This window comes from Elephas maximus, chromosome 1 (genome assembly GCF_024166365.1).
Source record: "Elephas maximus indicus isolate mEleMax1 chromosome 1, mEleMax1 primary haplotype, whole genome shotgun sequence".
NCBI lineage: Eukaryota > Metazoa > Chordata > Mammalia > Proboscidea > Elephantidae > Elephas > Elephas maximus.
This window is the reverse complement of record NC_064819.1, coordinates 118,382,645-118,443,592: the sequence shown is the minus strand read 5'-3', so window position 1 is coordinate 118,443,592 and position 60,948 is coordinate 118,382,645. Positions and strand designations below refer to the sequence as shown.

Below are 60,948 nucleotides of genomic sequence, written 5' to 3'. Positions count from 1 at the left end.
TTGATAAGTGTTTAGCTAATCAATATTTGTCTAGTCAATGTTTGGGCTATATAGCTCAAGTAACATGACACATGGAATGCCATGCGTTGGAATCAACTCGATTGGTAAAAGGTTTGTTTGTGTTTTAGCTCAAGTGGAGGAAGTTCCTGGACAAGGATTTGATGGAAAAAATTAGTAAAAAGCTATCACTTTTTACTGAGGAGTGGAAAATACAGCTTCCTGTTCATGCTAAACTGAGTAATCTGTGTGTTAGGTCAGAATTGTTGCTATGTGCTATTGAGTCAGTTACAACTCATAACAACCCTATATCGTAAATTAGAAAGATGAGATCGAACGAATACTGGTAGTCTTGTTCAAAAGTGTCTTTTCTGACTCCTGGGGTGCCCAGCCATCCTTGCTTTGCTTCTCTTCTTACTCTACACACTTTCCCTGGGTGAGCTCATCCTTTTGCTTCCAATTGGATCCCTCTCGGTCCTCTCTTCTGAGTCATCACTAGCTTAGCCAGCCGTTGAGTGGACATTTCCAGCCGATGGCTCCTAGAAACGAAAGTCGTCTCCAAACCTTGTTCTCCTCCCCGCTCCTTTTCTTCCTTCTCACCCTTTATAAACTAGAAATTGCCTATTCTTGCATTCATCAGCAAGTATTCACCAAATGCCTACTCTACTCGTTTTTCTAGGAACAAGGTATACAAAAGTATTTTTAAAAGACAAAATTTGCTTACCTCCTAGAATTTGCATTCCAGTAAATCTACTGATAGAAAAAGCGAAGAACATTTGCACCATATTACCCCAGGTGGGACTCGAACCCACAATCCCTGGCTTAGGAGGCCAGTGCCTTATCCATTAGGCCACTGGGGCTCACAGAAGCATGGTGCCCTTGAGTAGGTTATCTGACAGAGTAGACCAAGTAGTAGCTGGTGGACTGCCGAGGTTTGGTTACCAGTTGAGGTCTTAAGTACTGCACCACCAAGGTTCTATACACCATGCTAGATGGTAATGCTATAAAAAAAATTAAAAAAAAAAGCAAGGAGGGTGAAATAGGATGCGCGTGTTGGAGGGGAGGCATCATCATTCTAGACTTTTTCTCCCTTCCACCACTCCCTGGGACAGGATTAGTAAATTCTTTACCCTTCATCTCCTTAATATGGTTCCTTTTCTTGCCATCTTCTTCAAACTCATGATGCTACTTTAATTCACACGGACACCTAGTAGATCTCTCTTTCTTGACACTCTCAATTCATTCCAACCCCTTCTGCCAGAGAACTCTAAAATAAAACAAAACATGATCATGTTAGCTGCTGCAATTGTCCAGAATTTTCAAGAGAATGGGTGAAGACAATTATGCTGAGAAATAGCCAGAAATATTTAAGTCCTTTTGAAGGCGTGTATTTTTTAACTTTAAAATCCAAGTGAATTTTAAGTTTTAGTCCAAAATAGATGGTTTTAATGTATTTTTACAAATTGTACAAACTGTACAAGTATTGGAAAGAAAAAAATTAAAAAAATACAAAAACTTTCATTGCATGAGGGTCAAAAGAAAGGCAGACTGCCACGTGCAGCGCCTCATTTGGATGTGTCTGGAGTCTTGGAAGCTTGACTACCCTACGTTCTCCTACAAATGGACCTTGAGAGCTTGTTTGGAGGTTCTAGCAGGGGAGCGCAGCTACTCGTATACCCTTGACCGATGGACGGTCCTCTCCTCTATCGGGGAAGGTCGTCCTCTTCGACCGAGCGCGCAGCTTCGGGAGGGACGCACATGGAGCGGTGAGGGAGGAAGGGGACACCCGCCTAGCCAGCCAGATCAGCCGAATCAACCCTGGCGATCAATGGGGTGACAGATGTCGCAGCCAGATCGCCCTCACATCCGAAAAGGAGTGCTTCCCATTACGATATATAAAGCCAAAGACAGTTGTACCTTTACGCATAGGCCGAGTGTCTAGCACGGCACTGTTATAACAAGACTTTTAACTAAAAGCCAAACTCAAGCAGGACTACAAAGGTGCTTTTATCGCTCCAGAGATTAAAATTGGAGTTGAAACTGAGTTTATTTCGGCTGAATTCACATTATCCAGAATGCCTTGCAGATGGGTGGGGCATGCTAAACATTGCCGTCTCTATTGGTGAAATTTCCCGGAGCCTCGCCCACCTCGAGCGCCTTCTCGCCGCCTCGTTGCAGGCTGCTAGCCCAGCGCTTTGTGCGACTCCGGGCGCTCAGAGCTGAATCCAGGTCTGTCTCCCTCCGGCATCCCACGCCCGCCTTCTCCTTTCTCCCGTCCTTGTTTCTCCCTGCCTCTCCACTCTCCCCGCTCCGATTCTCTGACATCCCCATTCGTCTCCTACCCAGCCCCACCATTCAGTTCTTCTCTGTCCCTGCTGTGGCTGCGGGGTCCTCTTGTCCTTTGCGTCCCGCCCCTATCTGGTGGGCCGTTGGCAGGGATCGAAGTCATTCTTGGCCCAGGATGCTTATGTTTATTTCTTCCCTCTGCAGAATCTGAATCCACTGGTAAAAGGTGGGCTCAGATCCTCCCCGGGCCTGGCCGGGCGGCCGCCCTGGCTCTGCGTGGGCTGAGTGGGGGTGCGAATTACCCCCCGAGTCTAGGCTCCGAGGGCCGAGTTCGTGGCCTGGACGCATGTCCTGGGGCAGGGGTTCCTCTCCTACTGGGGGCCGGGGACGTGCCGGACCCTAGGGCAGCCATCGCAGGTGTGAAGTTGAACACGTATTTTGCAGACCATTGTCATACTTGGCCTGTTCTCCCTGCAGTTGCTGGAAATGAGATGTTGCGTGTGGAAGTATGAATACTTGCCGAGGTTACAGTGGGTGTATAATTCTCCTCCGTGGCCCTCTGCATCTTGTCGCTGTAGGCATAATTTTGAAAATCTAGGAACGTTTTTCAAGGTCAAAGTATACGATGTTCTGAATTTGTGAAACACTGTATTGGTATCACAGATGTCGTTGCAACAATTGGCCCCAGCTTCCCAAGATCCAGAATAAGAAATCATAAATACAAAAGCTATGAAGGGCAATGTTTTTTTTTTGAAATGCTTAATGGTGGTTTTTTTTTTTTTTGAGTGAAGGAAAACGCAGCAACGGCAAAAACCAGTTTCCTGTGCCAAATCCTTGACTATTCATTTAGCTCCTGAGCACTGGGTTCCATAAAACCCAAACCCGTTGCCGTGGAGTCTGGGTTAAGGGCACGAAATTACGACTGTTCGTGTGCGCGGAGCTGCTGCATCTGTTTTTCAGAAAGCCTACAAGGCCATCATGGAAGCGAGGCCCAAGCTCCACTACCCCAATGGAAGAGGCCGCATGGAATCTGTAAGATGGGCTTTAGCTGCCGCTGGAGTCGAGGTACCCTATATGCTGTTTCTTGACAAAATTGTCGTACGACTTTGAGATCTTTCAGGGGGACAATGAGTTTTGGAGCCCAGTTCACTCTTGGTCCCCTTTCCACCATATTGCATACATACTTCATTAAGTCAGAAGAGTCCTTCCTTTCAAGTGATGTTTTTCTTTATAAGCAGAATGTAGTTGATGGAATTCTGTTTTACTTTTGACTTTAGCTTAATCACTGGCATATGAGCCACAATTAATAAATATTTATTAATTAGAGAAAATGAATTAACTTGAAAATTTACAGTTAGTCCCATAACTTATTAATTGGACAGTCTCTTGGCGAATTGACTAGTTACATCAATGGCTTCAAACTGGTAGCTATCATGACTGCATGTGCGTCTGCTTTGGCCCACCCAGTGTTTTTATTTTTGTTTTGCTCTTTTAAAAGAAGTTAAGACCTCGTATTATGGAAATTTTCAAATGCAAACAAAACGAGAAAGAACTTTACCATGAATTCCAGCTACCCATCCATCACCCAGCTCAGCAGTTATCAACTTCATACTAATCCTGTTTAATCGCTTTCCTCCACTCCGCTTTTTTTTTTTTTGTGGGAGTATTCTAAAGCAAAACCCGAACATGTCTTCTCATTTATGAATGCTTCAGCATTTGTCTCTAACAGATTAGGATTTTAAAACATAACCGTAATGCCATTATCATACCCACAAAATCAGCAGTTCCTCATTGTCATTTAACACTCAGTCTTTTTGTCTCAAACAGGACTTCTTACAGTTTTTTGTTCTAGTTTGGGTCTAAACAAGGTCCATACATTACATTTGGTTGATATATTTTGTTTTTTCTTTTTAAAATCTGAAACAGTTGCCTCTGCATTTCTTAAATACACTTTGCATTTTACAATACTTTTTTAGATTTACGGAAAACTTGCCAAATAGTACAGAGTTGCCATTCAGTCTCCCGTAACGATAACATCTTGTATAACCTTGGCACATTTGTGAAAACTAAGAAATTAACCGTGGTGCATGACTATTAACTAAACTATAAACTTTATTCAGATTTCACTAGTTTTTCCACTAATGTCCTTTTACTGTTTCAGAAGCCAATCCAGGAAATCACATTGCATTTAGTCATAATATTTCTTTAACCCATTGCCATCATGTCAATTCCAACTCATAGCAAGTCTATAAAACTGAACCCGTGGCCGTTGAGTTGATTCCGATTCACAGTGACCCTATAGCACAGAGTAGAACTGCCCCCTAGGGTTTCCAAAGAGGGGCTGGTGGATTCAAACTGCAAGCTTTTGGTTAGCAGCCGTAGCTCTTAACCACTACGACATCTCAGTTTTTCCCTTTTCCATGACCTTGACAGTTTTGAAAAGTACTGGTCCAGTATTTTATTGAATCCTCCACTCTTTGGGTTTGTCCGTTTTTTTTCTCGTGATTAGCCTGGGGTTGTGGGTTTAGAGGAAGAATGCCACAGAGGCGAAGTACCCTTTTCATTGCATCCTATCAGGTAACATGACGTCAACACAATTTACCACTGGTGATGCTCAGCTTGGTCATTTGGTTAAGGTGATGTCTGCCGAGTTTCTCCACTGTAAAGTTACTGTTTTTCTAGTACGCACTCACCAGGGGAGGAATTAGGCTCCATGTCTTGGATGGGGAGTTTCTATATATGTTATGGAAACCCTGGTGGCGTAGTGGTTAAGAGCTGTGTCTGCTAACCAAAAGGTTGGTAGTTTGAATCCACCAGGCTCTCCTTGGAAACCCACTGGGGCAGTTCTACTCTGTTCTATAGGGTCACTATGAGTTGGAATCAGCTCAAATATATTATATGGATTTCTTCTGTAAGGAAGATTTGTCTCATTTCCCCCATTTATTTATTTAGTCAATGATTCATTTATATCAGTGTGGACTTATGTATATTTATTTTATGCTTTGGGTTATAATCCAATATTTTATTTTGTTGCTCTGATTGTTCCAGCTGTGGCCATTAGGCGGTCTTTCAGTTGGCTCTGTGTTCCTTTGACATTTCCCCATCCTCCCTTCTCTCTCTCTCTCTCCCTCTGTCTCTCAGCACTTCTCTACTTTCTAGTACTATGAGATGCTCCGGGATCATCTTGTAGTTCCCTTGCCCTAGCCCTAGGATCAGGTATTTCTCTAAAAGGCCCTGAGCTCTTTTATTAGAAAAGCAGATTAGTCATCAAGATCTAGGTGGTGGGTGTCTTTTTTTTTTTCTGATGTTGTTGTTGTGTGCCATGGAGTCAGTTCTAACTCATAGACTGCTCCACAGGGTTTCCCAGGCTGTGAGCTTTACAGAAGCAGATTGCCAGGTCATGTCTCCTACAGAGCTGCTGGTGGGTTTGAACTGCCAACCTTTCGGTTGGCCGCTGAGCGCTTAACCATTGTGCTACCAGGGCTCCTTTATGTTTGTGTCTAGTGCCATTTATTTGTGGGAGAAACTGCCCTGTAGGATTTTCCCCCATTCTGGATGTGGCTTATTAACTCTCCAGATGTCGTTTTCACATGTTCCCCTGTTCTCTGTATTTCCTGTAAACAACTAGTTGGACCCAGAGCTGTGATCAGATCCAAGGTCTTTTTTTTTAAATTTCTATCCTTAAAAAATTTTTTTCCTGCCAGATTACTTCAAAGGTGATGCTGTGAATATATTTCTGTTTACCATGTCAAGGGGCACATAATGTCTGGTTGTCTTGTGTTCAGTGATGCTGAGCTTCATCAGGGTGTTTACCTGATGTCATGTTAAAGTTTCCCTCATTGCCCTTTCAACTGGTGGTTTTAGCAGCTGTTATTGTTCATTATCATTATTAGAGATAACAAAATGGTGATTTCTATTCTATCATATCTATTTTTTTCTATTTCTATTGTATCTCCTGAATTTATTAACTGTGATTCTCTTATAAGGAGTAATTTTCACTTGTTAACTAGTTAATTACCATGAAATACAGTGCATATATGAAAAGCAAGATAGATGCTTGATTCTCTTTACCAATTTTCAGAATAATGAGTTATTACCCTAGACAAATGAAGATTGTGGATTTTTTTTTTCATTTTGGTTAGTTTTTTGTTTTTTGAAGTATCCTTATAACTCACCATATAGTATTTTATAATTTTTGTGATTACTTGACATCATTTTTACATGCAAATCCTGATTTTTCTGTCTTATCTTGAGAAATTGGAAGATCTGATAATACTGAGCTTTCATTTCCACAGGGCAGCAATTGCTGGATCTGAGTAAGGACTGCCCCTAGAGATGGGCCTTTCTAGTTTAACACAGTCCCCACTATTCCCTGTTGCCTCAGGGTGTATTTTCTAATAGTGTTAAGAAGAGAATGAAAACAATTCTTGGTTCTATGATGTGAGCCTGGTTAACTTCACCTATTTATGTTACCCGTCTAACCTATGTAGGCTTCTGAGTTTGTAATTCTTGGTTTATTTAATAGGGTTGATAATGGATGTCTTCTATAATATAATCCTATGTCTAAAGTCCTCCCTCTTTCCTGTCTTCATACCACCTTGCCCTTCCCAGTCTCCTGTGAGTCAAGATTCTTGGTTACAGTGATAGAAACTCAAACCTAAATAAATTCAACCAAAAAAAAAAAAATGAGTCATATGGCCCACCACCCCAGGGCATCACAGTGGCTAGGCAGATGGGATAGTCATTAGCCTAGCATGAGTCTTGAGCCCACCCCTCTGACCAGGGTGGAGGGGGCTAGATTGGTCTCCCTTGCTAGGACCAACCATGTGGTTTACAGAAGAAATTCCCGAAAAGTGGTGTCGGGGATCCCTCCCCATTTCTTTGCCAAGACATTTTAGATAAATATATGCCAGCATAGATCAGTCACCACAGGAGGGGAGGGCTTGTGGCAACTGAATAAGTTCATGGTTCCCAGTGTCACAGGTTGAGCCTGGTGTGTGTTTGAGTAACTGGGTAACTAAAACCTGATGAAAAGCAGCTGCCCTAATTCAGGGAGTCAGCGTTCTTAGTCTCAGTCCCTTGGCTTGAGTCATCACTGACATTGCTCTGTGCTGGTTATTGCTTTTTGCTACATGGGCCTTCATCTGCCTAAAGACCCCACAGAACACCGGGCAAATCCCCCTTGTTGAAGGGGAGCTGCTCTCCAGGCCTGTCTTCTAAGGCACCTCTAGATGGGTTTGAACCGCCAAACTTTTGGCTAGTAGTCCAGTGCTTAATTGATTGCACTGCCCAGGGACTCCTAATGGAGATTAACATGTGTCTATGTGAAAAGTTGAAGGCCACAAACTCTTTGTGCAGAATTTCTCAAAAATTGGCTTCAAAGAAATGAAAGAGTATTAAAAAGGGGAGTGTTGTGGTGTGGAAGTGGGCAGTTAGCCCTCTGAAGAATCCTAGGTCAGGAACTGTACTCTGTGTTGGGGAACAATGACAATTGATTTTGTGAATAGAAACCAAGATGATACATCTAGTCTTGTGGCCTTGAGTACAGTTGCCAAGCTCCTCCCTCCAAGCTCTGATGGGATTCCTTTTCCCCTCATTCTCCCACGTTGATCCAGATTTCTTTACTGACTAAGAGTTTCATAAAGCTCGACTCTAGAGTTATCGCTAGTGAAGGGCACATTTTGCATTTGTGTCCCCAAAAGCCTGGTCTCAAAAATCAGGATCAGAATCATTTGGAAGGACTCGTTTAAAAAATTATTATCTTTGAGCTCCTCCCAGCTACCCAATGCGAGTTTCTGGAAGGCGGGCCTGGGGTTTAATATGCCCCCCTAACCCACTTTCCCATGTGTTTTTGCTTTTTAATAATATTTTATTGTGTTTTCAGTGAAGGTTTACACAGCAGTTTAGGTTCCCATTCAACAATTTCTACACAAGTTGTTCGTGACATTGGTTACATTCTTCACAACGTGTGAACATTCTCATGATTTCTGTCCTGGTTATTCTGTTCCCTTTAGTGTCCCTGCCCCCTTACATTCTCATCTTTGTTTTAAAGTAATTGTTGACCATTTGGTCTCATATAGGTGGTTTTTAAAAGAGCACAGTACTTATGGATGATATTCATTACTTTTTCAGCCAATTTGTTATTGAGATACAAGGTGACCTCAGGGGTTAAATTCAGTTCAAAATTTGAAGTGTATCTCAAGACAATAGGCTTGGGGTGTACTCCAGTCTCAACCAGTCCAGTCTGGTTTTTTTTTTTTCCCCCTCATATCTTTTTTATGATTAAGATCATAAAAGTTTGAGATGCAGTAGCCTAGAGGGAGTACTCTCTGTGCCACATCTGGGCATTGGGACGGATGCCCTGAGACTATTGCCCTGCGGCTACTGCTTGGTGGGCAGGGAGCCAGTGGAGGAAGAAGGCATCAGATGGAGATTCTCTGAAGCATTGAGGCCCCTCTCCTCACACCATGAAGACCCTGGTGACAAGCCTAGCCTCAGCATGAATTGTTTACAGGTGATGCTGTGTCCTTCTCCCGAAGGGTGATGCTACGTTTGGTCACTTGATTAAGAGATGGTGAGATTCCCCAGATCTCCCTCCCCATTGTAACTTTTCTTTTGTCATCATTAAGTGATTTTTGGGATGATACTTTGAGACTGTGTCCTCTGAAGCCCAATGATTTTAGCATCCATTTTATGATTCTTATAGAATCAATTACTACATTGGGGGTTGCAAATTGATGGTTTTCTAATTTTAACACTAGTTAGCAATAATCCTCCATTAATTAATGATAATTCTTCCATAAAGAAGAGCTTTTTCTTCCTCCTCCCATTTTTTTATCATCAACATCTATGAAATTGTGGATTTTCTTGTTTTATATTATAATCCATACCTGACATTATTCTTTTTGATGCTCAAATTATCCCAGATTTGGTTTGCAAAGTCCCTTCAAGTAGGATACTATAAACCAAAAAAACCAAACCGATTGCCATTGAGTTAATTTCAACTCATAGCGACTCTATAGAACTGCCCAGTAGGGTTTCAAAGGCTCTAATCTTTATGGAAGCAGGCTGCCACATATTTCTTCCATGGAGCAGCTGATGGATTTGAACCACTAACCTTTTGGTTAGCAGCCAAATGCTTAACCACTGTGCTACCAGGGCTCCTTGGGATACTGTACAGTAGCCTTTGACACATTCCATTAATCTTTGAGCGCTTCCTTGTTTTGTGGAATAACAAGGAACTTCCCTGCCCCAGACCTGGATCAGCCTTTTCTCTTAGGAGCCCCGGTTCCTTTTAGTGGGCAATGATGTTTAGAAGCCAAGATTTGGGTGCTACCTGTGCTCTTTCTCTGTACTTCTTGGGACAATTTAGCTGGGTATTATCAGTCCTGAACCTGTAATGATATTTTCCTTCTTTTTGGGGGGCGGGGTTACTTTGTTTCTTTAGTTTGATGAAGAATTTTTAGAAACAAGAGAACAGTTGCACAAGTTGCAGAAAGGTGAGTATGAAAATGAAACAACCGTCTTAAATAATGATTTAAAAACAAAACAAAACTGGTATTTATGTGGAAGGGTAAAAGTGACACTAAACATTCAGAACAGTAGCCTAAAACCAGAAAACCAACAGGGATTAATGGCTAAAGTTGCCAAGAAATTGCCTCTTAGTTCAATCCAAAACCAAACCAAACCTGTTGCCATCGAGTCTAATCCTAGACAGAGTAGAACTGCCCCACAGGGTTCAAAGGCTGTAATCCTTACAGAAGCAGACTGCCACATCTTTCTCCCATGGAGCAGCTGGTGGGTTCAAACCACCAACTTTTGGTTACCAGCTCAGCAATTAACCACTGAGCCACCAGGGCTCCTTTTCTTATTCAATGAAAACCAAACCAAAACCATTGCCCTTGAGTCGATTCCAACTCATAGCGAGGGTAGAACAGTCCCATAGGGTTTCCAAGGAGCAGCTGGTAGATTCAAACAGCTAACCTTTTGGTGAGCAGCCAAACTCTTAACTACTGTGCCACCAGGGCCCTTGTTCAATAAGTAGTTCTAAAAATGCTAGATAAAGGAAAAGCAGCTTTGTCTCTTACCGAGGTAAAGAGACTTTATGTTCCTCCTGACCCCCCTCTGACCTCCTCCTCCTCCCCCTTTTTTTCCTCTTCCTCATCCCTTTTCTCCTCATTTCCCACACCTTCTTCCATGCTCTCTAAGGCACCATTACCTGCTTGACATATGCAGGTAACCGCCTCATGCATTTACACTGGGCTACATTTCTGAAATAACTACCAAAAAGACGTGAAATCAGTGAAAACCCCTCCTTTTAACTCCTGGTTAGCTGCACTCCCCCTACTCCGATCCTTTGTACAGGAACCACCAGGAGGCCCCATAAAGAATGCCTAGCAACCCTATAGTGAGGAAATGGTGGTTCAGTGATAGAATTCTCACTTTCCATGTGAAGAAACCATTTGATTTCCGACCAACACACCTCATGTGCAGCCACCAAACTTCTGTCAGTTGTTATGATGCTTAACAGGTTTTAGCAGAACTTTCAGAATAAGATGGACTAGGAAGAAAGGCCTGGCTATCTCCTTCCAAAAATCAGCCTTACAGTGAAAACTGTAAGGATAACATAATGGTATGCTCCCCAACTGATCATAGGGATGGTGCAGGACCTGGCGGCATTTTGTTCTGTTGTGCGTAGGGTCGCCGACTCGACAGCAGCTAACAACAATAACAACAGCAATACTATGAGCAGCCTCCTCTCACCAGCCATCTGAAGGGTCCCCAGGCTCAACTCAACTTTAGAGGGAGCAGCTCTGCCAGGCTATACTGCCACAGTCTGTCCATGACACTGGCCTGCAGCCACCAGGTGTCCCCCATCTGTGAGCTTCTTGAGGCCATCTGTATCTTATATCTGTATCTCTCTCTACCCAACTGGCAAGTGTTTGATGCAGATTCGTTGAAGAAATTAATGGGTCACTTTTTGACCAGTGACAGCAAACTCGTGTAGTAAGTGGTCTGTGAGTGGAGCAGAGCAAAACCAACAAGTATCAGCTGGTGACGTAGGTTTCATTATCAGATGCTCTAAAGCAGCCCTGTCCGATAGAACATTCTCCAGTGATGGAAATGGTCAGTTCTGGCCTCTAACATGTGATAGGTGCTAGCCAGCTGGGGCTACTGAGCACTTGAAATATGTCTAGTCTGACTGCGGAACTGATTTTTAAATTTTATTTAGTTTTAAGTAATTAAAATTTATATTTAAATGGCTATACCTAGCTAGTGGCTATCGTATCGTCCAATGCCGCATGAAAGAAATATCTCAACTGTGGCCCCCGGCCCCCACCTCGTCACCACTGTGGGTGGTTATTTTTCCTGAGGGTGAAAATGAAAAGGGAAGGTTGAGAACAATGCTAGCTTCTAGGCTTCTTTTATGACTAAATCTGCTCTTGGTTCTCCTGAATGAAATTGAGGTTGGATGCCATCAGCAAGTTTGATACTATTTCCTAAGGATATGGCCACACTGTCCGCCTTTGTACAATAGAGTATTTGTGTGTGTGTTGGGGTGGGGGGAGTGCAGGGAAGAGATCACTCTGAGTCTGTGCTTCTGTTCTCAGGTAAACACCTGCTGTTCCAACAAGTGCCGATGGTTGAAATTGACGGGATGAAGTTGGTGCAGACCCGAAGCATTCTCCACTACATTGCGGAAAAGTACCACCTCTTTGGCAGCGACCTCAAAGAGAAAACCCTGTACTGTGGCCACTCTCGAGTGTTCTCACTTGTCGGCTTACTGAGGCCTTAGCTGATTAGTAGTTCTTTGCAGCCCACCTCATCTAGAGAATGCCTTGTATTGTTAGTGGGGACAGGGAACAAAAATCCAGAAAGGTCAGACAGACCAGTTGAAAATTCAGCACAGAGAGTCACTGAGTTAAAGCTTGGAAAAAAATTAAACTCAGGGATTCAGTCCTGTATCTGAGGTGCTATTGTTTCAGGTTTCAGCACCTTAAAATGCTTTGATTTTAGAATATTGCTTTTACCTTCCTTGCAAATTTATTATTGTTGAGTCATGGGAAGCTGTTGTGGCTTTCAAGGCCTGTGACACTGAGCATTGGGTTATCACTTGAACTTAAAGCCTGGTCCTTCCAACACCTAGATGCATGACCCTGTTGCGTTTCCTTTACAGTGGGGACACAAATAGTGCATGCCTCGTAGCTTTGTGGTATTCAATGAGATAATGAACGCAGAGTGTTTGGCACTATGCCTAATGCACACCAATTGTTCAGTAAATGATATTCACTAGTTTTGTAGTGTGAAGTTCAGCCCCGTGCTGAGAGACTGCGTGTGGGTGCTAGAGTGAGCAGATGAAACAGCAGCCAGGGGGACAAGACTGTCATGACTGTCCTACTTTCTGATTTGTGACAGATTTGTCTGAAGAATTTCTCCAGACTACATCTGGAATTGACTTAGCATCTTTGCTCTTAAGAGGCAGGTGTCGATAAATGTTTTTTAGCACTTAAGTTGCCAGAGTCTTAAGACAAAGCACTTTGTTTTATTTTGTTTTTCTTTAATTTCAACTTTTTTTCTTGTACTTTAGATGAAGGTTTACGGAACAAACTAGTTTCTCATTAAACAGGAGACGTATTGTTTTGGGACATTGGTTAAAAACCCCATGACACGTCAATACTCTCCCTTCTCAACGTTGGGTTCCCCATTACCAGCTTTCCTGGTCTCTCCTGCCTTCTAGTCCTTGCCTGGGCTGGTGTGCCCATTTAGTCTTATTTTGTTTTATAGGCGTGTCCAGTCTTTGGCTGAAGGGTGAACCTCAGAGGTGACTTCATTATTGAACTAAAAGCGTGTCTGGTGCCATACTCTCAGGGTTTCTCCAGTCTGTGTCAGGCCAGCAAGTCTGGTCTTTCTTTTTGAGTTAGAATTTTGTTCTACATTTTTCTCCAGCTCTGTCTGGGACCCACTATTGTGTTTCCTGTTAGAGCAGTCAGTGGTGGTAGCCAGGCAACATCTAGTTGTACTGAACTCAGTGTGGCAGAGGCCATGGTAGATGTGGTCCATTAATCCTTTGTAATGATCTTTCCGTTGTATCTTTAGTTTTCTTTCTTGCTCCAGAAGGGGTAAGAGCAGTGGAGTATCCTAGATGGCTACTCACAGACTTTTAAGACTCCAGATGCAGCTCACCAAAGTAGAATGTAGAATATTTTCTTTATAAACTATGTTATGCCAATTGAGCTGTCCCAAGACCGTGGTTCCCACATCCCTCAGCCCAGCAACTCGGTTCCTTAGGGAGTTTGGATGTGTCTATGGAGCTTCCATGACCTTGCCTTGTGCAAGTTATGCTGGCTTCCCCAGTATTGTGTACTGTCTTACCCTTCACCAAAGTTACCACTTGTCTATTTATTGTTTTTCCATCCCTATCCCTCCCTTCCCTTGCAACTACCAAAGATTGTTTCTTTTTGTGTGTAAACCTTTTCATGAATTTTTACAGTAGTGGTCTCATACAATATTTGTCCTTTCGTGATTGACTTATTTCACTCAGCATAATGCCCTCCAGATTCATCCATGTTAGGAGATGCTTCACAGATTCATCGTTGTTCTTTATCGTCATTCTCCATTGTGTGTATGTACCACAGTTTCTAGGTTGTTTCCATCTTTTTGCTGTTGTGAACAATGCTGTAGTGAACGTGGGTGTGCATATGTCTGTTCATGTGATGACTCTAATTTCTCTAGGATATATTCCGAGGAGTGGGGTTGCTGGACATATGGTATTTCTATTTCTAGCTTTCTAAGGAAGTGCCATATTGTTTTCCAAAATGGTTGTATCATTTTGCATTCCTACCAGCAGTGCATAAGAGTTTCAGTCTCCCTGCAGCCTCTCCAACATTTGCTGTTTCCTGTTTTTTTGATTTGTGCCAGTAATGCTGGGGTGAAATGATATCTCGTTGTGGTTTTGATTTGCATTTCTCTAATGGCTAGTGATTGCAAGCATTTCCTCATGTGTCTGTTGGCCGCTTGAATGTCTTCTGTGGCGAAGTGTCTGTTCATTTCCTTTGCCCATTTTTTAATTGGATTATTTGTCTTTTTGTTGTAGAGATGTTGAATTTTCTTGTAGATTTTAGAGACTAGACCTTTGTCTGATTTGTAGTAGCCAAAAATTTTTTCCCAGTCTGTAGCTTCTGTTTTTACTCTTTTGGTAAAGTCTTTTGATGAGCATAAGTGTTTAATTTTTAGAAGGTCCCAGTTATCTAGCTTATGTTCTAAAGTTTGTGTGTTGTTGGTTGTGGTTTGTATCCTGTTAATGCCGTGTATTAGGGTCTCTAGCATTGATCCTATTTTTTTCTTCTACGAATTTCATAGTTTTTGGCTTTATATTTAGGTCTTTGATCCATTTTGAATTCGTTTTTGTATATGTTATGAAGTATGGGTCTAGTTTCATTTTTTTTTTTTTTTGCAGATGGACATCCAGTTTTGCCAGCACCATTTGTTAAAAAGACTGTCTTTTCCCTATTTGATGGACTTTTGGCCCTAGACAAAGCACTTTGAATGCTTAGCTATGGAAGCCAATGAGTTCATAGTGAAGGGAAATTGAGAAAATTGCTTTCTTTTTGTTTGTTTTAAGCATTGACATGTATGTGGAGGGGACGCTGGATCTTCTGGAAATGATTATCACACACCCTTTCTTAAAACCAGAAGATCAGCAAAAGGAAGTGGTTAGCATGACCCAGAAGGCTGTGATCAGATACTTCCCTGTGTTTGAAAAGGTAGGTAGCAGAGAAGCCTGTGAACATGGTATCACCCAACCACAAGGGATCTGCTACAAACACCCTTTTCTGCTCAGGTGCTGTAAAGCTAAGCACAGAGGACTAACCTTCCTGGACTTGTAAGAGCCAGTGGTAGCCGTCAGCACACAGCCAGATGTCTTGGAGCCCCTTAGCTTCACCAGGACCACATTATTCAGAAGTCTGGGAAGAGTACAGATACCACATTTGTGCACGATCATTCTTGGCATTTACCAAGTGCCCACCTTGTGTGAGGGACAGAAAAACCCAGAAATGACCTCATTAATTCATTCAACAAACATTTGTTGAACACCTATTATGTATCGGACATCCTAATGATAATTGGATATGAAGAATCATTGCAGTATTGTTTCTTTTCCCTTTGTGGTTCTTGTGTCTGTTTTATTTTCCTCTTATTACTACAGCTGCTTTTCTGGGATTCAAACTCCTCTTTCTTGAACTGGAAAGAATGTTTTAAAAAAATGTTTCAATTTGAAAAGAAGAGAATATATGGAAAGACCTATTTGACAGACTTCCTCTGACAGTCTTCATAGAATTGGATTTAAAAAGAAGGCACAGTAGTTTCCAGGTTTTTTTTTTTATACTTTAGCTTAATAGTACCTGGCCCAGGAGAGGCAGCCTGTGAATGTAAGATGGGATAATACAGAAGTGTAGTGTGAAAAGGGCACAAATTACTGGATGCCTTGGCAGAGAATCACTGCTAGCTCTTTTGTTCCTATGGGCCAGACTTCATGTCAGGGCTCCTCACAACACACCTTCAAGGTAAAAATGGTTACCTCATGTCTTAGTTTTTTTGTTTTTTTTTTTCATGTCTTAGTCATCTAGTGGTGCTATCACAGAAATACCACAAGTGGATGGCTTCAACAAAGAGAATCTTATTGTCTCACAGTCTAGTAGGTTAAAGTCCAAATTCAGGGTGTCAGCTCCAGTGGACAGACTTCTCTCTGTTGGCTCTGGAGAAGATTCCCTGTCATCAATCTTCCCCTGGTCAAGGAGCTTCTCAGGCGCAGGGACCCCAGTGCAAAGGATGTACTCTGCTCCCGGTTCTGCTTTCTTGGTTGTATGAAGTCCCCAATTCTCTGTTTGCTTCCCTTTCCTTTTATCTCTTGAGAGATAAAAGGTGGTGCAGGCCCCACCCCAGGGAAACTCCCTTTACACTGGATCAGAGAGTTGACCTGAGTAAGGGTGGTGTTACAATCCCACCCTAATCCTTTTGAGATAAAATTACAATCACAAAATGGAGGACAACCACAGAATTCGGGGAATCATGGCCTAACCAAGTTGATGCATATATTTTGGGGGGGACAGAATTCAGTCCATGATACCTCATTTTTATAGATAATGAAACAGAATCACAGAGAGATTGAGTCACAAGTCCAAAGTAATGTGGCTTCAAAGTGGAAAGTCTGGCCTCTGACTACAAATCCTGGACTCATTCTTCTATACCTCTCTGGCTCTAATGCCTGTATTGGACTTAGAAGAATACTGAGTGTTCCTGTGAGACACACATACATACACACACGTATGCATGCATGTATGTGCACACATACATGTATACACACTCACACTTGCTCATAGGCACACCTGCCTCCTTCCTTGCTGCAGCCTATGAATGAAAAAGAGTTAGGGATAATCCCCCAAAGATAGTAAAACACTCACGGGAACCAAGAGTTTACTTCAAAGGAGATGTCCCCTTTGCTACCACTCTTCCTTTCCTCAACGTGATCATATCAATTCCTATAAATCCCCACACCTGTATGTGACTCTCAAAAGAGACTGAAGATGAATTCTCATGCCTATAATTTTCTCTGGGAAGATTTTAGAGGAAGCCTGCTTCTTTTAGTCAGGACTGGTTTATAACTATGAGTTCAGATATTCATAGAAGCATAGAACTAGGAAGTTAAGATTGGGACAGCCCAAGGTTGTCCTTGGAGACCACCTATCCCTTTTACTTCCATCACTTTCCCCTGATCCTTCTGAATTCATCAGGGCTAATATCCTTTCAAAGCACTCAACGCTAAATCTAGAATTGATCAGTCTCCTTTCCCCTTTCCAGTGTTTCACTCTTGGTACAAAGCAGATATAGAATGATGCTTTCATTCCTACCCCTTGTGTGTGCACTTGCATGCGCTCACATGCTTTCTCTCACTTCCTCATCCCTCCCTCTCTCCCTTTGATATAGGAACTTCCTTTTTTTAAATTTCATTAATTTTGTTGTTGTTGAGAATATACACAGCAAAACATACATCAATTCAACAGTTTCTACATGTACAATTGACATTGTACATTGACATGGATTACATTTTTTCAAGTTGTACAACCATTCTCACCCTTCTTTTGTGAGCTGTTCCTCCCCCATTAACATAGGCTCACTGCCTCCTAAAGTTCCTATCTAATCTTTTGAGTTGCTGTTGTCAATTTGATCGCATAGAGATAGTTCTTAAAAGAACATAGTGCTCAAGGCAGACCTTTTTTACTACTTAAGCTAAACTATTGCTTGGTTTTAAGAAGACTTCAGAGGATATTTTTGGTTTAAGTTTTAAAAATTATCTCAAGGCAATAGTTTCAGGGGTTCATCCAGCCTCCATGGCTCTAGAAAGTCTGGAGTCCATGAGAATTTGAAATTCTGTTCTGTAATTAGGAACTTCCTCTTAGCTGATGCTATTTATTAAAGGATGAAAAAACAAGACCCTAGTTCCACCCCCTTCTCAAATACAGCCACTCCTCACTTATCTATGTGGTTAGGTTCCAGAGCCCAGGTTATTGTGTGAAGATTGGTTTTCTGTGAAAATGGAGGATGACCACATCAGATCACAAAATGGAGGATGACTACATCATTACATAACTGCCGAATTATATCATTACATAACTGAGAATTATGTACTGATCTGATTACTGAGAATCATGGACCAGACAAGTTGACTCATAACCTTAACCATCACAGCCAGCATTACTCAAACTTCACACCTCAGTGTTCATTACTGCCAGTAGTATGTCGTTAATGTACAAAATAGTTGGATAATAGATTTTTTACTATTGTCATAAATACAAAATGTCAGATAATGAGACAGTTGATAAGTGAGGTGTAGGTATACTGCACTGATTCAGTAACTTCATCAGTTTCTCTATGTAGAGTATCCTAACTGATGCAAAACATTTATATCCTGAAGATTTTAAGGGATCATGGACAAAAGTTTCTTGTTGGGAACCAGCTGAGCCTTGCGGATGTGATTCTACTTCAAACCATTTTGGCTCTGGAAGAGAAAGTTCCTAATATCCTCGCTGCATTTCCTCACCTCCAGGTGAATAGAACCATGTATTAGAAGATTGGCCCAGAACTCTTGGGCTTTGGTTGACTTGGTGTGTGTGTGTGCGTGTGTGTGTTATTTTGTTAGATTCTAGTTAGTAAAATGAAATGAAATTACAGACTTGAAATTGTTTTGTTTTATTAGTTCCCAGGTCCTTAGAGTTGAAAGATTGTTTACTTGTTAAAGAAGTTTTCATCTTAGTTATGTCCCACAAATACACTTTTGGAACAAACACCATATACAGAAAATTTGCCAACTGGGACTTTTGCGTAAAGATAATCTTAGGGTTGAGGATTCCTCATCTATCTGTCCTATCTGTGCTGAGGGAAGGGCAGGAGAGGTCACATTTAAGACAGTCTAATATCGAGGCATGACTCCCTTTCTCAGAAATAATGAGGCCTCAAATCAGAAACTCCCAGGCTTGAGTTCTGAGAGCTAATAATAAGGTCAACCCAAAGGGTTCCCACTGCTTTCCTTCCTGGACATTCCAAGGAAAGATCCCTGTGTGCCTCAGTTTGCTGCTTGGAGCATTCTGGCAGGATTGATTGTAGAAATTTAAAACAGAAAAGGGCTTAAAAAAAAACCTTTTCATCCAATGCCTTCAATATACGTATAAGGAAATAAAGACCCAATGTAAAGAAGTCAGTAGCCAAGATGGCTCAACTAGAAGGCCCTTGAGTTTTAACTAGACATTTAACCGTATACCTCAAAGTCCAGTGAACTTTCCTATATACTGGGTTCACCTATTTTTATAGCAAGGACTTTATTTCTCTTTATGGCTGAGTAATATTCCATTGTATGTATGTTGTTGTTAGGTATCATCAAGTTGGTTCTGACTTATTGTGACCCCATGTACAACAGAACAAAACACTGACCAGTCCTGTGCCATCCTCACAATTGTTGTTATGCTTGAGCCCATTGTTACAGCCACTGTGTCAATCCATCTTGTTGAGGGTCTTCTTTTTCACTGACCCACTACTTTACCAAGCATGATGTCCTTCTCAAGGGACTGGGCCCTTCTGAGAACATGTCCAAAGTAGATGAGATATAGTGTCGCCATCCTCGCTTCTAGTGAGCATTCTGGCTCTACTTCTCCCAACACAGATTTGTTGGTTCTTCTGGCAGTCCATGGTATATACAATATTCTTTGCCAATACCATAATTCAAAGGCATTGATTCTTCTTCAGTCTTCTTATTCATTGCTCGGCTTTCACATGCATATGAGGCCACTGAAAACACCATGGCTTGGGTCAGGCATACCTTAGTCCTTAAAGTGACATCTTTACTTTTTAACACTTTAAAGAGATCTTTTGCAGCAGATTTGCCCAGTGCACTGCATCTTTGGATTTCTTGACTGCTGTTTCCACGGGTATTGATTGTGGATCCAAGTAAAATGAAATCCTTGACAACTTCAGTCTTCTCTGTTTATCATGATGTTGCCTATTGGTCCAGTTGTGAGGATTTTTGTTTTCTTTATGTTGAGGTTTAATCTGTACTGAAGGCTGTGCTCTTTGATCTTCCTCAGTAAGTGCTTCAAGTCCTCTTCACTTTCAGCAAGCAAGGTTGTGTCATCTGCATAACTCACATTATTAATAAGTCTTTCTCCAATTCTGATGCCACATTCTTTTTCACAGAGCCCACCTTCTTGGATTATTTGTTCAGCATATAGATTGGCTAATTATGGTGAAAGGATACAACCCTGACACACACCTTTCCAGACTTTAAATCATTCAGTATGCCCTTGTTCGGTTCTAATCACTGCCTCTTGGTCTATGTACAGGTTCTGCATGAGCACAGTTCAGTGTTCTGGAATTCTTCACAATGTTATCCATAATTTGTTATGATCCACACAGTCAAATGCCTTTGCATAGTCAATAAAACACAGGTAAACATCTTTCTGGTATTCTCTGCTTTCAGCCTGATTCCATCTGATATCAGCAATGATATCGCTGGTTCCATGTCCTCTTCTGAATCAGGTTTGAATTTATAGCAGTTCCCTGTCGATGTGCTGCTACAACTGCTTTTGAACGATCTTTAGCAAAATTTTACTTGTGTGTGAAATTAATGATATTGTTCAATAATTTCTGCATTCAATTAGATCACCTTTCTTTGGAATGAGTACAAATATGGATCTCTTCCAGTTGGTTGGCCAGGTAGCTGTCTTCCAAATTTCTTGGCATAGACAAGTGAGCAATTCCGGCATTGCCTTCGTTTGTTAAAACATTTCAATCGATATTCCATCAATTCCTGGAGCCTTGTTTTTTCACCAGTGCTTTCAGTGCAGCTTGGACCTCTTTCTTCAGTACTGTTAGTTCTTGATCACACGCTACCTCACGAAATGGTAAAATATTCACCAATTCATTTTGGTACAGGGACTCTGTGTATTCCTTCCATCTTCTTTTGATGCTTCCTGTGTCGTTTAGTATTTTCCCTGTAGAATCCTTCACTATTGCAACTCAAGGCTCGGTTTTTTTCTTCAGCTCTCTCAGCCTGAGAAATGCCACGCGTGTTCGTCCCTTTTGGTTTTCTATGTCCAGGTCTTCGCACATTTCGTTATAATACTTTACGTTTTCTTCTCAAACTGCCATTTGAAATTTTCTGTTCTGCTGTTTTACTTCATTTCTTCCTTTCACTTTAGCTATTTTATGTTCAAAAGCAACTTTCAGAGTCTCTTCCGATATCCATTTTGGTCTTTTCTTTGTTTCCTGTCTTTCTGACGGCCTCTTGCTTTCTTCATGTATGATGTCCTTAATGTCATTCCACAGCTCATCTGGTCTTCAATCATTAGTGTTCAGTGGATCAAATCTATCCTTAAGATGGTCTCTAAATTCAGGTGAGATATACTCAAGGTTGTACTTTGGCTCTCATGGACTTGTTTTAATTTTCTTCAGCTTCAGCTTGAACTTATACGTGAGCAATTGATGGTCTGTTCTGCAGTTGGCCCTTGGCCTTGTTCTGACTGATGATATTGAGCTTTTCCATTGTCTCTTTCCACAGATGTAGTCGATCTGATTCCTGTGTATTCCATCTGGCAAGGTCCATGTGTATAGTCAGTGTTTATATTGGTGAAAAATTGTATGTGCAGTGAAGAAGTCGTTGGTCCTGCAAAATCCTATCATGCAATCTCCAGTGTTATTTCTATCACCAAAGCCATATTTTCCAAATACCAACCCTTCTTCTTTGTTTCCAACTTTTGCATTCCAATCACCAGTAATTATCAGTGCATCTTGATTTTATGTTTGATCAATTTTAGACCATAGAAGTTGGTAAAAATCTTCAATTTCTTTATGTTTGGCCTCAGTAGTTGGTGCATAAATTTGAAAAAAGTCTAATTAACTAGTCCTCCTTGTAGGCGTATGGATATTATCCTATCACAGACTGTGTCATACTTCCAAATAGATCTTGAAGAGTTCTTTATGACAATGAATGAAATGACATTCCTCTTCAATTTGTCATTCCCAGCATAGTAAACCCAGTAGGCCATTATATTGTAGATATATACCACATTTTTTAAATCCATTCATCTGTTGATGAACATTTAGGTTGTTTCTACCTTTTGGCAATTGTACTGCAATGAACATCGTTGTACATGTGTCTGTTTGTCTCACAGGTTTCAAGTCTCTTGAAATAAGTAATGAAAAAGAGTGGAATTGCTGGATCATGTGGTAGTTCTATGTTTAACTTTTCGAGGAACTGCCAAACTATTTTCCACAGCAGCTGCACCATTTTGCATTCACAGTAGCAATTGATAAGAGTTTCAGTTTCTCCACCATCTGTTGTTCTCCACCTTCAACAACTATTTATTGAACAAATTTTGATGGATCATTTTGCGTAAACTTCTTTTCAAAGGAATGAATACGTTTGTTGTTAACCATGAATTTTTTGTGTTTTCCTTTTTCAGGAATTCACAGTGAAAATAAGTAACGTTCCTACAATTAAGAAATTCCTTGAACCTGGCAGCAAGAAGAAGCCTCCTCCCGATGACGTCTATGTGAGAACCGTCTATACTATCTTTGCACCGTAAAACAACATGCATGTCTACGAGCAAGCGCTTACCCCTAGAATCTGCCGTGTCCACAGTATCTTAACTGATTCCCGCCTGCAGTGATCCCAGCTCTGTTATGGTGCTATAGATAGGGTCTTTCATGTCAAAGAGATCTCTTCTAGAAATATTAACATTTTTTTTTTTTTTTTTTTTGGTCTAGCGAATATTGTTAATGGAGTCTTTTTCTGGAAACCTTTTTTGGGCAGGCTGGTATTTAAGTTAGACCTGGTCTGATCACTGCACTTTGTAAGGATTGGCAGAACCTCATGTTCTCCCTTAGGCTCCTTTTCTCCCCTCCTGATCCCATTCTAAAATTTCTCTGGTCTCTTCTTAATTTTTAGTGTTTGGTAACAATCGAGTGTCTAGTGAATGACTCTCCTCTCAACTATAATAAATCAAGTGGTAGTAGGAATGCAGTTGATATTCACTGAAATAAAGAATTTACACATCATTGTCCTATTGCTAGAATGTTTTAATTAAAATTTTTTTTAATACATAATACTGTACAGTAAAACCTGCAAGGAAGGGTGGAACCCTGTCAGAGAAGGAAAACTCAAATATTTTCCACTAAAAGGAGAGAGAAAAAAGTGGTAAGACTGCACCCTGTCAAAGGTGGAAAACTGGCGAGACCCGGAAAAATAGGGCAGTCCCGTCAATTTCCGGTTCTCACAGGTTTAACTGTATACTCATAAAAAAAAATGTATCATACGGTCCAAAAATCAAAAAAGCATAAGAAGGTATAACTCTTAGAAGTCGTCTTTGCAGCCTGTCCCCCAGCCACCTAGTTCTGCTCCCCACAAGCCGACACAGGTATTATTGGTATATCCTTCCAGTTATATTTGACACATGTATAAGTAAATACATACATATATTATTTTTATCCTCTATTCCCCAATGGATATTTGTAGGCTTCTAATTTTTTGATTCCCCAATGGATATTTGTAGACTTCTAATTTTTTTGCATTTGAGAACTAAAAGAATGGACTATTAATATTGTTTTCAAGCATGTGTAGACTTACGTCCCGAATACTCACTGAGCACCTATTATATACCAGGTAGGGTATCAAGAGTTGACCCGTAATACCTGTCATAATTAGTGCAAGCACCTCAGTGTTTTCATTAGAGGGAAATCAAGCTCCAACTTCAGGCTAGTGGTTTGTCTTCTCACTTGCACAATGTGAGCACTCTGTCCTCTCTCCCTATTCAAAATGCTTGAAGGAGCAAAGTCTTGGTGGCAGTGAAACACCTGGGTCACCCTAGGAACAATGATGTCCCAGGCTGCTGCTTCTGAGGGAGAGGCCCAGGATCTAACCAGGATCCTGAGTGAGCAGAACAGCCCACAAAAAGAAAATGGGGGAGAAGAAGCATTTTGCACTCATTTGGAGATCCGTTCATGTGGACGAACCAGACACCTACTTGATAGCGTGTTAAGGGATGGCTGCAAATTTGGTATGTTTTATATGACTATTCTGGTGTATTGTTACAATCCAGTGCCGTTGCCTGCTAATGTTAACCAATGGCTGCTCTATAAGCCTTCAGCATTTTGCAAGCATTGCTCTTCAGGTTTTAATTCCTTCAGACACAAGGGGGCCCTCAACACTGGCTTTTTGAGAAAACCATGATCAGAGAGGAAAGTTGGCTTCCTTGGGGTTTAGAGATAATAAACACAAAATGCCAGGCTGTCTCCCTTGGTCTTCCTGCTCACATTTAAAAAAAAAAACAACTGAAAACAAAAAACCGTTCCCATCGAGTTGATTCAGACTCAAAGCAACCCTACAGGACAGAGTAGAACTGCCCCATAGAGTTTCCAAGGAGCACCTGGTGGATTCAAACTGCCAATCTTTTCGTTAGCAGCCATAGTTCTTAACCACTATACCACCAAGGTTCCCTGCTCACAGTTATGTGACCTTAAATTGTACAACTCACTTTCCATGTTGGAAACAAGTCCCTGTCCTTCTGCATCTGGCCTCAGCATCACCCAGTTTTGTCAATCTCTTTTTGTTTCGGACATCCGCCCTTTAGGCTCAAAACTTACCATCTCATTCCCATTTTCGTGAGTCACCAGAATCTGGTCATAGAGTAGGAGATCTGGGACTGGGTTGTTTATTCTCAGAACTATCATTGTCCTAGAGTGTTCAGGGTTGAACTCAAACACAGCACTGCTTCCTACCTGGGACAAGAGTCCCTGGGTGGTACAAACAGTTAACACCTTCAGCTGCTAACGAAAAGGTTAGAGGTTCAAGCCCACCCAAAGTCACCTTGGAAGAAAGGCCTCGCGATCTACTTCCAAAAAATCAGCCATTGAAAACCCTATGGAACACAGTTTTACTCTGACACACATGAGGTTGCCATGGGTTGGAGGTGCCTTGATGGCGACTGGCTTTTTCCTACCTGGGACAGGGAATGAGATCAGGGTAAAGATGTGAGGCCTCCTGACTAAAAGCCACAGCCTTGTATAAATGGGGCAGCTGCAGGGGCTCCAATGTCTGGGACAAAAGCTGGAAGGTATGGAGCACTGGTGGCTGCGACAGGAGGAGGAGGTGCGGCACTTAATGGGGAGCACCCAGCATAAAGCCACAGTCAGACAGGCGTGTGCCAGGCTGAGTCCTCAGTCTCCGAGTGATTCTAAAGAGGACGGGACCTGAATGGGGCATCTCTCTTAGGTTGTGGCAATAGCCTCAGTGTTCTTATTCAGCTGCAGATTTTTGAAGGGAAAGAACCTTCCGGCTTTAGGTTCTGTAATTCAGGGGAAAGGCTAGAGGTCTTCTGTTGCTGGCCACATGACAGATTGGATACCATAAACCACCCTCCCACTGAAAAAAAAACAGTGCTGGACAAAATATGAAAAAAAAAATGTAGATCTATTAATGAGCTATTAAGAAAAGTCAAATCCTAGGGACTGCACAGGTACTACATCTCCCACCAAGCCTTTGCTCTTGCAGTTATTTTAAATATTAGAACAGAGCACTTACATTGTAGAAGTGGGAAGATAAGTCACTAGCTTGAAGTTTGAGTTCGATTTTCTGCTAATAAAAACACTGAGGCACCTCAGTCTAGGATACCACTATGAAGATAGATAGCTGCCATCGAGTTGATGCTGACTTATGGTGACCTTATGTACAACAGGATGAAACGTTGCCAACTCCTGTGTCATCTTCACAATCACCAGCATGTTCGAGTCCATTGTTGTGGCTGTTGGGCCAATACACCTCTCTAAGGGTCTCCCTCACCCTCACTGACCCTCTACTTCACCACACATGATGTTCTCCTCTAGCAATTAATCCTTCCTGATGAAGTGTTTAAAGCAAGTGAGCCAGCCAACGTTCTGTTGTGATCCTAAGGTTTTCACTGGCTTATGTCCGAAGTCTCAAGTAGCTCACCAGTCCATCTTAGTCTGGAAGCTCCGCTGAAACCTGTCCACCATGGGTGATCCTGCTGCTGTTTGAAATACTGGTGGCAGAGCTTCCACCATTACAGCAACACACAAGCCACCGCGGTACAACAAACTGGACTAGTGGTGCTGGACCAGGAGGTGCTCAATTATTGTTTCAAAGCAGTAGTAATAGACCATACTTTTAGTTCTGAAATGCAAAATACTGGAAGCCTCAAAGTAACCATCTGCACTCTAGTCCTTTGTCCTCTAGGACTTGAGGTTTCCAAAGAGGCCAAAAACTAAGTGAAAGCAAGAACTCCGAGAGGTAACCACTGGAGCTGGCTTTTTGCCTTGAAGGCATTTGCAAAATTCTGATGACCTTGAGTTTCTGTTTTCTCCATGAATGCACATGAGGAAAAAACCTGGGAGAATCTAAAAGGGCTACCCCTTCAGGTTAAAGGCAAAGAGATTAGGTTAGGGGAAGAGAAAAGGTTAGTGATGAAAATAAACCCATCTTACTTTCCCCCTCTAGGGAGGACAAAGGAAATCTAACTTAAATATAGGAAACCCTGGTGGCCTAGTGGCTAAGTGCTACAGCTGCTAACCAAAAGGTCAGCAGTTTGAATCCACCAGGTCCTCCTTGGAAACTCTGTGGGGTAGTTCTACTCTGTCCTATAGGGTCGCTTTGAGTTGGAATTGACTCGACGGCAATGGGTTTGGTTTGTTTTTTTTTCTTTCTTTTTGGTTTAAGATAAATATAAATGGACCAAATGCTGCAGTTAAATTACAAGAAATTATCAGCCTAGAAAAAATGCAAAACCAAGGTCAGTGGTGGAAATGGCTTGGAGATTAGTTGTTGAAGCAGGGTGGAAAGTGCATTGAGATTTATTCTCTCCCCTCTTCTTCTGCTGTGTAGGTTTGATAATTTCCATAATAAGAAAATTAAAACAGCAAAGCAGCTATATTCTGCTTTAAAAATACACATCTAAACCATAGGGCATAGAAAGATAAAAATAAAGGGATATGTTCAAAGGTACCAGGCAAATACTAACCAGAAGGAAGCTGGTGAAGATATTTTAATATCAGTCATGTCAGACTTTAAATAAAAACGCATTTCTAAGATGTAAAAAGGATCACTTTGCCAAGAAGATATAACACTTCTAAACTTGTATGGACGAAGTAACAGTGCCTCAAATTAGACAAAACACTACGGACAGGGATACAAGGGAAAATAGACAAATCCACCATTATTGTTGGAAATTTTAGCATTTGTCTGTATTTGTTATGATGCAGCCCCCTCTGATGTTCTTATTTCTTTATGTATGTATATGCCCTGCTTTCACCGACTATGCCATAAAGACCATTGGCTCAGGAATTGGGGTACAGCCAGGCCACAGAGGGTCTTCAGTAAATATTTGCTGAATGAGAGAGTAGAATCTTACTTTCTTCTTACTTGGGTAACCTGATGCACTGTTGAACATGCAACAGTGCATGTAAAGTGAAACCTAGAGGGTGTGTACAATGAATGCTCCTTGGCTAATCCCTCGAATGGGCAGAGGTTTCCATAGTAAAGGGTAGGGTTATAAATGCTCACTCAATCACTACCAGCACCCAGGTGACAAAGAAGAGTCTAGAAGAGATAAGGTTAGTGATGAAGTTCTTATACACAAGTCTTGGTCTTGGTTGGGTAGCTATACGATTTTGTTGTCAAACTGAAGCTTATAGTCAGCAATTGTTTTTACTTCATGGTTAATTTGATATTCATTATTTCTAAGCTTGTTGTTTTTAGGTGCCATCGAGTCAGTTCCAGCTGTTATGGATCAAATCGTGTCCCCCAGAATTGTGTGTCAACTTGGCTAGACCATGATTCTCAGTATGGTGTAACTGTCCACCATTTTGTCATCCGATGTGATTTTCCTATCTGTTGTAAGTCCTACCTCTATGATGTTAGTGAGGCAAGATTAGAGGCAGTTATGTTAGTGAGGCAGGACTCAATCTACAAGATTGGGTTGTGTCTTGAGTCAACCTCTTTTGAGATATAAAAAAGAGAAGGAAGCAGAGAGACCAAGAAAGCAGTGCCGGGAGCAGAGCATGTCCTTTGGACCCAGGGTTCCTGTGCTGAGAAGCTCCTAAACCTGGGGAAGACTGATGACCAGGACCTTCCTCAGAGCCGACAGAGAGAGAGAGCCTTCGCCTGGAGCTGGCATCCTGAATTTGGACTTCTAGCCTCCTAGACTGTGAGAGAATAAATTTCTCTTTGTTAAAGCCATCCACTTGTAGTATTTCTGTTATAGCAGCATTGGATAACTAAGACACGACTCATAGCAACCTTGTATATAACAGCACGAAATGTTGCCTGGTCCTGCAACATATATTTGGTGTAGGTATAAGCTTACTTACATCAAATAAAAGGACCGGATTTTTTTTTTTTTTTCTGTATAGTAGATAGGTAAATGAAAAGGAGATAATGAAAGTACATCTAGGCAAGGCCTTTTAAAGCCTTTCATTTCCTATGCATGCTATACACAGTATCAGATATGTTAAATGTACCTACATCCACGCCAGACAGTAAGTATAATTTCAAAAATAAGTCTGGAAGAGGAAAATGGTGCTTCAGTTGATTCATTGACATATACGCTTAGAATTTTTTTTTCCTTTTTTTGTTTATTGTACTTTAGATGAAGGTTTTCAGAATAAACTAGCTTCTCATTAAATAATTAGTATGCATATTGTTTTGTGACATTGGTTACCAACCCCATAACATGTAGCTTACTAGAACTTTAAACATTTGTTAAATTTTTAAGCTATTACATGTTTTCCTCCTTGGGCACATGTCAAATATTTTTGTACACATGAGACAGGATATTAGGCACTAGCTGCACTGTGCCAGGCACCTATCAAATAAACTAAATCCTTCTGTATCTAGGTATCTACTCTGCATATGATTAGATCTAATCCAAGTGATCTGACATTGTCATCTTCCTTTGGGGTCCTGCATCCTTGGGGAACTGTGCTGAGAAGCGAGTGTATATGTGGATTTGCGTGTATGTGTGTGGGTGGGTGGGTGCGTGTGGGGGGGGGACCTCTCCAAGTCAAGCATTGGCATTTACAAAATTTTCTAGGGGTTATCCCCATCTTTAAACAGCAACAGACCATGCTGTGACTCATTTATTTTCCAAGGAGCATCAATGACCTGGGCAGATAAAATTTTCTTTCATGCCTCAGGTATATTTTTTATTTAATTACATTTTTAAGCCTTGCGAGTATAAATCAATCTTTTATGAGTTTTGGGAAAACAGATCAATCCATTTCAATGGATTTGACCCTGATTGAAAGAAAATAAAATTGAAATATAGGGGTCTCTGGAGAAGACGCTTAGCATATGAGCTTGGGGTAGACCTACTTCCTTAATCGTTTTGCTATAAAAGTAAGCCCTCCCCCCACCCCTAGTAATATTGTTTGTGTAGTAAAAATGCCATATAAATACTTGAGATCTTTCTTGGAGGGGCTGGTTCTGTGTAGGAGACTTTCCCTTTGGCTGGTAATATGTCAAGTCCAACTAACTAAATATTTTGCTAATATGTATGTTAGAAAAGAACAGAAGAAAGATAATTCATAATTACAGTGGATTATAACTTTAAAGCTACATTGGAACTACTTTTTAAGCTATACTAAAAGCTTTGGTTGGGCTGCTAGTATTGCTTTCTTTCGACTTTAAAATATATTTTTCTCTGATGGATTATAAATTTAAAGCTAAAATAGTGCTAGATCTTTAAACTAGCAAATTTAAATTCTGTGAGGAACACAGATTTTGTATCCTGGCCCAAAACTTCTGCTAAAGCTGGCAATCTCTTCAGTTAGCCCTTGATCATTTTTATTATCCAGAAAATTCAATAAAAGTCTGCTTTTGCCTAACTGTTCAAATAATTGAATATCGTTTTGCCTAAATTATTCAAAATGACTGTCAACATTGTAAGTAGAATTTCACCCCAGAAACGCTTGTGACCTTCCTAGCGCGTGCGTTCAGCAGACAGGAACACAAGGCAATAATTGAAGGCATGAAAAGAAAGACCAGAAATATTGTTAGAACTGGAAGAAGCTGAGGAGATGATAAAATTCCAAACCAACTCCTCCTTTTAGAGTTGAGGAAACTGACATCTTTTAAAGACCTTTCCCCAGGGCTGGATCCTATGCATCTAGTACTTTGTTAGACTTGGAAAGTGAAGGGTGGCCTCCCATCCTAGGAATGATGCTCCAATTCTTCTCTCAAATGAGAGTCAATAAAAATGGTCTAACATACAGAAAATTATAATTCTCCAAACCTCCTTCATTCCTGCCCTTTCTCTACGCTTGTTATTGTTAGTTGCCATCAAGTCAATTCCAACTCATGGAGAACCCAGGTGCACACAGCAGAACTCCAGCAAGTTTTCAAGTCTGTAACCTTTTGGAAGCAGATCGCCAGGCTTATTTTAGGGGACACCTTGGGGCATGTTCGAACCAACCACCAATATTCAGGCTAGTAGTCGAGCACTTAACCATTTGCCCCACCAGGAACTCCTTCTCCAGTCTTAGCCACATACAACTCTAGCACTTCTCCACTCACCCAACTTTTTGAACATCATGTCCTACAATTACGCCCGCCCAACAGTCATTGGGAAGAACAACCTGGGGCCACACGCTGAGCCTCAGGTGCAGGTTAGCTGGGTTTTCACTCTAGATATGGCTTCTCAAACTTTATTTTAATATGTATGTGGATGACCCTGGGATCTTGTTAGAAATGCAGACTGATTCAGTAGGTTTGGGACACGGACTGTGATTCTGCATTTCTAACAAGCCCCCAGGTGATGCTAATGCTGTGGGCCCCGAACTACACTACTGAGAATGCCTTCCACTTCTATCAGAAGCAAGTTTGACTTATTTTCTCTCATATGAGTATTGCTGCAATCTGGATATACGTGTGTGTGTGTGTATGGCATTTTCTGAGTCCTCCCAATGTTTAGTAGTTTGCATACAATATCTCATTTTAACCTCATATCTAACCAAATAAATACGAACTATTTGCCTCATTGTACAAATAAGGAAACTGAAGTCCAAAGAAGTTAAGAAATTGCTCAAGCTGAGATTTGAACCCAGGGCTTTGTTTTTTTTTCAGTACCTAACTCAGATATGTGTTCTTCCACATTTTCCAAAAGGACCTGGGTGTATTTTTTACTGAAGGACCATATTCCAGCTGTCCAATTGTTGTCATGTCATCATCATTGCTCTCTGCTCACTCCACCTTAGATGTGCACATCTGGGGCTCTGGGTGGGGGAGTCATTCGCACTGCTCATCTCAGATGAAGCTCACCTCAGGTGAACTTCGTGACACCTAAGACATAGGTCTCAAGTTCCAATGCTGTAGGACCCATGCAAGGAGCCTACCTGGTGAATCAGTTTTGTGTAATTCAGGACAGACCTGTTGGCCAATATCCAAACCAAACCTGTTGCCATCAAGTTGATTCCAACTCACAGCCACCCCATAAGACAGAGTAGAACTCCCCAATAGGGTTTCCAAGGCTGTAATCTTTACGGAAGCAGACTGCCATATCTTTCTCCCACAGAGCAGCTGGTGAGTTTGAACCCCTAACTTATGGTTAGCAGCCAAGCATTTAAATCACTGAGCTACTAGGCTCCTCTTTTGGCCAATATCAGTGGCAGAAAATCCAGAGTTGAAGAGAGGAGTGTGAGTTAATACTCAGCTTGAGCCATTGGGCTCTGGGTCTTGCATTTTGGGCGAAATCCAGAAAGCACTTCTCCTTTGTTCCCTGCTTCTTTATTTCCCAGGGACAGAATGCATGTTTCTGCTGCACCTGTTCTTTTCAAGTTCTGACAATGTACTTTTTAACAATGAGGATTAGGTCTGATTTTTGAAGCTTATACAAACTTGGTTTTCTCTATTGCCAAGCTGTGGTTTATCCTAATCTTAGTTGATACTCATTAGAGGTCAAGGAAAAATGAGTAGAGAACCAGATCTAGGCCCTTGATCTATAAAGCCCTGAGGCAGGGAAGGGATGGGGGTCAGACAAACAAATTTATATTTTTACGTACTCATTCTTTAAGGTTGTGTTCATTTCCTGTAATACCATATTGATTTTATGAAACCCTTAGTTCATTCTGACTCATAGTGGTCTGATATAAGTAAGGGCTCCTCGCCTCCTTGATGAGGAGAAAATCTTTAGAAGATTTTCTTTTGCAGGGTCATTCATAAAGCCATTATATTCATTCCTGGTTAGTGGTTAAGAGCTCTGGCAAATCCACCAGCCACTCTTTGGAAACCGTATAGAGACCCTATGAGTCAGAATCGACTCCAAGGCAATGGGTTTTTTTTTTTTTTTTTTTTGGTTTCTCAAAACGCCAGAAGCAGCCTCTCAATCTACAAAATAGCTTTATGTGTATCATTTACTCTTTTTTTTTTTTTACTGTGAGATAGAGCATATGTACAGAAAGTGAAAAACATTTATGTACAGTTTAAGACTAATTATTAATTCTATTCAAGAAACAGAATATTGTCAGCATCCCAGAAACCCTCAGTGTTACTCCCCAATCATAACCCCCATTCTCCTCTCTAGAGGTATCTTCCATCCTACTTCTGTGATAGTTATTTTTGGCTGTTCTTCATAGTTTTATCTCCTATGTATGCATAGTTTAGTCTTTTTTAGAATTGTCATAAATGGAGATATACCATATGGCATGTGTTAGATTGTTCTTTAAATATATTTTTTGTATTTTGTCCCTCAAAAAGCCCTGAACCAGGAGTCATGACAGCCAAACCCAAGCTCTACTACTTTTGTGGCAGGGGCAGGATGGAGTCTATCCGGTGGCTGCTGGCTGCAGCTGGAGTGGAGGTTGGTTCCTGGTTGGGAAAAGGCAGGAGGGCAATTGGGGAGAGATGGAAGTGGACTCCTTCCCCGTTCAAAATCCAAGACAGGTGACTCCAAGCTGTATCCACTCTTTCCCTTTCCAATCGTCCTTCTTTTGTAGGAAGTGAGCGAGGCATCAAAATCCAGTGTGTAAGTGGGAGTGGCGGAGTGGGAGGGGGGAGATGTTCCGGAAACTTCAGAGAGTAGAAATGATCTTGTTGGGTTGCAAGGCAAAGGAGAAGGAGAAGACTCACATTTGACTCATTCTCTCTGTTGGGATTGGCTGGTTTTCTGGGGTCTTTGTAGCTCTGCCTCAGCACCTCAGTCACACTCTACTTCTGGCTGCCATCCTGAACCTTAGGCGCAGTCAGGTCCCCCCTAGAGCCCTCCCCTGAATGACCTGCCCCACAGATATCCTTCCTCCCTTGACTGAATTCCCTCCCCACTGACTTTTCCCTAGATGTTCACAGGTGCCTTGGAATTGTTGTTTCATGCAGGTGTAGACTTCTTTTTCCCTATTTGAATTTCATCTCCTCTAGAGCAGCAACTCATTACCTTCTTTATTTTACCATTTGTTTAAGGAAAGTGATTGAATTCTTTAAATTGAGGTGAGGGGAAGGTACTGCTTGTCAGTCCCTCTCTATGTTCCTCTGAAGTTCTCTTCTTTTGGGTAGACTTCTCTCCTAACACTGATCACCTTATTCCTTCCCACCCATTAAGATTTGGGAGGCAAAAAAAAAATTACTCCTTCCCACAAAAATTTTAGAACCTCCATCAATAGAGTGTGGTAAACTCACCTGCATGATGATCTTTGTTCTTTTTTAATTTTTATTTTACTTTAGATGAAGTTTTAAAGAACAAACTAGTTTCTCATTAAACAGTTAGTACACATATTGTTTCGTGACATTGGTTAACAACCCCACGACATGTCAACACTCTCCCTTCTCAATCTTGGGTTCCGTATTACCAGCTTTCCAGTTCCTTCCTGCCTTCTAGTCCTTGCTCCCAGACTGGTATGCCCCTTTAGTTTTGTTTTATGTGCATGTTCAATTTTTGGCTGAAGGGTGAACCTCAGGAGTGACTTCATTACTGAGCTGAAAGGGTTTCCAGGGGCCATACTCTCAGGGTTCCTCCAGTCTCTGTCAGGCCAAGTAATGACCTTTGGATCCCTTTCATTGAATATGTGATCATCATGGATCTCTTTCAATGAGTATGTGGTCATCAGAGGGAAATTATATTTGTCTTGATACAGAAGGAGAATAACACAGAAGAGGAAGAAGAAAAAAAAAGCAAGGAAAAGGAAAAGGAGAAATCTTTGGGGAAGTTGGAGGAAAAGACAAGGGTTTGGGGAGAGAGAAGAGCCAAGGTGAAGAAATGAGAAGATATGAATAGGGAGGCTGGGAGAATCCTTTAAGTAGGCAAAAAACAAAAAGGGGTGTCAGCCCCATGCTAGTCTAAGCTAATCTACACACAAGTTCTGTCAGAATTTTCAACTGTGTGGTAGTTGATAATTGGTGGTTCCTTCGTAGATTTTCCTTCTGGGAGCCTTTGGGCATTCTACAATGTAAGCATTTCTTTTTCTGATTACCTTAAATTATAACAGTTATAGCAATACCTTTCTATTCTTTATCTAGTTTGAAGAAGAATTTCTTGAAAAAAGAGAACAATATGAAAAGCTGGAGAAGGGTGAGCCTAAATTTATTTGATGTTATTACAAAAATAAAAATTTGTTTCCAGAAATATTCATTTTGATGTAGAACACAGAGCTCTAGAATGACAAATATTAGAAAAGGCAGTCTCATTGTACGACTGCTAACATTATTATTTTTTAAAAATTATTGTACTTTAAATGAAGGTTTACAGAGCAAACAAGTTTCTCATTAAACAATTAATACACGTATTGTTTTATGACATTGGTTGCCAACCCCACTACATGTCAATGCTCTCCCCTTCTCGACCTTGGTGATGGCTGACATTATTGATTGCTCACTCCATTTCTAGTGCAGAGCTAAGCTTGTCATATGCACTGTCTCTTTGGTCTTCACAAAAGTTTATCAAGTTGGTTGTACTATCACCACTATTAGATAGGATTGCTGTGGGTTGACTAATGTGAATTTGTTCAATACTCACACTCCTATGGAAGAATCCTTTAAGAATTTTTAAATACTGATCCAGTGGGTGGGAGGGGAGAGGGAAAAGAGAGAGTGAATCTGACCTAAGATACTCTCTAGTTCTCATGGTTCATATTCATTTTTTCTTGGTGGTTTTAACGGATTAACAAAAACCATTTTATCATGTTACAATAATAGAATCAAGAAAACTATGGAAAAAATGTTTTTGATTAAATTTTGATCAAAGAAGGGGTCCTTAATCCTTATAATCCTCCAGAAAAACTTCTCACACTGAGAGAAAAGACTAGTACTTTTTAAACTCCTAACAGCGATAACATTGCTTTCCTTATCTAAGGATACCAGAGTAGGCCCCATTGTCGCTGATAGACAAACATGAAATTAACACAAACTATTTTTAAGAAGGACATTCAATTGGCTAGTTAGCAGACCTGACACTTACCAACTATATGACTTTGGGCAAGGCCCTTAAGTTCTCCGTATTTCTGTCTCCTTAACATAAAATAAAATAATCTCTGTGGTCATAGATTGTAATGTTCCAGCAGATCTTACTGAGTGGGGGAGTCCTCTTCCCACTGTTGTCCAGGAACTTTATTATCTGGAATCCCCCAAAAGCTCTTCTTCTTTATCTCTGTGCCATTCTACCCCAAATGAGGACAACTACTGGTGCATAGTAGGGGTTAGGCACATATTTACTGAATAAACTCTTCCCTGATCATTCTAACCTGAAGTCCTCCCTAACAGCCTCTGAAGTCCTCCAGCCTTCCCTGAGTCTATGATGCTTCTATGTTGCTTAGGATACCTTCCTGAACATTACAGTAATTTGTGAAAAGAGGCAGAGAAGAACAGCAGAGAGAGCACTGGACTGGGGGTCAGAAGGCCCACGTCTGTTGGCTTAGCTGTCCCCTGTGTTAGTGGGGCCAGTGTTTGCTTTCACTGGCCTCCATAGGGCTTCTATCTATAATATGAGGGAATTGAACAAAATAATCTCAAAGATCCTTACCTGCACTATTGAGCTGAGATTTTTAAATCCCTCTGAGAACTGTCAGCTTCTAGAAGCAGGGACCATTTCTAATTGATGTTTGTTTCAATCACAAGCACTAGCCCAGTGCCTAGATTTTAGATTCTCATTCAACACTGAGTGAATATAGAAATATCTTTAATAAATGAAGGTTTTGCAGCCGATCCATAATAATAGTACTGATATTTCCAAAGCATGGTCACAGTCATAGTCTTATTTCTACTCAAAGAAACTCAGTAAGATGAGCAGGACAGATATTGTTAAAGATCAGAAAATAGATTCAGAGACTTGCCTAAAGTCAGAACTAGACAGGGACACTGGCTTCTCTGGAAAGCAGTCACTGGTTCCTGGGGTGGTGTTCTCCCCATTAGCTGAGACTATTTCTATTCTTATTAAATCAAGTGGCAACAGTACTAGAACCAAATCAAATAAAACCCAGTGTCGTTGAGTCGATCCCAACTCGTAGCGACCCTATAGGACAGAGTAGAACTGCCCCATAGAGTTTCCAAGGAGCGCCTGGTGGATTTGAACTGCAACTCTTTGGTTAGCAGCCATAGCATTTAACCACTATGCCACCAGTGTTCCCAACAGTACTGGAAGTTGGGAAAATTAACTGTGGCCTTTGCCAATGCACTAGTGAAGTCTGGTTTCTATTCTGAGTAAAGTTAGTTATTCCTTATTCTCAGCAATGTAGAGCTGTTACTGGAAGCTTAAAGATTATTCATTTATTCAAGCCCCCATGAAAATAGCACCATTTATAGCACATATGTAAATCTATTTGTACAGGCATTCACTTGCAAAAAAAAAAAAGAACTTAATTTTACTGAGCATTGATTACTGACAGCATTCATTTCTTCCAAAACCCTGCTCAATAGAAAATTAGTATTTTAGAGAAAAGAAAGCTGAAGTTCAGAGAAGTAAAATTTGCTCGAAGTCACATGGCTGGAAAGGGTGAAAGCTGGCATTTGAACCCAGGTCTGCCAGATTTCAGAGCTTGGTTCTTGCTGCCACGTCCACCCTGTTGCTGTGTAGACCTAGAGAGATACCCGACGTGCTTTTTAAGAACACAGACTCCCAGACTCTACCCCTGAATCAGAATAACTGGGAAGCAGGGTGGGTATTTTTAACAACCCCCCTGCCCAGTGATTCTTATATACCCTAAACTTTGAGAACCAGACACGCTTATAACACTTATACTATAATCGTGTTTAGCCAACACACAAATATGCATGAAACCATCAAATTGATCTCAATTTTACATGAAGCAAATGGTAAACATTTCCTCAACAACTGGGGTCTTTAACTCAGCACTTTGGGTGAAAACTAAAAACTGCTTTCGTGAAATTAGAAGTGGACTTCCTTCCTGCAGGCTCATGGCAACCAAGGAAGGAGAACATATTAACCTCTCTTTGCTTAAACCACAGATGGATGCCTGCTTTTTGGCCAAGTACCTTTGGTTGAAATGGATGGAATGATGCTAACACAGACTAGAGCCATCCTCAGCTACCTGGCTGCCAAGTACAACTTGTATGGGAAGGACCTGAAGGAGAGAGTCAGGTACCATTGTGTCATGCCTGCACTTGATACTTAGCCAAGTTTCTGCAGATCTGGTTCAGAGGCAGCCTTTCAGCCTGAGCTGAGGCGAGAAAAGGGGTGATGCTCTACTAGACCTGGAATACCCTGGGATGAACTCTGAATAAATACTCCAGGCCTTACCACTTTGTATGCTAGTCGTAGCAGTCTGCATTCAGCATTCTCATATTCGCTCCCGACTCCTAACACGATTTGCCCTCAGAAAATGACTTGGTAAACTATTCTACATGAAGGTGGAAATTACTGACTCAGAACACATATATTGAGCATAGTTTCAGTGATTTATTACCACAAATAATGTGTTTTGAGGTAAATAACAAATCACATCAAACACAGTGGCTTAAGTCAGTCAGCATGTATTATTGCTCACCATTCTATGCGTCAGCGGCATGTGTCTGCTAATCTGGTCCAGGCCCCACTTATCTCAACAGGACCCATTCTATGTCCAGTCAACCAGCAGTCAGCTAGGTGACTCTGATTTTGGTTGTTGGCTGGCTGTCAGTAGGGGTGATGGAGGCAAATGGGCCATGTGTCTTTCATCCTCCCAGCCTGGGCTTGTTCTCATGGCAGAGATGCAGGGTTCTAAAAGAGAGAGAGTAGAAGAACATAAGGCCTCTTAAATTCTAGGCTCAGAACTGGTCCCTCATCAATTCCACCACATTTTATTGGTCAAAGCAATGCATGAGGTCAGCTCAGGAAATAGACTCCATCTGTTGATGGAAGGAGCTGCCAAGCGTCATTGCAAATACTGGAGGGGCGAAGGTTTGTGGCCATTTTTTGCAACCTATGTACAGCAAGCATCTGCTGTGTGCTGTAAACTGTGCTAGGCCTGGCTGAAATGATTGGGTTATTCCTCCCAGGAATAATTTAGTTTAACAGGAGATAAGCAGACTGAAGACAAAACAAGGACTTGCAACTACAAAATTTCATCTGGATTTGGGGAGTCAAGTAGCCTTTTCAGTGGTCCTTGAAAACTCATTACCATAGACATGGACGTGGTGTTTAGTCGACATACGCATATTCTGGTGGGAGAAAGCCCTGTGCTCAATTATTGAGAGAGAGAGAGAGAGAATAGTTTAGGAATGAGCAAAGTTCATAACGAGTAGCAGCCTACGCCCAATGTTCTTATACCTTCATCTTTAAAACAGACTTAGTTGTTCCAACCTGCAATCCCAGACGGTGTATGAATAGTTTTCTTTTATAGCAATGTAGAAAAGTATTAATATGCAAAAGCATTCTGTTTTTAATTGTTTTGATGCATGTTTTTAATTGTTTTTTCTTTTTTTAAATGTCCATTTTTTTTTTCTAAGATGCATGTTCTAAGCTATAAATTGTATCATTAATAGTCTTTTCTCTGGGTTAGCATAAATTGTAATAGACTAAAATAAGTGGGTTAAGTGACAATGTAACATAGAAGAAAAATGATTTCTAATTCAGATAGGGCAATGAAAATAAATTACGCTTTTTTTTATATAGTACATACACTTATATAGTAAATATACTTAGAAAGACAAAGACTACGCAAGATCATTAAATTAAATTTGTTGGGTAATAAGCACATAGTGAGGGATACTAAGACATACAACTAGCATAAAATGACTCCAACAGGCCAATAAGAAGTAGTAATATATCTATTATTATTGTTATTATTTTTTTAATAATACTTTTTCAGTGTTTTCCAGCAAAAGGAAAATTTTAAAGGAAATGAAATCTAGCTGTTTGGCTGACCTGGCTAGGAAGGCAAACTCCTTTCTCAGTTGACAAGTCAACAGAAGATCTGCGAAATGACATATCTTCCCTAAATGAGTGAAAAGTTTTGGCACTAATTGCTTTGCATATTGGTAAACTTCATTCAGTTCAATTTTTAAAACAATAATAACAATTGTTTGTGGCAGAATTCAGCTGAAAGGCATCCATTAATTCTTTCATATATCCCTTTATTCAATAAACCTTTCTAGAACACCTACTAGGCCCCAGCCACTAGTCAAAAAAATTACTCCTGAGAGTGGAAGCTTAAGGGAGAGAATCAAAAATCATTTGCCCCAACATCTATTTATACCATAGAAGTGTTGGCTTAGGAAACCCTTTACTCAGAGTTTCCTCTCTGAATGAGAATCGAATGGTGTTTCCTCAGGATTGATATGTATGTTGACGGCACCCTGGACCTGATGCTAATGATCATGCTGGCTCCATTCAAACCCCCTAAGGAAAAGGAGGAGAATTTTGCCTTAATCATGAAGAAAGCAAAAACCCGTTACTTACCAGCCTTTGAAAAGGTAGGCTGCTGGAGTCCAGGGCTTTTACATCTCCTGTAGTTGATATGAATTTTTAAACAGTGAATATTTGAAAAGACAGAGGCTATGTTAGAGCTGGGAGCCCTGGTGGCACAATGGTTAAGTGCTCAGCTGCTAACTGAGAGGCTGGTGGTTGGAACCCACCAGCTACTCAGGGGGGAAAGATGTGGCAGTCTGCTTCCAAAAAGATTTACAGCCTTGGAGACCCTATGGGGCAGTTCTACTCTGACCTATAAGGTCACTGTGAGTCAGAATTGACTTGACGGCAGTGTTTTTTTTTTGATGTTAGTGTTTACTGCTTTTGAACCAAATTTTTAATAAGGATTCCAGAACAAAAAGCAAGTAAAATTATAGTGCCTTCAACAAAACGGAATCAGAATAAACTAATTGGAATGAAAGAATATAGCTGTAAAAAAACGGAATGGGGGTGGTGTCTGACCTCCTCCAACCCCATAAGGGGGAAGAACCAAGATCAACAGCCCAAGGCTGACTCTGCGAGGGGGAGGTCAGACACGCCTCTTCTCTCAGCCATCTTTGCCACCTCTGACACCAACCGTCCCTTCCACACTGCTGGGTTTGATAATTCATTGCAATGGCCACACAGAACTCACAGACCAATACTCCCAAGTATGGGGTTTATTAGGGAAGTAACAGGTTACAATTCAATTCAGGCTCAGGAACACTCAAATATACAGTTCTTTCATTAGGATGGCCTCTTCCAGTCGTGTTCTCAGGGGCACCTTTCCCTGGCTATAGGCCTCTACCCAAAGGCACTCAGCTTTCTCTCTCTGTGGGCTGGGAAGCTCACTGTGCCGTCTCCTGCTGCTGGGTCTCTCCTTCCACTGCCTCTCACTGCCTTCAGGGTTACAGCTTCCTCTATCTCCTGGTCCCAGGAGCCTCCCAGCACTGGCTCCTGGCTGTTCTTCCTTGGTGGTGGTGGGATCTTCCTCTCTGCTCTGGCACTGGCTCTCTTTTAAGGCAAAAGTGATCAATCTCCTTGGTAGGCCACTATTACCCTATCACACAATCACCTGGGTGGGAGTTACAAGACCATGGGTAGAAAGGCCACACACGAAAGTAATTAATCATACCACAATAGCATTTCTGTTCTGATTTTTAAAATAAGCCATCAGCCCAAGACATCACCATCTTGATTAAATTCATTGTATCAGATAGTAGTTTTAGGTTTAATAATGGAGGCAAATCATGCCTCGATTCAAAGACAAAGTCTCACAAAGATATAACTTTACTGAAGTTGTTTTGGAGTGGATGTTAATTACAAGTCTGATAAGGTTCCGAGAGAGAGTGGAAGAATCTAGAGGACACAATACATTTGATAAGGTTCCAAATCTAGAGAATAGCGTGAAACATGATAAGGAAGGCTTATCCAAAAAAAAAAAAAAAAAACAAAGCCCATAGTGGAGTCCATTCCGACTCATAGCAACCTACAGGACAGAGTGGAACTGCCCCATAGAGTTTCCAAGGAGTGGCTGGTGGATTCTAACTGCCAACTTTTCATTTAGCAGCTTAAGCACTGGCTCCATAAATATTTACTAGACAAAAGAATTCTGTGGTATTCACCCTCAGCCTTAGCCTTGGGAAAGAACGACTTATTATTGACTACCCAAGAGCACTAGAAAAACAAGTTCCTGTTTGTCCAGGATCTTGTACAGTATTGTTAAAATACCTTCCAAAAAAAAATTAATTTGATTATTTGAGTCATAATATTAAATGTGCTTTGTCATGCTACAGGTTTTGGAATCAGTGTATAGCCTAATCCAATACCTCTCAAAACATTTTAAAACAGCTTATTTGTTCAAATCGAGATCACATTCAAGCTTATTCATTGTAATCAGTCGATATATTTCTTAAGCCTCTTTCAGTTTACAGGATTCCCTTTAACCTCTCCCTTTTTCTTGCCTTTTTTTCCTTTGCATTTACTTCATAGCGTTTCCCACTGTCTGGATTTTATTAATTTCAACTATGTGCTTCTTGATTTGTTTTGATTTATCCGCTTGGTGTTCCTTTGGTCTGAGGATTTTTATTTTTAGTTCTGGAAGACTCTCCATCAAATCCAAAAAAAAAAAGCAAACCCACTGCCATTGAGTTGATTCGAACTCATAGCGACCCTATAGGACAGAGTAGAACTGCCCCATAGAGTTTCCAAGGAGCGCCTGGTGGATTTAAACTGCTATCCTCTTGGTTAAGTAGCCATAACACTTAACTACTACACCACCAGGGTTTCCTCTCCATCAAACAGCACTTGTAAATGACATCTGTCTCGCTCTGCCTTTTCCATCCTTCTGGGCTTCTGTTAGGTATATTTTGGAGCTTCGTTTTGTCTCCCGTGCCTCTTAAATTCTCTTTCATGTTTTCAGTCTCTTTATGTCTGTGGATTCCTCAAGCCTGTATTCTGAAAATTATTAATTCTTTTTTTGGCTTTTTAACTTCTCCATTGAGTTTTTAATATCAATGTTTATATTTTTCATTTCTAAAATTTTTAGCTGCATCTTTTTGAAATTCATATGCTCTTTTTACCCATACGCTTTTTAATTTTTTGAACATTATAAGCATTTTTTTAAAATCATCTTACAGATTTCTCTCTTGTTTTTGACTCTGTGACTCAAAATCCTCCTTTTTTTGAGTCTGTTGCCTTTGCGTAGAAGGCAAGATGCTTCACACACTGTGTAATTTTTAACGGTGAGCTTCTCTTTAGCAGGAACCATCTTCTACATATTTGACCCTGTCTGGGTGTTTTCATCTTTGCTTTGGCCAGGACACTCTACAATTCATTGATTCTAGGCATCTTTTTCTTTCATACTAATATTTATTTTTATTCTTGTACGCATAACAGAAAAAGATGCAGTGTCTGAATTTACCTTTGTTCCTTATTTATGGAGTAAACACCTATTTTGTGCATATGGTAGATAAAGCTACACCTGAGGAATTTTTATACAAGTCACCCCCAATTTACGACGGGGCTTCGTTCCCACAACACTGTTATAAGTCGGTTCTGATGTAAGCATCCATGTCTGTGGGTTTCACATCTGCGGATTCAACCAACAACAATCGAAGATATTTGGTGGTGGGCGGGGGGGAGGAGGGGAGAAAGTTTCAAAAAGCAAAACTTGAATTTGCCACGTGCTGAGCACCACAGGAACGTAAGGATGTGTAGCAGCCCCCCACCATTTCACAGACCCTCAGTCTCTCTCCAGCCCTCCTCATTGGACCATTGTTTGGCTCATATATGAGGAACTTGAGCATTCTCCGATTTTGGGATCTGTGGGGGTCCTGGAACCAATCCCCCATGGAGACCAAGGGACAACTGCACCTCCTTTTTTTTTAGTTTTCATTATTATTACCTTTTATTATCAGTATCATTATAAATGCAATCTTTATTCATTCTTTGGGGATTGGCATGAGAATGATAACATCAGCAAATTACATGCTGCAACATTGTATGTAGTACATATCACTAAGGATAAGATGTTAAAAAAAAAAAAGGACTTAACCACAGTCCTAAGAAGTACAGTTCCTCTTAACTAGAATATCTTGTAAGTCTGGAACTACTTATATTTGATTTTCACTGATTAGTAAAAAAACTAGTTTTTTACGTGGCTCAGGTTTGGGGTCGTTGGTGACTTTTTTTTGCTTTTGGTATAGCAGCCAGAAGAAGCCCTGGTGGCACAGTGGTGAAGCAATCGGTTGCTAACTGAAAGGTCAGCGGTTGGAACACACCAGCAGCTCCATGGGAGAAACATGTGGCAGTCTGATTCCATAAAGATTTCCAGCCTTGGAAACCCTATGGGGCAGTTCTATTCTGCCCTGTAGGCTCGCTATGAGTCAGAATCAACTTGATGGCACAACACCACCACCACCACCACAACGTAGCAGCCAGATTCTAGCTAACAGTGGTTTTTGTGTATGCTTGTACGGGTGGATAAAGTTTTACTTCACCACCTCCAGGGAGCCTGGTTCCAACACTTCACCACCCAAGAGGCCTTGATAATCACTGAAAAGTTAATTTCCAAAAGGTGCGATGTATAAGAGTGTCAGTTTCATCCTATACTCACAAGCATTGGAGATTATGAAGAAAAAGACTCTTCAGTAAATCTGATTCGTGGAAAAGATTCCATGTTTTTGTAACTGTTTGACCAGGCAAAATAGTCTTTTACTTTTATTCGATGTCTGTTATTTTTCTTTCTGTAGATTTCGAAAGACCATAAACCAATTATTTTTCTTTCTGTAGATTTTGAAAGACCATAGGGAGGATTTTCTTGTTGGCAACAAATTCAGTTGGGCAGACGTGCAGCTGTTAGAAGCCATTTTAATGTTGGAAGAACTCAATGCCTCTGTTCTTTCTGACTTCCCTCTGCTAAAGGTAGTGTACTATTATTAACATCCACAAAAAACAAAAGCGACAAAAAAGAAATAAACAATGCAATAGAAAAATATGCCTCCAGATCAATCTCAAAAGAAACTGAAGAAGACTATTTTAAAAATCATTATTTTATGTATTTGTTTTATTTGTTTTCTCCTGCTTACACTCCACGATCTGTTAGGAAATAAAACCTTGTGAAGGGAGAAAGAACCGATTTGATTTCTAGCATGAACATTCAGTGTCTTCCTATATTTTAGTGCTTCGAGTGTTTTTTCCTGGAGGAGCAAGGCTGGCAAGCCTGTCTTTGTTGCTTTCTTGTCCAATCTCCAGCAGACCCCACTGCCTGCTTTAGTCCTGCTGACACCAGGTCCCCACACAGCCCCTCGATCACCCAGAGCTTCTGCTGGCTGCCGCTTCCTGTTTCCTGTTGTACAGCCCCATTTCCCAGAGTGCTTAAGGGCTTTGCTGCTAACTGGAAGTTCTGTCCTTCAAACCCACCACCTGCTCCACGGGAGAGAGATGTGGCCGTCTGCTGCTGTAAGATTACAGCCTCGGAAACCCTATGGGGCGGTTCTACTCTGTCCTTTAGGGTCGCTATGAGTGGCAGTTGACTCAGCAGCAGTGGGTTTGGCGTTCCCTCTGTCTCTGCCACTGCCGAACCTTACCTGGTCTGTTCCAATTCCTTCGGAACATTTTATTTCATAGGTAAACATGAGTTTTGTAATTCATGAAGAGTTTTATTTTTCTTATTATAAAAGAATGCAAGTTCATCGTGGGTACATTAGACATTCATATAAGCTAAAAGGTGAAAAGAAAGAAAAAAGACCTTATAATCCTACCAGCCAAACGTTAAAGCATTAAATTTCCTGATCTATTATTTTGCCTTTTCCCCTAGAACAGAATGGCTTATATCATGTTGTGGCCTGCTTTAAAAATTTTTTTTTTTCACTTATCATGAGCATATGTACATGTCATCAAATAGTCTTCTGCAATATCATTTCATTTTATTATAATTAGGCAATAAAATCACATATTTTTTCAAAATCAGAGCTATAAAGGTCATAAATGGAGAAATCTCATTCGTGCCACTGCTCTCCCAACTTCCCGATCCCATCATCACTTTTATTGGTTTCCTCTGTGCCCTCCCAGTTATCCTACTTATGCAGAGATAAGCAAAGATAGATAAGAATATATGTTTTTTTTCCCTCCCTTTCTTACACAAAAGATAAATATTTTGTCATTCACCAGTTTTTTTTTTTTGTTTGTTTTTACCAACAACACATGCTAGAGATCTTTGCCTGTCTCTACAAAAAAAAAAAAAAAAGGACTCTCCTAATTCCTTTTATGTATAATATTTTAAATTACTGGGTTATGTCCCTTGTCTTGGGTTCCCCTTTTCCTGGAAATATAGGTTATTTCCAATTCCCACTGCATTGATGTGCCTATAGCTGTTTCTTTGCTTATGCTTATTCTCTTATAATAAGTTCCTAGAACAAGAATTGATAGGTCAAAGAATATGAATTTTTTGAGGCTTTTGATATATGTTGCCCGATTGTGACAATGATTTTTAACAAAACAATTAAACTTATGCTAAACACACCAGCAATTTTTGTATCTGCCCCAGGGGATATCCAGCAAACATGTTTTGAGGAATTAAGTGTGATTTAACACACTGGTCTCCCAAAGATCAAGGTCTGAGCAGCCCCCGCTGATGACAAAGCTCTGATTCTTAAGAGTTTTTGCGACTGTTACTGAAGCCTGATTTTATGTTTCTCGTTTCAGGCATTTAAAACAAGAATCAGTAACATCCCTACAATTAAGAAGTTCCTGCAGCCTGGGAGTCAGAGGAAGCTGCACCCTGATCAGCATTATGTTGATGTTGTCAGACACATTTTGCAGTTCTAATGGCCAGTGGGTCTTATGATGGCAAGAGTCATGACCAATCACACCACCGGCACAAGCCGTCTGTAGTGGATAACAAAGCCAACATTAGATTCTATAAATAAAGTATCTGAAAATAAAACTAGACTGCCATCAACCACAAATGCCTATTAAATGCCATATGAAAATGTTCATGATGTGTGAAGCTTTTTTTTTATAATTTTTATTGTGGTTTAAGTGAAAGTTTATAAATCAAGTCAGTCTCTCACACATAAACCCATGTACACCTTGCTACGCACTCCCAATTACTCTCCCCCTATTTTTTTTTAATGAGACAGCCCACTCTGTCCCTCCACTCTCTCTTTTCATGTCCATTTCGCCAACTTCTAACCCCCTCTACCCTCTCATTTCCCCTCCAGGCAGGAGATGCCAACATAGTCTCAAGTGTCCATCTGATCCAAGAAGCTCCCTCCTCACCACCATCCCTCTCCAACCCATTGTCCAGTCCAGTCCATGTCTGAAGAGTTGGCTTCAGGAATGGTTCCTGTCCTGGGCCAACAGAAGGTCTGGGGGCCATGACCACCGGGGTCCTTCTAGCAGACCATTAAGTCTGGTCTTATGAGAATTTGGGGTCTGCATCCCACTGCTCTCCTGGTCCCTCAGGGGTTCTCTGTTGTGTTCCCTGTCAGGGCAGTCATCAGTTGTAGCCGGGCACCATCTAGTTCTTCTGGTCTCAGGATGATGTAGTCGCTGGTTCATGTTGCCCTTTCTGTCTCTTGGGCTCTTTATTGCCTTGTGTCCTTGGTGTTCTTCATTCTCCTTTGATCCAGGTGGATTGAGACCAATTGATGCATCTTAGATGGCTGGCTGCTTGCTAGTGTTTAAGACCCCAGACGCCACTCTTCAAAGTGGGATGCAGAATGTTTTCTTATTAGATTTTATTATGCCAATTGACTTAGATGACCCCTGAAACCATGGTCCCCAGACCCCTGCCCCTGCTATGCTGACCGTCGAAGCATTCAGTTTATTCAGGAAACTTCTTTGTTTTTGGTTTAGTCTAGTTGTGGTGACCTCCCCTGTATTATGTGCTGTCTTTCCCTTCACCTAAAGTAGTTCTTATCTACTATCTAAATAGTGAATACCCCTCTCCCGTTCTCCCTCCCTCCCCCCTCTCATAACCACAAAAGAATGTTTTCTTCTCAGTTTAAACTATTTCTCAAGTTCTTATAATAGCGGTCTTATACAATATTTGCCCTTTTGCAACTGACTAATTTCACTCGGAATAATGCCTTCCAGGTTCCTCCATGTTATGAAATGTTTCACAGATTCCTCACTGTTCTTTATCGATGCATAGTATTCCATTGTGTGAATATACCATAATTTATTTATCCGTTCATCCACTGATGGGCACCTTGGTTGCTTCCATCTTTTTTTGCTATTGTAAACAGTGCTGCAATAAACATGGGTGTGCATGTGAAGCTTTTTTTTAAGTTTGTAGGTTTTGGATGATAGTCCACAACTTATAGGAAATGAATGTTCTGTATAAGTAGACAGGAGGCAGACATAGGCCACTGTCCTTGCTTTATGCATCAAGATCAGGACATCTGGGGGGAGACTGACCAGAGATTTGGGAAGTAGGATCTCTCCAACATCCACACTGATGCTGAGTATTTGTGATAGAAAGAAGTGGCAAGTGAAAAATTGGGAGTAGGTAAATGAATGATGCCAGGGCATTCTAGAGGTGGGGTGGGGACCAGGGAATGTGCAGGGAGCACCTTTTGAAAACCTGAACAAATAGGGACAGTTAGATGATCCCCTTCCACCTAATACAGCCACCCTGAGACTGGGTTTTGCTTTGGTGAAACAATTCCAAGTAACACTGAGATTGTTGGAGATAAAACTAATTAATACTTCCTCATATAAATTGACCAAAGATTCTTCAGCCTTGGTATACTTCTTTTAGAGAAAAAAAATTTTTTTTAATTGTGCTTTAGGTGAAATTTTACAGCTCCAGTTAATTTCTCATTTAAAAATTTATATACATATTGTTTTGTGACATTAGTTGCAATCCCTACAATGTGACAGCACACTCCCCCTTTCCACCTTGGATTCCGTGTGTCCATTCAACCAAATCCTGTCCCTTCCTGCCTTCTCCTGCTTTTGGACAGGAGCTGCCCATTTGGTCTCATATATCTGATTGAACTAAGAAGCACATTCCTCAAATGTATATTTTTTGTTTTATAGTCCTGTCTAACCTTTGAAGAGTAGGCTTTGTTTCAGTTCTGGGTTAACAGTGTGTTCAGAGGCCATAGTTTTGGGGGTTCCTCCAGTCTCTGTCAGATCATTAAGTCTGGTCTTTTTACATGAATTTGAGTTCTCTTCTACGTTTTTTTCCTCCTCTGTCCAGGACTCTCTGTTGTGTTCCCTGGCAGGGTGGTCATTGGTGGTAGCTGGACATCATCTAGTTCTTCTGGTATCAAGCTGGCCCACCAGTCTGGTTCATTTGGTCCTTTAGTCCTTTGGACTAGCATTTGTGTCTTTGGTTTTCTTCATTCTCCTTTGTTCCAAGTGGAATGGGACAAATTGATGTATCTTAGATGGCTGCTCCCAAGCTTTTAAGACCCAAGATGCCACTCACCAAAGTAGGTTGTCAAAATATTTTCTTTATAAGCTATGTCATGCCAATTGACCTAGATGTTAGGGATAATTATTATGTTTCTTAACGATGTAATTTGGAGCTTAGCCACATATTCGGTATCTATTTGATTGCGGCGGGGTGGAGGGAGTGTCTATTCAGGGTGGTGTCTATTCAGGGAGATCTAGGGTGAGGTTCCTGGCGGCCTGGTCTAGAGCAGTACTCTTGCCAATGGCTTGGGGTATGCTGTTCTACCAGCTCCAAACTTCTGCTGGGATGTCCCACCCCAAACTACCAAACAAATCTGTTGCAATTGAGTTGATTCCAATTCACTGTGACCCCATGTGTTAATGAGTAGAACCACTTCATAGGGTTTTCTGGCTATTATTTATATGGACCTTTCTTCAGTTTCCAAACGATTGTTACTGTTATGTGCTATCAAGCGAGTTCTGACTCACAGTGACCCTATGTATGACAGAACAAAATGCTGCCCAGTCCTGTGCCATCTTCGCAATCATTGCTATGTTTGAAACCATTGTTGCAGCCACTGTGTCAACCTACCTTGCTGAGGGTCTTCCTTTTTTTCACTGACTCTCTACCTTGCCAAGCATGATGTCCTTCTCCAGGGACTGGTCCCTCCTGATAACATGTCTAAAGTACATAAGACAAAGTCTCACAACCTTGCTTCCAAGGAACATTTTGGCTGTACTTCTTCCAAGACAGATTTGTTCACTCTTCTGGCAGTCCATGGTATATTCAATATTCTTCACCAACACCATAATTCAAAAGCATCAATTCTTTGGTCCTCATTATTCATTGCCCACTTCCTTATTCATTTCCCATGCATATGAGGCAATTGAAAACACCATAACTTGGGTCAGGTGCACCTTAGTCCTCAAGGTGACAACTTCTCTTTTCAACACTTTAAAGAGATCTTTTGCAGCAGATTTGCTCAATCCAATGCATCCTTTGATTTCTTGACTGCTGTTTCTATGGCTGTTGATTATGGATCCAAGTAAAATGAAATACTTGACAATTTCAGTATTTTCTCCATTTATAATGATGCTCCTTATTGGTCCAGTGGTGAGGATTTTTGTTTTCTTTATTTTGAGGTGTAACCTATCCTGAAGGCTATAGTCTTTGATCTTCATTAGTGAGTGCTTCAAACAAGGTTGTGTCATGTGCATATCGCAGGTTATTAATGAGGTTTCCACCAATCCTGATGCCAAGTTCTTCTTCATATAGTCTACCTTCTTGGATTATTTGCTCAACATAAAGTTTGAATAAGTATGGTGAAAGGACACAACCCTAAGACACACCTTTCCTGATTTTAAACCACATGGTATTCCCTTGTTCTGTTTGAATGACTGCCTCTTGGTCTATGCACAGGTTCTGCATCAGCACAATTAAGTGTTCTGGAATTCCCATTCTTCTCAATGTTATCCGTTATTTGTTATGATCCACACAGTTGAATGCCTTTGCATAGTCAAAAAAACACAGGTAAACATCTTTTTGGTATTCTCTGCTTTCAACCAAGATCCATTTGACATCAGCAATGATATCCCTCATCTCATGTCCTCTTCTGAATCTGGCTTGAATTTCTGGCAGTTCCCTGTCATTGTACTGCTACAATTGTTTTTGAATTGCCTTCAGCAAAATTTTACTTGCATGTGAGATTAATGTTATTGTTCAATAATCTTTCTTTGAATGGGCACAAATATGGATCTCTTCCAGTCCATTGGCTACGTATATAAGCTTTATTAATTTCTGAGTATGTATCTTTGAACATGTCTTTACTTATGAAATGACTTAATGACTCACCAGACTTTATGACTTTTCCTCAGGGGACACAGGGACTGACCATTCCTACGTCAGATCCTTTCCCATCCACTCTTCCTCCCCTCTTCACATGACTGATCAACAGACTTACTATAACCTGGTCCATTCAGCATTCCCTCCATCCTGTGTGGGGCCTGAGCTCCTGCTCCCAGTGTGGTTAAATCCCAAACTGGGGGTGACCAACATTCAGTTTATCACTGCAGCTCATTCCCTACTCTGAGAAAGCCATTGCCAGTGGAAAAAGAAATTATTTGTTATTGATTCAAAACTGTAAACCAATAGGATTTAACAACACAGGGAAATCACATCAGATGACAAAATAGTAGACAATCATACAATACTGGGAATCATGACCTGGCCAAGTTGACAGATATTTTGGGGGGACACAATTCAATCCACGACAGTAATTAATCCTCCTATTGCTGTTAGTTACCTTGGAGTCACCAGGCCTTTTCTTCCGAGGTACCTCTGGTAGGATAGCAGATACCTTTAGGGTAGCAGTCGGCGAGAAACCATTTGTGCCTCATAGGGACTCTCGATCCTCTCCTTAGGCTCTGAGATTTCAGACGGGTGATTGCTGGGGCGGTCTCTCAGTGCAGGGTCAGAGGGAGAAGACTTAGGGCAAAGTCAAAGATGGCTAGTCCTGCTGGACCACCTGAACAAAATTGAGAGAAAGACGTTTTGGTTTTTGGCTTTGATCCTCCCCTAGCTACCCGCCCTTTGGTTGTCATTGTTGCCTTTAAGCAAAACAAGATTTATTAACCCATGCAACTGAAAGAACAAGGGGAATTCAGGGACTTGAGTAGTGTCAGAGTTGCAAACATCTCATTCTGATGTCTGTGTTGGCCTCAGATTCTGCCACGGTTCTGTAATTGCCTCACCCTACTCTCTGTGTCCCTGGGGCTGTAACTGAGGGACTGATACAGAAGTGGAGCCACATGGAGGGGGCAGGGGAAGTTCTTCAAAGGAATGGGAGAAGAGAGGGAGAGATGCTAGGCAGACGGAGCCACACAGGTCTACTACCTCCTCAGTTACAGATGAGAGAAGTGAAGCTCAGCTAGTCCCTCACCCCACAGCCAAACTGCTGCTGTACTGACTTGCCAGCAGGAATTGCATTCTGGTTCTGCAGGTGAGAAAAATTAGATTCAAAGTGGGGAGCTGACCTTGTCTAAGATCACACAGCTAATGAGTGGCTGAACCAAGATCTGAGCCCTGAAGTCAGGACGAATCATCTTTTTAATATATCTGGCAGTAACCTGATGTTTAGTTTGGGAGATCAAAGATGACAAGGAAATAAGTCTTTCCTGTTTGATAAAGGGTAGTAAATTTGGACACAGTGTTTCTACTTATAGCCGTTAGCACCCGTTCTAATGTTATGAATTTGTCTATTTCTGGGCTTTTTTTTTCTAAGTCTTTTTCCCTTCTACTATCAGTTGAGCCTTCCCCAAAACCTTGCAGGGAATAGACCTTTTTTTTGAAACTGAATATAGTACTTGAGTAAACCTTTTTATTGAGGTAAAACAAATATATAATGTTGTTGTTAGGTGCTGTGGAGTCCACAGCTCAATTTTCTTTTTAACAAATGCCATTTTGGTTTTTAACAGCTTTATTGAGGTATCTCTTAGTCATCTAGTGCTGCTATAACAGGAATACCACAAGTGGATGGCTTTAACAAAGAGAAGTCCCAATTCAGGATGCCAGCTTCAGGGGAACGCTTTCTCTGTCTGCAAGAAGGCCATTATCATCCATGTTCTCCTGGTCTAGGAGCTTCTCAGCATAGGGCTCTCGGGTTCAAAGGAAGAGCTGTGCTCCCAGCGTTGCTTTCTTGATGGTATGAGGTCCCCTGTCTCTCTGCTTGCTTCTCTCTTTTGTATCTCAAAAGAGATTGGCTTAAGACACAACCTCATTTTGTAGATTAAATCCTGCCTCATCAACATAACTGCTTCTAATCCTGCCTCATTAACATCATAAAGGAAGGATTTACAACACGTAGGAAAATCACGAGATGACAAAATGGTGGACAATCACACAACACTGGGAATCATGGCCTAGCCAAGTTGACACACAATTTGGGGTGACACAATTCAATCCATGACAAGATATAATTAACATATCATAAAGTGTTCAAGGATTTTTAATAAATTTGTACAATTGTGCAACCATTAAAAAAAAAATTTTTTTTTTTTTTTTTTTTTTTTTTAGGTCAATCCAGTTTTAGAACACTCCCAAAGTCCATTGCCATCAAGTCAATTCCGTCTCATAGTGACCCTACAGGACAGAGTAGAACTGTCCCACAGGGTTTCTAAGGAGTGACTGGTGGATTTGAACTGCTGAACCTTTTGGTTAGCAGCTGAGCTCTTAACCACTGTGTCACCCCGGCTCTAGAACACTCCCAGCACCCTGAAAATTTCCTTGTTCCAATCTATCCTCACACCCACCACCAGTCTCAGGCAATCATTGATCTGCTTTCTGTCACCATCTATTTTATTTCTCCAAAATGAAACAGCCGTGAACCCACAATGCCAAGACAGCAATGCCGGGTCATCTTCTTGTGGGCACCTTCTTCCATATGAAGGAAGGTCCAGCAGAATTTCAGTGCTACCTGAGTAGTTGTCCTAAGCCTGCTGCTCCATCTCTCACAGAGAAAGAAATAAGGCATCTCAGCCAAAGAGAGAGTTTGTCCCAGCCAAAGAGAGAGTTTGTCCCAGCCAAAGAGAGAGTTTGCCAAGGTCCCAAGGAAGAGATTTCAGAAGGCCCTAATTCATTTAAGGTCTTCAAGGTTATAATCTCAAGAAAATAGAGTTTAATGTAAAAGTAAAGTATAACTTAACAGATTTATGAAGTGGTGTGCAAAGAGTGGAGGGTTCAAGGGCAGGAATTTGTAGACTGTTCTAGCACTTGAACATGAATATTCTGGGCCCCTGGCACAGAGCTTCCTAACCTGTGTGTCTTAGGTGGAAGCAGGGGGTGAAGATATTGATTACCTCAGTCCTTGGGGCAGCTGGAACAGCCTTGTGGTGTACCTCTAGGGCTTACTAATATTACCATGTCTTCTCTGTGCCAGTTTGAAAAAAGACTCGTATCTCAGTTACCTAATGCTGCCGTAACAGAAGTAATACAAGTGGTGTTTTTAAAGAACAGAAACTTATTTTCTCACAGTTCTGGAGCCTAAAAGTCTAAATTCAGGGTGCATCTCTAGAAGGAGGTCCTTCCTTGTCCATAGCCCTGGGAGTTTCTGAGAGTTTCTGGGCATTCCATGGCATCTGTTTTCCCCGCGTCTGTCTCTGTGTCTATTGTTCTTTTTACAACTCCGAAGTTTTAGGACTCATTCTACACTGGTATGACCTGACTAACATAACAAAAGAAAACCCCTGTTTCCAAACAGGATCATATTTATAGGTCTAGAAGGCACTGGGTTATTGGGTTAGGGATGTGATAGGTACGAATGTGTGTCACCTTGGCTGGGCCATGATTTTCAGTGGTTTGGCAGTTATGTAATGATGTAGTTATCTTCCATTTTGTGATATAATGCAATCACCTCCATAATGTGATCTGATGTGGTCAGCCAATCAGTCTTAAGAGGAGTTTCCTTTGGGGTGTGGCCTGCATCCAATATACATGGATGTTTTGGCAAAGCTCATTGACTTTTCTCGTTCTGGATCCTACACCTGGCTCATCATCAACCGACCTCCTGTTCTTGGGACTTGAGCTAGCGACCTGCTGTATTGCCTGCTGATCTTCGAATTTGTCACCTTCCACAGCCTGTGAGCCAGCAGCCTTCTGTCTGACCTGACAATCTTGAGCTTGTCAGCCCCTGCCACTACATGAGTCAGGAGAAGCCTCCAGGCTGATGCCTGACTCATAGACTTAGGACTTGCCAGCCTCTACAACTCCCTCTATGCTTCACTGGTTTTGCTTCTCTAGAGAATCCAGCCTAAGACAAGGGGTAGGATTCCAGTACATATTTTGGGGGCAAAGCAATTTAATCCACAACAGTTAAGAAGTTTCCCTAAGGGGCTGATGGTGAGGCCTATTCTTATAGCTTTATAAGTCAAGCCAGCTGTCAACAGCACCCAACTTTCCTAGCTTGGATTCTCTGCTCACCACATCTTATCAATTTTTCTCCAGGGTTAAGGGTGTGTTGGCCAGCCATTAGAAAGAAACATTCTGATCCTCTGGTAATGATGTCCTTCTTGTACAGTAACAGCTAGAAGTCCCTGGTTTGTTTATATGTTTTGTGTGTTTTTAATGGAAGTAAGTTCGCTCCTGTTGTGTTATCGCCGGAGGTACTTTTACATAACCATGTTACAGGACCTGCAGAGCTGACTGAAGACCCTGGGCTGTGATGGCACAAAAATATGTCGCTGCTTTTGTCTGAGGAGCCAATTGAGACTCTGGTCTTTCTGGCCTCTAACCACAACACTCTTCCCCCTCACAATTAGTTCTCATATTTATATAACTTCTTTCTGTACAATTTGTACTTCATACTTCATATTTAATTGTGGTGAAAATATTTGTCCCTTCTGAAGGAAATTTCAGGCGTCATGAAATAGACATGGATATCTCAGAGATCAAGGGTCCACTGTGCTGAAAATATGCCACACAGAGATTGCTTTCAGGAAATAGACATGGATATCTCAGAGATCAAGGGTCCCCCACGCTGAAACTACGCCACACAGAGTTTGCTTTCAGGAAACAGATATGAATATCTCAGAGATCAAGGGTCCCCCACGCTGAAACTACACCACACAGAGATTGCTTTAGACAAGGGTCACAGGAGAAAAGGCACACCTATTGGGCACTTTCTTTGGACCAGGCTCTTTTCCAAATGCTCTACCTCCATTCTATGACTTAATCCCTGTAGTAACCCTCCAAGAGACATACGATCATTTGAGTGTGTGCAGGTGAGGAACCTGAGGCCCTGAGAAGCCAGGGGACCTAGGTTCCCAGAGACAAGAGTAGGACTGGGGCGAGAAGCCAGACTTGCTCATGCCAGACCCAAGGCGCCTTTCTCCTTCACAGTGAAGAGCAAAAACTTGTTAAACACAAGGTGTTAAAATGATCCAGAAACAGGCTGAGGCGGGTGGTTATTCCACCTTGTTTGCCAGCTTGGCCCCTGTCTTAGTTATCTAGAGCTACTGTAACAGAAACACCACAAGTGGGTGTCTTTAATGAGCTGAAGCTTATTTTCTCACAGTTTAGGAGGCTAGAAGACCAAATTCAGGGCACTGGCTCTAGGAGAAGGCTCTTTCTCTGTCCACTCTGGGGGAGAATCTTTGTCTCTTTCAGTTTTTGTTCCTGGGCTATCTCCACATGGCATCTATCTTTCCTCTTGTACTTGCTTCTCTCTGTGCCTAATCTGCTCTTTTTGTATCACAAAAGTCTTTAGGTTTAAGATAATACCCTACACTGATATGGTAATGAATGTAATAAAGAAACCTCCTAATCCCAAATGAGATTACATCCATAGGTATAGGGGTTAGGATTCCAACACACATTTTCGGGGGACACAATTCAATCCATAAGAGTCTCTGACAGCATTAAGGAATCCAGTCCTATACAGTCCTCAGGGTTCAGCCAGGTGAGAGCATTCTAACCAACCAGGTCCACAATGCCAGCAGCCCAGAAAGGAGCCAGAGGGCAACTGGCTTTCCCGGTAGTGGCGGTGGATCACAGCGGGAGTTTTCCACTGGTGCAGCTGTGTGGCCCATTCTCCCTTGCAGCACCCTCCAGGATCTGCCAAGATGGACATCTGTTGACTTCCTGGCCAGAATTCTAGCCACCTGAGACAGTAGCCATTCCAGGGGATATGGAAGCCACTGACTGACCTTTCTCAGCCTTACTATTTTCACTCTTCAGTACTCTTAAATTCTCTTTCCATGGCCTCTTCTAATTTTGTTTTTAATAGACTTTATTCTTTAGAGCAGTTTTCTATTTAGGTTCAGGGCTCACTCTACACTGGTATGACCTGACTAACATAACAAAAGAAAACCCCTGTTTCCAAAAAAAAAAAAAAAAAGATCATATTTATAGGTCTAGGGATGTGATAGGTACAGATGTGTGTCAACTTGGCTGGGCCATGATTTTCAGTGGTTTGGCAGTTATGTAATGATGTAGTTTGGCAGTTGTGCAGACAGTACAGAGTTTCCATATAGCAGCACACTGTACATGTACACTGTTTCCCCTGCTATTAACATCTTGCATTCCTGTGGTACACTTGTTACAATCAATGCACCAATATTGATACCCTGTTCTTATTAACTAAAGCCCATAGTTTACATTAGGGTTTGCTCTTTGTGTTATGCAATCTTACGGATTTTCACAAATATCCTGTGTCCACCAGTACAGTGTCATACAGAACAGTTGCACTGCCCTCAAGATGCTCTGTGTGCCCCCTACTCATTCCTCCCCTGACCCTTTGGCAACCACTAAATGTTTTACTGTCTTTATAGATTTGTCTTTTGCTTCTTCTATTTTTAATGATAAAATAATCATAATAGCTATGGTTTTCAGTGCTTGCTCTGTGCCTAGCTTTGTGCAAGGCAGTTTATACCTCTTATCTTCAAAACCACCTTATAAGGTAGGTCCCAGAAAAGGTAGGTAACTTCCCAAGATCACAGAATGGCTTTGGAAAAGGCAGGTGTACGTGGCTCTAGAGTCCATGTTTTGTTAATTGTTACTGCTAATTACTATAGCAGAGAAAGGTCAAGGAGAGGGAAGGCACTTTGTTGTTATTACTCTATAAATACCAGGGAAACCAGCACAGTAGAAAAGAAGGTGTGGGGAATTCTCAAGTTTTACTTTAATCTGAGTCATCTATTCACAGACTGTAATGCAGACCTAGAAGTAGCTGTTATTTCCCAGTAGTCTAAATGCCCCCATTTTTCCCTTCACAATTGCAAAAGGATCCGATAATCTAGTTAATTCAACTTTTTTTCTTTTCTGGTCTTTGTGGTTGAATTTAAAACTATAATTTAGTTGCATTATTATTCACAGAGAATAGAATTGTATAGGGATGAAGCGTCCTGTTACGTGGAACAGGAAGACACAGAGTCACAGGACTAGAAGAGATGCTGGCGTTAATTGAATCAGATGCTCCCCCAGAGAGGTGTGTGTTAAAGGGGAGGGCAGCCACAGTCTCTTCCAGGAAGCGGGATTGCTTATATCCTTATATCCTCTGTGAGCGATTTCCAAAATCATCTTCTGTTCAATCAGGGCATTCACATCAAGAAAAACAAAAAGATATCTTTGAAGTGTCTGGTTTGTCTGTACACTCAAAGGTAGGCCTTATTCCCACCAATCAGATAAGCTCATGAGGATACAAAGCCGAAGCTGCATCCTGCTTCTTATTTCAAAGTGCTCACGTGCGTGGACCAAATGATGGACTGAGGCACAATGCCTGGCACGCAGCAGACCCGCAGCAAACCGCAGTTTTCTTCGCCCTTCCAGACCAAGACAGGAGAAGCAAAGATTTTTACTGACGACCCTGAGGACAACGTCAGCCTCCAAGTCTGCCAAATACCAAAAAACCCAAACCTGTTGCTCCTCGGTCAATTTCGACTCATGGCGACCCCACGCGCTACAAACCCTCCATAGGGTTTTCTTGGCTGTAATCTTTACAGAAGCTGATCTCCAGGCTTTTCTTCCAAGGCACTGCTGAGTGAGTTCGAACTGCCAACCTTTCAGTCAATAGACAAACACAAACTGTTTGCACCACCCAGGGACCTTGTTCTGCCAACCACGGAGGTAAAAAACAAAACCAGTCACTGTCCAGTAGGCACAGAAATGGAAACAGGAATGCAGTCAACGGAAGCCTCCTTGCTGGTCCTAGGTGGGAAGCCTCCCTGTTCCCAAATGCCTGCTCACTCCTGCATCCTGGGGCGGTTGGGGTTTATTTGCTCCTTATCAACCTTCCTGGGTCTGGCCCCACAGCTCAGTCCTGCTCCCTATAATTCAGAAAGAAAGAAACTTTGGAAAAGCGGGATTGGGCTCCTTTACTCTGAAGAAGGAAAGGCTGAGTGAGACACTCCTCATCCTTCAACACAAATGTCTGCAGGAAAATAAACGTTCTGCAGCCCATGGCTAGTCCAACCACTGTATAAATTAAGAAACATTTCTCCTGATGGAAAAGAAATAGCACTCCCAGGCCAACAATCCTGGCCAAACAGCGCCCTTGTGTGTCTTTTGCCAAAAGTAAAGAATTAAGACCTGCAGCTGGACTGGAAGAGCAGCAGAAAAGAGCAGACATTCCACGGACTGTTCTGTCTGAAGCACTGATCCTTGTGATGCGTCAGCTGCTGTCCCCCCGGAGCCTCCTGCCCCCACCCTGGTGGGAAGGGCTTCATCTGTAGAGAGCACTCATGCCTGAACCACTCCTTTGGCCTACACTGTTGTTGACAGCTGCTGGCTCATGGTGCATGGGGTCAGACCGTTGTGATCCACAGGGCTTTCATTGACTCATTTTTGGAAGAGACCACCAGGCCATTCTTCCTAGTCCCTCTTAGTTTGGAGTGAAATCTGTTCAGCATCATAGTAACACGCAAGCCTCCACTGACAGACGACTAGCGGCCGAGCTGGAGGTGCACTGGCCCAGAATTGAGCTCAGGTCTTCTACATGGAAGCTGAGAATTCTACCACTAAATCACTCTCCCTCTACAGGTTTCACACCATCTCTATTCAAAGTGTGACTTAGTATCACCAGCAGGGAGCACCTGGGAACTTGTTGAAAATGCAGAATCTCAGATCCCACACAGACCTACAGAACCAGAATCTACATTGTATCAAGATCCCCAGATGATTCCTTTGCACCTTAAATTTTGCTACAAGGCCTTGCATCACCTTCCCAAACAGTCCTGCCTCCCCAAGTAGAATGGCATCCTTCACGGGTGTGAGAGCGTTCTATTTCCTTCAACCTCTACTTCTTGCCTGTACCCCAAAACCAAACCCGTTGCTGACTGTTCCACAGGGTTTCCAAGTTTGTAATCTTTATGGAAGCAGACTGCCACATCTTTCTCTTAAGGAGCAGCTCGGGGGTTTGAACCACTGACTTTTCGGTTAGCAGCCAAGCACTTAACCACTGGGCTACAAGGGCTCCCAACCAAAAACCCGTTGCCATGGAGTCAATTTTGACTCGATGACAAGCCCGTGTGTTACAGGTCAGAACGGCTCCACAGGGTTTTCTTGGCTGTGATCTTTACAGAAGCAGGTTGCCACACTTTTCTTTTGCTGCACCACTGGATGGGTTCAAACTGCCAACTTTTAGGTTAGTAGGGGAGCACAGATAGTTTGGACCACCTAGGGACCTTATCTATATACCATTTATCATAGAGTCATCAAACATTTCCTTATTAAGGACAGCACCACTTCAAGGCCCTGCCTCAAATTCAAACAAACCAGACATAAAAGAGACTAGAACTAGCGTTGTCGATTTAGCAAATAAAAATACAAAATATTCAGTGAAGTTTAAATTTCAAATAAGCAGTAAACAACTTATTAGTATAAGTACGTCCTGAGGGTTGAGTGTGTCCTGTGTTTTATCTGGCAACGCTACTCAGGTCAGGCGTCAAAGTCCTGGGCTGCTCTGTCCAACCCCACCTCCTCACCTCTGCCGGCTTCATGTTTGAGACCCTCACTTGCTTCTAGCGGCGGTAGCAGCTTTGGTTCATCTTGTCTTCAAGCCCCGAATCCTGGTTTGCTTCCTCCCTTCCACTTTGCTTGAGAGGGATGTGACATGGTGAAAATACCATGCACTCTGGCATGGGAAAGATCTGGGACCTGGCTCTGCCTCTCACCAGCTAGGTGACTAAGCAAGGTCTTTATCTTTCAGAAAGATAGTTATAGATAGTTTCCCTATCTATAAAATGAGGATATTAGTGCCTGGCACATAACCTATCCACTATCTAAATCTCTCTCACTGCCCTTGGTTATCTCTCCCTCCCTCCCCCGCCTTTTTTTTTTTTTTTTAAAACATTTTATTGTGATTTAGGTGAAAGTTTTACACAGCAAACTAATTTTGCAATCAATAATTCTTACACAAATTGTTTGTAACCTTGGTTGCAATCCCTGCAATGAGTCAACACTAATTTTCCAATCAATTATTCTGACACAAATTGTTTCATGTACTTGGTTGGAATCCATGCAATGTATCAGCACTCTCCCCATTTCCTTCCCGGGTTCCCGTTTCCCTGACCCTCCCTATCTTATCATCCTTGGTTTTGGGCAAATGTTGCACTTTTAATCTTGTATAGTTGATTGTTCTAAGCAGCCCATTTTATTCACGGATGTTATTATTAATTCATAGTCTTGTCTATTATTTGGCTGAAAGGTAGCCTCCAGGAGTGTCTATAGTTTCAAGGTAGAAGGTTGTCTCGGGGCAATAGTCTTCGGGGTTCCTCCAGTCTCTTTGAGACCAGTAAGTCTGGTCTTATTATTATTTTTTAAGTTTTGTTCTACATTTTTTACCCT

General features: G+C 41.5%; 2 protein-coding genes and 1 non-coding gene across 8 annotated transcripts; 2 read left to right on the top strand and 1 right to left on the bottom strand.

Moving 5' to 3' along the window:
* Positions 1-784: 784 nt before the first annotated feature.
* Positions 785-857, bottom strand: TRNAR-CCU (transfer RNA arginine (anticodon CCU)). The gene has a single exon. It is a non-coding gene; the product is annotated as a tRNA-Arg (tRNA).
* Positions 858-2,152: 1,295 nt separating this feature from the next.
* Positions 2,153-22,890, top strand: LOC126081982 (glutathione S-transferase A4). 6 transcript variants are annotated; one of them, XM_049894275.1, is made up of 7 exons: positions 2,153-2,226; positions 3,244-3,348; positions 9,731-9,782; positions 11,895-12,027; positions 14,906-15,047; positions 18,257-18,388; positions 22,296-22,890. In XM_049894275.1, the coding sequence occupies exons 2-7, from the start codon at positions 3,262-3,264 to the stop codon at positions 22,416-22,418; spliced, it is 669 nt and encodes a 222-aa protein (XP_049750232.1). In that variant the 5' UTR covers positions 2,153-2,226; positions 3,244-3,261; the 3' UTR covers positions 22,419-22,890. The 6 variants fall into 6 exon arrangements, with proteins under 6 accessions (XP_049750232.1, XP_049750241.1, XP_049750215.1 ...); XM_049894284.1 differs by having other exon boundaries at positions 2,155-2,226; positions 3,075-3,348; positions 11,895-11,988; XM_049894258.1 differs by having other exon boundaries at positions 2,155-2,226; positions 3,075-3,348.
* A 4,026-nt stretch (positions 22,891-26,916) lies between these two features.
* On the top strand, positions 26,917-46,150 carry LOC126082014 (glutathione S-transferase alpha-4-like). The gene is made up of 7 exons (XM_049894310.1): positions 26,917-28,049; positions 32,594-32,696; positions 34,346-34,397; positions 37,286-37,418; positions 39,589-39,730; positions 43,998-44,129; positions 45,912-46,150. Exons 2-7 carry the CDS (start codon positions 32,610-32,612, stop codon positions 46,032-46,034), a joined length of 669 nt encoding a protein of 222 aa, XP_049750267.1. The 5' UTR covers positions 26,917-28,049; positions 32,594-32,609; the 3' UTR covers positions 46,035-46,150.
* Positions 46,151-60,948: the final 14,798 nt, after the last annotated feature.

Excerpts from the sequence above, each read along its gene's own strand:
- LOC126081982 (XM_049894275.1), top strand. The coding sequence starts at position 3,262 with ATGGAAGCGAGGCCCAAGCTCCACTACCCCAATGGAAGAGGCCGCATG. Across the intron at positions 9,783-11,894 it reads GTTGCACAAGTTGCAGAAAG|GTAAACACCTGCTGTTCCAA; the intron begins GTGAGTATGAAA and ends TTCTGTTCTCAG. Across the intron at positions 15,048-18,256 it reads ACTTCCCTGTGTTTGAAAAG|ATTTTAAGGGATCATGGACA; the intron begins GTAGGTAGCAGA and ends TATATCCTGAAG.
- LOC126082014 (XM_049894310.1), top strand. The coding sequence starts at position 32,610 with ATGACAGCCAAACCCAAGCTCTACTACTTTTGTGGCAGGGGCAGGATG. Across the intron at positions 34,398-37,285 it reads ATATGAAAAGCTGGAGAAGG|ATGGATGCCTGCTTTTTGGC; the intron begins GTGAGCCTAAAT and ends CTTAAACCACAG. Across the intron at positions 44,130-45,911 it reads CTGACTTCCCTCTGCTAAAG|GCATTTAAAACAAGAATCAG; the intron begins GTAGTGTACTAT and ends TTCTCGTTTCAG.